The 70,513-nt window shown below is 45.0% G+C and overlaps 4 protein-coding genes across 5 annotated transcripts; 3 read left to right on the forward strand and 1 right to left on the reverse strand.

Moving 5' to 3' along the window:
- Positions 1–626: 626 nt before the first annotated feature.
- Positions 627–12,149, forward strand: LOC142887633 (prepronociceptin-like). Of its 2 annotated transcripts, none has more exons than XM_076025435.1 (3): positions 627–785; positions 9,261–9,398; positions 10,625–12,149. In XM_076025435.1, exons 2-3 carry the CDS (start codon positions 9,261–9,263, stop codon positions 11,243–11,245), a joined length of 759 nt encoding a protein of 252 aa, XP_075881550.1. In that variant the 5' UTR covers positions 627–785; the 3' UTR covers positions 11,246–12,149. The 2 variants fall into 2 exon arrangements, with proteins under 2 accessions (XP_075881550.1, XP_075881546.1); XM_076025431.1 differs by having other exon boundaries at positions 630–785; positions 9,258–9,398.
- A 1,372-nt stretch (positions 12,150–13,521) lies between these two features.
- pdpr (pyruvate dehydrogenase phosphatase regulatory subunit) lies at positions 13,522–24,207 on the forward strand. Its single transcript, XM_076029977.1, has 18 exons — positions 13,522–13,675; positions 14,303–14,579; positions 14,786–14,919; positions 15,277–15,358; positions 15,824–15,987; positions 16,732–16,853; positions 17,008–17,125; positions 17,449–17,598; positions 18,503–18,695; positions 18,817–18,941; positions 19,043–19,198; positions 19,527–19,660; positions 20,112–20,260; positions 20,342–20,454; positions 21,072–21,166; positions 21,274–21,363; positions 21,466–21,648; positions 22,476–24,207. Exons 2-18 carry the CDS (start codon positions 14,314–14,316, stop codon positions 22,881–22,883), a joined length of 2,682 nt encoding a protein of 893 aa, XP_075886092.1. The 5' UTR covers positions 13,522–13,675; positions 14,303–14,313; the 3' UTR covers positions 22,884–24,207.
- A 1,193-nt stretch (positions 24,208–25,400) lies between these two features.
- On the reverse strand, positions 25,401–29,838 carry mrps11 (mitochondrial ribosomal protein S11). The gene is made up of 6 exons (XM_076030488.1): positions 29,677–29,838; positions 29,400–29,504; positions 27,902–28,000; positions 27,480–27,609; positions 26,281–26,346; positions 25,401–25,990 (listed from the first exon to the last, which is right to left on the reverse strand). The coding sequence occupies exons 1-6, from the start codon at positions 29,763–29,765 to the stop codon at positions 25,883–25,885; spliced, it is 597 nt and encodes a 198-aa protein (XP_075886603.1). The 5' UTR covers positions 29,766–29,838; the 3' UTR covers positions 25,401–25,882.
- A 505-nt stretch (positions 29,839–30,343) lies between these two features.
- Positions 30,344–37,693, forward strand: mrpl46 (mitochondrial ribosomal protein L46). Its single transcript, XM_076030213.1, has 4 exons — positions 30,344–30,629; positions 30,987–31,188; positions 31,544–31,714; positions 37,305–37,693. The coding sequence occupies exons 1-4, from the start codon at positions 30,372–30,374 to the stop codon at positions 37,565–37,567; spliced, it is 894 nt and encodes a 297-aa protein (XP_075886328.1). The 5' UTR covers positions 30,344–30,371; the 3' UTR covers positions 37,568–37,693.
- The last annotated feature ends 32,820 nt before the right edge of the window (positions 37,694–70,513 follow it).

Below are 70,513 nucleotides of genomic sequence, written 5' to 3' on the forward strand. Positions count from 1 at the left end.
GCCACCCCACAGCTTTATACACAGATACGCACATGCTTTTCATGTTTGTTGAACCTTTGGTTCGGGCAGTTGGATTATACACACATACACACACGCACACACATGTTAGATATATAATGCATATGCATTCATACTGGTCATATCCCCAGTTATGCACCTCTTGTTCCTCTCAGTAAGAACTGAAGCTGACTGAATCCCCTCTTGGGACTTGAGTTTGTCTGCACTGATTTTACATCTCAGCTACAGCAGAGACCACTCCGACTGTAATCAAATTCACGCCATCTAATTAAGACCTCCCTCGACGGTTGGTCCCAAACGTCCTCTGAATGAAACCCTCTGCAGACACACAGGTTTGTTTTTTTTTCCTGTGGATATATCAATATTCCTCCGTCCGTACTTCTGACTCTCCGTCACCTCTGCATCTCCTGCCTGCCACTTCCTCCTCTGTCTACCCACCTGCTCCCCATCTTTTCCTCCCCTCCTCTTCTCCTCTCCTACCTTTCCCCGTGCGCTCCACCGTATTTAGAGAGGGATTTTTTTTTTTTTTTTTTTTTCTAAAGAGCGAGGGGACGGGAAGGGTGGGGAGGGGCTGAAGTGGGAGGGGTGTCTCTTTATAAGAGCTGCCTCCTCCCGCCTCCACGTAGCCACAAAAACCACAGCGAGCCCGGCGGAAGGAAACGTACGGCGAGCGGACACAGGAGCCTGCACCCGAGGGACACCCCATCCGACCGCCCGCCCGCCACAACAGGCGCCCGCAGCTTCCCTCACCCCGTCCCCAAACACAGGTAAGAGAGCGATACATGGCTTGACCTCTGACCTTTGACACACGATGTATTGCTTTGGATCTCGCATTGATTTGTTTTTCTGTTTGTGCACATTGGATATATTTTCTAACCGTAGGTAAAACTGTGCTGCTCTTTAATTGCAGTCTTCTCTGTCAGCTGACTGCGTGAGCTCGTGTTGCTGCCCTGTGACCTTACAAACCCTTGGGAGTGTTACAGCCCAGTGCCTATTATGGAGCTATTCAAAAGATTTCGAGCAATTCTCGGGCTTATCTCGGTGACAGTCAGGGTCGGGACAATTTCTCAAGTGACAAACTGCCCATTCTACGATTTACATCAGCAACGGCTCACCTCTAAGAGGAGCAATTAGAGGCTCGTCCTGAAACTACTTCCCCAAGGTTGGACTCTGGTCTCCTGCTGTCGGTCCAAATCTTTGAGGAGAGTTGAGCTGGTGAGGGATGCCGCTCTGTTTGGGTGCTTATATGAGGCTTTTTCTTTTTTTCTTTTTCTGTCAGTTAGCTGGTTTTTAAGATGGAAAGGTCATAAATCGTTCATCGGCATTAGTCATTAATCAGTAAGGCCTGATTTACTGCTGCGCTCGAGTGGCTTTCATGAATGAAGGGGGGATGCTGACATCAAGATGTTGCAGGTCGGCTTTGCACACAATGTCTCGGGGTAATCTAAGCTCATAGTGCATTTACGTAATGCAGAAATAATTTCTCTCAGAGCAGTAACTGTCTTGGTATTGCAATTGTTCAAACAAATCAAATCAAAATACTTTAATTATGCAGGCTCCCTCTTACTAATGTAAATCTGTGTTCGGGTTTAAGATTAATACAGCATGAAATCAAATATCTGGATTATTGCTGTTGTGTGAATGAATCCCTGGCTTTTTGTTTTGTTGCAAACTTTAATACAAAATGTGCAGCTGAAAAGAGACAAAAAAGAGGGAATCAAGGGAAAACTCATGTCAGTGAATTTTATCGGCCTCGCATTTAGAGAGTGGCCACACCTGGCTCACAGCCACTCTGCAAAGCCCACTTTTTTCCAAATGAGAATCTTGGTGTAATAGAGACCCGTTAGATAACGTGTGATGGATTCCGACTGTTATGTTGAGTTTGTATCCAGTTACACTGTGTTAATAATCCAGTTCGGCATAAACCCTGTTCTCCTAATATTCTGAGAAGATTGATGTCAGACTTTTTAAACATTATCACTAGTCATAATACTAATAGCTACACCACATGTGCGCACAGAGCCAACTGAGATGCGCTGCTGCCTTCAGGCACTTTGGTGTTGAACTCATTAAGAGTTTTTTTTTAATCTGATATTCTTTCACTCAAATGTTTAAGATGTCACCTTCCACTTCACACTGATTAATTACCTTCTAATTTCCATTGTACCCCAGGGGTCTACTTCACCTTGGATCAATCTCTTGTTCAAGATGAAATATTCCAGCTTAGTCATTACAAAATGGTCCCCTCGACAACAGTAAGCAAAATATCAAAGTTATGGTCCCAGATGTCTAAGCCTCAACCATCTTGCAGCTCTCCAAGCGCTGACTAACAATGACAATAAGATGATCACTCTTTTATTCTTATTTGGATAAAACTGAACACTGCTACAGAAGTCTAATGCGTCAACTTTGACGCATCAAAATATGTTGTAGTATATATACTGCATGTAGTAGTGTGTTGGGAAGTATGTGTTTAAAGGAAGAAAACACAAAAGTCATTTAAACTTTAGACCAGAGAGGCTAAACTTGTCTGTTAACGTCAGGCTCAAGCAGTTTTTCTACCACTATTCAGTACGGTCTGCTAAACATCCATGTATGTGTGGATGTTTACACTTGCACAAATGTGTCAATTTGCTGTCGCTATTAGCCAAATACATTTCCAATTTAAGCTTGCAAACCATTAGTTATCACTGAAATTTGGAGTCAGAAATCTTGAATATTTTTCTTGAATTTTCTTTTTTTAGGGTCTTGCCAGTTAGTGTCCTTTCAGGAAAATGACTTGGTAGCCGAGGGAGCAGTGTGAGATCATTTCCAGTTACGTATGTATAATCCTGTAAATTGTCATCTGCACCTGTATGCATGCATCTCTCCAAATATAAAGGAAATATTGCAGCATTAACAAATGGCTCCACTGACAAAAGATAAATAAATAAAAATAAAAAATGTGAATGTGACCCACAGATCAATCACAATTTTACAATATTCACAATATAATGCAAAGACAGTGAATATATGTAATAGTCCACCTGCACACAAGTTATTCTTGCAAAGCCTGTGTTTGTCATGTTTTAAGATGTTAATAAGAAATAAATGGCCTTGCCATTCAACACCTGCTGCGATACATTTTGACCAACATTCTGCAGTTATATAACAAATATGTATGACAAAGTTTGCCCGCTCTTACGCCACCCGAATTCCATCATTCCTTCCTTAAAGGGAAAGGACCACTGGCTCGTCATGTGTTTGAAAGTTTTTGTGTAAAGGCAATTGTGCTAATGGGAATGTTTTATGTAAAATAGCAACACCATCTCAATACATTTTCTGCAAAACATGATTATTTGGGGCTATTCACAGTTAAGTTAGCAGGGAGTACATACATTGACTGGCACCTACGTTTAAAAAGGTGCCGGTGTGATATTCTCCAGGTAGACCATGTCATGCTCTTTATGATTTACATAGCAACTCTAGAACAGTTTGTACTCTATTACATGAAATAAGTGGCCCTGTCTTGTGTTGTGTTGTGTTGGGCCAAACAAAGATGCACAACCCACACTGACTGCACAGGCTAAACACTCAACACTGTGTTGCTATGCTTTTTCTGCTGATATGACTCACGGCCGGATTAAAAAAAAAAAAAAAGAATTGCTTTCGTTCGTCTCTTCTTGGAAATCGCTGGTCACTTCACAGCAAACCTGATTAGCTTTGTGAATGAACTTCCTCGACCCCCCCAAAGACACTCTCATTCAAAAGGATGAAAGCGGAAAAATAATGGCAGAGTCGAAACCACAAACCAGAGGTTTGTGCAAGCAACCGGGGCTGAAAGGAGAGCAGACCTGCGGAGTTAATTCTCGAAATTCAATGTCCGTAACAGCAGGGCTTCCATCCAGCCCTCCATGTTAAAATGATGTGACAGAGTCTAGATCATGCCTGCATGCTGTCCTCAGTGGGCTCCTCTTTTTTTCTCTTCTCCCTGGATCCATATCAAAGGAGAATCGACTCCTGTCAGAGGCAGCAGCACTTGCCTTCACTCCGGGCCGGGGATGTGGATTTTACTCTGCGGTTGTTGATCAAATGCGGCACAAGAAATAACCATTGACAAGTTGCTTCACTTGTATGTACAAGTGGAGCAAAGCTGGCTGGAATCTGTTGTTTCATTTTTACTCCAGTTGTGATATATCACAGAATAAACAAGTGTGTTGAATTATAAAGAATCCTACACTGTGCCGAATAACCATTTGCCATTATTTTCTGTCAATAGTCTATGTCTATATAGTGTGTTAAAACATGCGGCTATGAAAATCCCATATTTGGGGTGTCACTAAGGACTCTGATTCATTCCCCAGGTTAGCGATAATTAACATTCGAGACATTTTTTTGTACTTCTTCCAACGTGGAGAGATACAAAAATCACTGAGTTAAACAGAGGGCAAAATGTTCTGTTTTCTATAGTTAAATGTTTGAGACTACTCAACTGCAGTCACTAACATTAAATAAAGATCTGAGTGCAGATGTAACAAGGGGACCTGTAAACGTGCTGCCCAGGTGGGATATGAACGACTTCATTCAAAAGGCGTTGTCTTGTCTTAAACAAACAAACAAACAAAATCATATGAGCCTGATATGAGCTGGTGTGTTGGTGGGTTCTTAGCGTCTTCATATCCATTGGCCCCCAGGGTGATTAGCTGCGCTCAAAGGAGGAATTGATTTGGCTTCAGTGCGTCTGCCTGTAATGGCTTTGCTATGTGATTGACCGCCACGTCACACGCGGCTCGATTGACCAGGAACATCTTGTAAAAGCAGTAAAGACCCCTTTGAAAGGTTTTCTCCGGGCTTGAGATAGGTCAGAACACCCACTCTCCGCAACATGTGCTGACGCAAAAAAGAAAGGAGGGCAGGAACTGGCTTCTGCCATCTTCTTTTTTTCTTTTTTTTTTATCGTGATGCATGAATTATTTTGTATTATACACTAGCATGAGCGGGTCATAATGCACCTTCTGCAAAAATGTGTAATCCAGAAATTGGTTTTGACAGGTAAATCAGGTGGCAACCAGTGTGTGTAGGTAGGGACAATGGTCATTCACTTAACAATTAGGTTTTGGATCCACCTTATAGTCCCCACATGCACGGATGTGTCACTCCAACGGCCAGCCCTCACTATTAAAACAAAGGAAGGCAAGTGTTTTCGAGTGGGCACGAGACAGGCTGTCTGTCAAAAAGTCTTTTCTGACAGATAACGCACTCCACCATCTGGCTGAGGCAGAAGACTGAAAAAACATTTAATTACCTGTCAAAGTGACACATCAATCAACAAAGTCAACATCACGAACATAGTAATTGTTCAAGGTCTTTTTATAACTTTCAAACACAGCACCTGTCACTCTCTCTCTCCGGAAGGTTGGATATGACTGTTTGCCTAATTTTAAAGTGTCAACATTGAAGGACCACCGTGTAACATTCGAGGCTATCAGTAGTATGAAATGGAAAAGCAGTAAGAATGTTTTTAGTTAGATGAGTTAATAAATAATTAGTGTGTCCTTATTTGCTCAGTAACAAGCATTGAGTTGGTTTTGCTCGGGGGTTTAAAAAAATGTTGACTGGCATTTTTAAAATTAGATTTAGGCTGAGGAGTGCGATTAGCATTTTAACTGCAACCACAAATCAAAAACCTGTAAGACAAAGTGGTCGTTATGACGAGAGAAAGCCACTTTTCTCAAAGTTTTAATATAAACACTTTCTGACTTCAGTATAGTGTCTTAAAGTTACAAAACAATCTTCAGCTCTGAAATCCAGCTTATAACAATCATGGAGAAGAAGTCCCAGTCTGCAGCTCCTCTGCTCAACCAAGCGTGAATAATCCGGCTTTAGGTCACACTTTGGTTTTGGAGTGATTTATTTATGTACTCCCTGCTTCTGGTGAGAAAACTCAACTATAATGGTAGACAATAATAGCAGAAACAGTTGATAACACCCCGTGAGAAGAAGTACGAGAAAATGTTCATTGGAGTGAACCGTGAGTTGAATAAAGATGAAGGCGTGACTCAGACCTGGACATGTTGTTGAAAAATCTCAGAAAGGTGCGTATATAGTTTCAGTGGTCCCGGTAGTCAGGTTCTATTACATTTTTATATTATCATCGTTTAAAAAGTCTAATGCAGCTTTGCTTCTGTCTGCTGTTCTTTGAAATGTTTACTTAATGTGGCATATTGACATAGGAACAGTCATGCAATATAACATAGTGAGTGACCACAGTTTGCCTACTGTGTCTACATATGGCCTGAATAATCCAGCGCTTCACGCACAACATGTGTATATATATATATATATATGTATATATATATATATATATATATATATATATATATATATATATATATATATATATATATATATATACATATATATATATACATACACACACACATACATACACCCTCAACATTGTATCCCTCTGCTTTGCACTTTCACATGTTGGTGTTTCCATCTACAGTGGCACAGTGAAGTGAAATTAAAAGCACAGACGGCAAACTTCTAATAAAGGCCAATAGGATATTTGATTGACAGAGTGTCTTCTAAATCTATGTTAACTAAACACAAACATTTGTCATCGAAAACATTGTGTAAATATTTTGACATGGACAGACACTGTTCTGAGGTGGGTCCATAGAAAAGTGGATGAGCCATGTTTTTACAGACTCCTGCTCTTTTGGAAATAACACATTGTGGAACTTTGTTTAGCTATTGTGTTAGCCATAATGCTACATGGGGTGAAATTGTCAGAACCTGCAAAGAGTCAGTCGTGTTCCAGAGGATTCAACTTGTTTCAACAGTCACATTTTAATTAGATGACACATAAAACATGAATCACAACTCCAAATAAATGAATATTAGATTTATGTCCTTTTTATATGAGTTCTTAATTACTCGGTTGGTAGAGCAGCGTCATTCAGTTAGAAGGTGGGTGAATCACTCCTAGGTTACAACAAGTTAGAAAAGCCCTTTGCAGATACAGTTTACTTAGCACTTCATTCAAAGAAAACACATGAAAAAAAAAAAAGCATGCAAACATGGATGGTGAGGTGTGGGTGGCACTGGCCCGTTCAGCACAATCCCTGGCCATGCAACTGGTGTGAACAGTTGCATTGTAAAAGCAGGTCTAAAAGGAAATCCAAACTGAGCAGTGACACTTGCTGCGTGATCGTAGAGGATTTCATCCCTCCTGTAAGGGCTCTCTCTCTCTTCATTATCTGGACCGCAAGACCTCCGTCTGCAGCCAACGGTCCCACACAGTAATGACTTCATTAACTGGTTTACTTAGTGGTTAATGAGTTAATTAAAAGAGTAATTGGTTTCCATAGGATCTCCAGAGAACCTGCCAGACGGCATTACGAGACCTTGTGACAGAATCTTGTCAGTTGAAGGAAATAATGATAATAAAAAATACTTTTCCGATGCAGTGCTTCACCGACAAAATGTCTGTCCTGACTGGAGATCAAAGCTTCCGCAGTCAGGGAGTGTGTATTCTGTGCTGCGACACACAAGGGAACAGACTTTACTCGGCTTTCCGTCACGTAGTCTGTGTTTTAAACCTCTATATTAATTCACAAAGGTGCAAGTGTGCGTTTTGGTGAGAAAGAGCCAAATTCATTGTTTTGTTTTATGAAACTGGACCTTCTCCTGCCGTTTAAAAGTTTATTCTTTGTGTTAACATTAGTTATTATTAATATTAGGTTATGGCAACCTGCCTGAATTTACGTCTACTTTTTTTTTCTTTTTTTCTGTTTTTTCTTTTAAGCATTTCCCTGTTTCCCCCCACACCTTTACTGGCCTTTATAGCATTTGAGAATGTAAATACATAAAAGTTCAGTTTGTCCGACACAGAGTAAGACAATTACAAAATAAAAAATAAATCATATTAGCCTAAGCTGTGCGCTTTGTTTCTAGGCAGGAACCCTGATTGAAACGTAATGCGCTATAATGTTAGATGTAAAAAAAATAAAGCAAAATGGCTGATGCAAGTGCCAGCATGACTGCACAATTCTGAGTCTGGGTCAGTTAGGTCTTAGCCCACTCAGGCTTCATACAGCCTGGGTGGACCTACAGTTACTTCTCAGAAGCATAACGGCGATCCCACTACTATATATATATATATTTTTTTTTTTTTATGGCTGGAACGCCTATGCTGCAAAGACTTTCTTGTTGAATAAATCATACCACCATGTAAAATCACCAAACCTTGCAAAAAGGTCCAGTCCTATGCCAAATTGTCTCAGCTGCAGACATAAACACGAATGAATCATGGCCACACCAAGTGTAAAATGTTTAACATGTAAAATTCACGACAACTCAATCATATGTTGTAGATCTTCCCCATTCACCGAAGAGACGTTTCTACAGATGGAATTTTGTTTCCGTGGTTGTAGATTCAAGCAGGTGGCACATTCTGATGTAAACATCCTTTGCTCATTTTATTTCATTTGATCCTTGATTATATTATGTGGAAAACAGGCTGCTGTCGTTTCTTGCCATCTCCCTGTGCTCTTCTTGTTGCTCAGAATTATACCATACCATAATATAATCATTTTAAATAACTGCTCTAAATAAATCTGCTATGTTCCCTATATAAGATTACTGTACATTGCAGCGTTAATTGAAATAATGCTTGTCTCCCTCTCTCGCATGGGTTTGAATTACAATAGCAGCCTCTCTTCCATGAGCGTTGTGGCCCTGCCTCCGTAAAATTTGTGTACAAAACGTTTCCCCAGTTTAATCGTAATTGGTAATTTGGTAATTTGGTAATTTGTTTCTGCTAGGTTTGAAGTGCATTCACAGTCACATGCTCGTGTGTCCATGTTAGTCTGTTGCGGTTGTAATGTGCAGACGGGTGTGTGCCAGCAGAGCCATTAACTGAGGCATTAATTAAGGAAATTAGCACGTTTGTTGAATGAAATGAAAAGTGGTTGTTTGTCCGGTTGATTCCCCTTGGCTGCTTTAATGCTTTCAAACCTAATGCATATCGAAGCACATATGTAAAATTTTACAAAACCAAAACAAAGGGACACGTTTTCCATTTAGCTCCACTTTCATGATTTGTCGTCAGAATTGCACAATCGCGCCATGTACAAAAAAAAAACCCCGAGCTAGATATTTTCACACAATAACGTCACAGCTGCAACACAGATGGGATGGATGGACGAACCTGTTGACTAAAGACGCCATCTGCTATGCCCTGTGTCGTGCAGCAGATGGCGGCACTGAGGATGAAGGCTGTGGAGGCTCTGCTGCTGCTGCTCTGTCTGTGCCACTCTGGACAGAGTGACTGTCAGGCCGACTGCCTCTCCTGCAGCAACATCTTGCCCCAGCAACTCAGGTTCAACACCGTGGTAAGGAGTCTCTCTCTCTCTCGCTCTCTCTCTCTCTCTCTCACACACACACATACCAAACTTTTATCAAGAAACTCCTCCACATCCCTCCCGTCTCTTGCTCTCCTCTGACTCAACAAATTACCCTTTTGGTTGATGAGTTTTAATTTGCTGTGGCTTATTGATTCCAGGGGACATAATTTTGTCCCTCCTCTTGCTGTTGCTCATGCCTGAAGGCTGTTTCTCTTGATGACGTGTCTGTATGTATCTCAGGCATGCTGAGCAGGGAGCACACCAAAAAGTGCCTGAAAGTGCACAAGGCTTCAAACAAAAAGTCTTTGAAAGACATCTACAAGATCATGGTCAATCCCTTGTCCTTATTTGCTTTTGCCAATTGATCCTCTCCCTTATCGCCATCTCCTCCTCCTGGCCTTAACTTGTAAATCAATAGGAAATCAGACCATCCATTAATAGCCTTGCTCCACGGAAAAGAGATTATCTGCCAAAAGCATTGTGGTATTTCATGTGTAATTACAATCTCCTGCTTCACTTTGACAGATAAATTCCCCATAATCACGCGCGCACACACAAGCACGCATGCACTTTGAACTACTGGAGTGGAAGATATGGTTGATAGGGGAGATAGAAATCAAGTCAATCTCCTTATGGGATATTGATTTTACATGTAATTTAAAGGACATTCCTCTGGAGGCAGGCTCCTATTGTCGCAGTGGCCTGTTGATGCGGAATGCTAATTTTAAAACTACTGTACCAGCATACGCAATAGTACTCGGCAATATATCTGAATAACCTGAAGTATCTTTTGAGCTTATTGGCAGATAACATATGATAACATATGATACATTGATATCAAATGTTGGGTGAATTGAAAGCAAACCTTGCAAAAAAAAAAGTAGAGAGTGAACGATAAGATAAAAGTGCACTGAAGTGATTTGATGGAGTCAAATTGAGTCAGTAGTGATGGTCTGCTGGAAGAATAAGACATAAATAAAACCAGCAGAAGAATACAGAGGGGACTTCAGGAACCTACCTGTTTCTATAAAACGTGTTTTGCATTAGCATTGACTGGGCATGTTGCATAATTAAGCATAATGAAGTTGTTTCAAATGACACTGTTTCCGTAACATTACTAAAATAAATTTCTTCGTAATGCACATTGAAAGATTGTATGGAATTCATGCGTCAAACTTGTGATGCCCTGTCATCTCGCTGTCGTCTTTTGCCAGGTGTGCCTGACTGAGTGCGAAGCCGACGTCTCTCGGGCCTCCTACCTGAACTTCTGCCGCAGGGTGCTGTTGGCACAAATCTCCTCCCTGAGCAGCACCATGCAGAGGAGGTCTCAGGAGGAGGTCGACGCTCTGCTGCCAACGGAGAGGGAGGTGGAGGAGCAGGCGGAGGGCGCTCTGCTGCCCGTCGCATTGCAGAGATTGGAGCAAGTGAGCCGGGCGCTCGCAGCAGACGGGAGGGAACTAGGCGGCAAGGGGAACCAGCTGACCATGGCCTTCCACTCCCAGAACGGCCTTTCGCTCGAGGACGAGTACGAAGAGGAGGCAGAGCGGGAAGAGGGAGCGTCTGACGTGGCGGCCGGAGGACCGGCTGACGTGGGATTGAGCCTCTCTAAAAGGTTTGGTGGCTTTGTCAAAGGCAGACACAGCTACAGGAAGCTGGTGTCCCCGGGAAGATCGCACCAGAAGAGGTACGGCGGCTTCATCGGCATTCGCAAGTCGGCCCGCAAGTGGAATAACCAGAAGCGCTTCAGCGAGTTCCTGAAGCAGTACCTGGGGATGAGCACCAGAGCAACAGAGTACAACGTGTCAGAGGACCTCGCTCAGCAGAACGAAGTGTAGCGGAACGCGCCTTTATGATATATAATGATTTTTGATGTACTTCTTTTCTCCTGTCTAGGTCACACCGCCAAAGTTTATCCAAAAGGTTAGAGGTCAGAGCGGAATCTATGTAAAGCTAAAACAATAATGCCCTGGACGTCTTGGATGTCAAGACGCCCTAACAGCAGTTATTTTAAGGCCCTCTTTTGATTATAATGAAACAAACTTGCTCTAAACTATCAGACCACCTTTGCAGTTGTGGGCTCTGACCCGTGAGGCTGTGATCTCTTCATCTCTTACTCCTACTGATCGGGTCAAACTGAATCATTCAGAGCTCATTACTGCTGCCCCCTGTGGAATTTCTAAATCATGTGTTTCTCCCGGTGAGCTGCCAAAGCACCAAACCCCAGGAGTGCACCCACCTTGGATATCGTAGCATGGTCGCGCAGTGGCATTTAAAAAGATATAACCTGCTAGCTCTTCTTTGGATTAATGTACCAGATTAATATTGTCTCGTTATTTCCCCTCCGGCATCACAGGAGCGTATTTTGTTTTACAATATCTTTTCAAAGAGTAAAATCTCACAAAGAAAATAAATAAATCTGTTCTTTCAACCAAACATACTTGAGATGGAGCTACAAGAGCAGATTTAGAAGACAGGTTCTTCTCCGTTTGGTGTGTAGTCTGCAGCACTCAGTCTCATATAACTACGAACATCTGTGCCCACTTAAAGTAATGCTCACTGCTCACTTATACATTGCTTTAAGACTTTAAGACATTACAGATTTGTAATTAACAGCTTTGTTTTTTCCCCTCTGTTGTAAATGCAATGGTGTGACTGTATTATTTTTGGTTTCCTAAATACTAAAACATGTAAATAGTTTCATTTGAAATGTCAATAAAATAGTTTACTATTTCCTTCATGGATTGTCATGCAGCAAATGATTCTGTGTCTTGTCTTGTTCTTAGTTTGAACTGATGGGGGTGGCTTACTTTAGCTATAAAGTACGCAATACGTTAGTGAGAACCTGGTAACAACAAAGCTATTGAAAACTTGAGAATGCATTGGTGACACAGTGGTACATTGTTTAGCATTATCAACGCAAGAGGGTTGTGTGTTTGATTCCCTGTCCTGGGGCAACATGTGAGAGTTTGCATGTTTTCACTGGGTCTGCGTTGGTTCCAAGCCCCCAGAGTCTCAGAATGTAGACTTTTGTGGGGATTTTATAGCCTTTAGAACTATAAAGAAGGAACTATTCAGAGAGACAAAAAGTCTATGAATAGAAATGTACAATATAAAGGTTATATTATGAAGCATGAGTTTGGTAGGAGGTGTCCTGTCAGCCATTTTACAGACGTTTATTTTTTTATTGCGGTCAATGGGCAAAATGCCTCTTGGTCCCATGGAATTATTTTGTTGCAGTACCTTGAGTGGCCACTGGGGAAAGGTCGGCCCGCCGCCATATCCATGGTTGGTTCAAGGTACCCTGGCCTGACTTCCTCCACCTTTACCCCTGAGACAGGATAGGCTCCAGCATTCATGTGATCTTGAGTGCAGGATAAGCAATGAAAATGGATGGGTGGATAAAACGGCATGCAGCTATGGAGCAGTATGAGATTCTGACAGTTTGATAAGCGGAAGCAGAACCAACGATTCAATAATTTGGTGCAGTTAAAATATAATTTTAAGGCTAAAAAAAAAAAAAAGTTTTTTCATCGATCTAATTCATTTGTGAACTATTTGTAGACTGTTTTGAATATGCATTAAGGGTGATATATTACAAAAGATCCACATTCTTTACGATTTGTATTCAGGCATTACTGTAGTTGACGTTTCAAGTCAACAGTCTCGCGCGAGTGAGACACAAGCACAAACTGTCCTCTAGCGCCATTTAGCGGTCAAATGACGAACACAGAGAAACGCTGGTGACGGCGACCAACTCTCGTCGACGTTTCAGCAGTAGCTTTTCATATTAAAATACAGGCATTGCATTCGTGCACAGTTTTTCTCTCCATAAAAGAAAATTGGTTGCGCGAGATTGTACATGTACTGTTACTTATTAATCACAAGGAACACTTGATAAATAATTAAAACCCATTACTATATACAATGCCATACCGTATGCTATATAATCGATTACGTGAATAGTAGAACAGTTTCAGAATTCCGTAGTACAAAGTCAGTGTGATCTATGTTCTGTGACGGCATACACAGCGGCATTGTCTGAGACTGGATATTTTTTTTTATTATTATTTTGTTCGTGTAGTTACCCGTGCAACGTACATACGACCTTTTTATTTTGGAGGTACACGACGGAAATCACCGATGTTACTGAAGCGAGTCTGACGTACCTGGTGTATCCAAACAAATCTTTCTGTCACATCACCCCGGGTCACTGAAATCCACTTGTATCCTAAAAGGAATTAAAACTCTTGAACGTGGATAAGTTGGTGAGTATTGAACAACTGTAAAAAAAAAAAATAAGCACCAGGGTAAAAATCCCACTGCGAATGACTATTGCGCTCGGGAAGTTGCTCAATAATAAGTGTTAGCCAGCTCTTCAATAGCACAAGCTAAGTAAGCTAGCTGTCGGTGGTGCCAGGGACGCTGACTTCGCCCCAGGGGGTCAGAAATAGGTCAACTAACTTTTTCAAACTTAAAAAAAAAACAAAAAACAGCCCGACAAAGGGGGTGCGCCCCAAGTTGTGACTCTTCTGGCTTGAGAACGAAGACGGAGATACAAAATAAGTGTGTGCTAAAGCTAGCTGTTGAGCTCAAACAGAAGCGGCACCTTAAGGTAAAGCTTATGTTTGACACTTTTTAAATGACAGCCGTAGGACTCGTGCTATTGCGTCATTTGCAACTGATGACCACTGCTTTTAAAGGCGTTGAACACAATTGTACAAACTATACAACGTAGCGTAATGACATAGCCTGAGCCATTGGAAGGAACAGAGAGAAGAATATCACCAACGCGTTTTTAAGCTGCCATTAATGACGGCAGTAATCGTGACCTCTGCTCAAAGCTCGTCTCGCGTCCCAACTGGGGCTTGATTTGTGTGTTTGTGTTTTTGCAGAGAGCACAGCTATGTGCAGCTGTGTGCGGAGCTCAAGGGCTCTGTCCCCTGTCCTGCTCCCCAGGCTGCTACTGCTCCCCCACACGGGCTACAAGTTGGCCGGCAGGGGCTTCTGGACCTCCCCGCACTGCCTGGCCGTCAGCGGAGACTCTCAGCTCCCTCCGCTGCCCAGTCAGGCCCGTGTGGTGATCTGTGGAGGGGGGATTGTAGGGACGTCAGTCGCCTACCACCTGGCCAAGCTGGGATGGACTGATATAGTGCTGCTGGAGCAGGGCAGGTGAGCTGAGGGTCTCGGCATACTTAAAATTGCTTTACGTGTTTGAATGTGGTGTGTTGTGGGTTGCAGACTGGTTCAGTCAGTTGTGGGAAGGAGGCTGAATTCCTTCTAGATCTTAACTTTGGGCTTTGCTACTCTGGTGAAGGGTCTTGTAAAGGGGAGAAGACAGAAGAGAATTGTTATTCACGCTGTTTCTCTGTTGGCAGACTTGGTGCAGGAACAACCAGAATGTGTGCAGGCATTGTTAGCGTGGCAAAGCCTATTTCCATTGAGTGTCAAATGGCAAACTACTCCAATAACCTTTACCAGCAGCTGGAAGAAGAGAGTGGAGTCAAAACAGGTCGGCTAAAACCTTTTGCTTCCCTTTTGATACCATAACTTTGTGTGCATAACTTTGGTAATAATAAAAGTGATGATTAACATATTTTTTTAAATGACAATTTCTGCCTCTAAAGAAAATAGCTTCATCCCCCCCACCACTTCTACCTGCTAATGCACCTTTCTATTATTATTATTATCATTATTATTATTATTTGAACTGCCTTCTGAAGAGATATATTGTGCTTGTATTTGAAAATGTGTTTTTCTCACAGTCACGCAGCTGAAAGAGGTGGCAGGTTCAATGCAGGAAACAGGTAGTGTGAGAACTGCTTTAATACGATGTTGAAGATTGTCTTTGTTTCTTTATTTTCTTCAGGATATGTACAGACCGGGTCCCTGTGTTTGGCCCAAAATCAGGATCGCTTTATCTCTTTAAAGCGCCTGGCATCCCGATTAAAGTAAGTCTCACGGTGTTCAGCAGAGGCCTCTTCCAAAGGATCCTTTCCTTTTACTTCTGGGAAGGGGGCGGCTGTGCACACATGGACGTCTGGTTGTTGTTGTTTTGTTTTACTGCTTTATAAAACTGCTCCTTTTTGAATCGGAAATATTCTTCAAGGGCCGCCATGGTTAAGGTCAAAACATAAATGTTATGGCTTGTGTTTGCAAAACTCTGCAGGCTATAATGCCAGCATATCAGGTATACGTTCCTTTACCTTCCCAAGCCTTGTCTGCTCTGCACTTTTATTTGCATTTTGAGAAAATCATATCATTGTGTCAACGCTTATTTCAAATCACCCACCTTTAACTGACTTACATGTCTCACGTCATCCAAAAACAAAGACACGTTCTTTTCATATTGCTTTAGCACATGAAACGAAACAATACAACCAAACAACAGCGTGTTTTTACTTTTTTAACTTCAGGGTTATGGGGATCAGCTGCAACATCATCAAGCCAAAAGACGTGGCCAAACTCCACCCACTTATCAACATTCATGACCTGGTGGGGGCGCTGCACCTGCCAGGAGACGCAGTAATGTCTCCACCTGACGTTAACCACGCCCTTGCAGTGGCTGCCGCTGGGAAAGGTAACGTACGCACAGTGTTCATTTTGACAGCAAAATTTGATTTAGTTTTAGTCAAGGTTGTTTGACTAAAATCTAATTTAGTTTTAATCATAATTTCATCATTTAAATTGTTCTAGTTTTAGTTGACGGAATGTAATCATTTTAGTCGACTGAAATTACTGTAGATTTAATTGTTTCGCGCCACAGTTTTTACAAAGTGTTTTATTTTCTTTCATATCAAATGTGAAGTGCGTCCAAATGTCCTGTCGCCTCCTCCTCCTTGGTGTTGACATTTGGTTTCAAACTAATGTGTACCAGATAATCTGTGTATACGTACTACATACACTTCCTGACCACGTTGCTCTGATTGGTTTTCTTCCCAACTCTTCAAGCCACTTTCTAAATCGTCATTACCCTCCACAAACGAAATGGAGCTGATTGCATCTCGTCTCTGGCAGACATTTTAGTCTCGTTTTTATTCGTTGACGAAAATGTCAATACGCCTCGTCATTGTGTTAGTCCTTGTGAATGAATTTTTATTTAGTTATTGTCTCGTTTTAGTCAGAAAAAGAAGGTTGTTGACGGAAATATTTTGTCAACAGAATTAACACTGCGTACGCAAAGGTGGTGATGGGAAATGGAATTATTCACCAGATTAAGTCATTTCTTCCATTAGATGGTAACACAGCATTTGTGTTCTGCCGTTTGCTTTGTTTCCAGTTGTGTTTGACTGTCTTTTATTGTTATTTATTTATTTATTTCTAGGAGTTCAGATCCTTGACCGGACCACAGTCCAGCAGGTCTTAGTCGAGAAGGGTCAAGTGACGGCAGTGGAGACGGACCGTGGCTCCATTGAGTGTGAATACTTTGTCAACTGTGCTGGACAGGTAAAGAATGTCACTGCAAGAGAAGAATAACAAAATAACCAAAATATGAAAGCTGTGTGAATAAAATCTAAATTCAGTGGAGCACATTTTCAGGAGGTGATTGGGCTGAAATGAATGAAATAGCTAATCAGATGTTTTGTCTTGTCACTCACAGTGGGGTTACGAGCTGGGCCAGGCCAGCGAGATGAAAGTTTCTATTCCCCTGCACGGCTGCGAACACTTTTACCTCCTCACCAAACCGCTTCAGAAGCCGCTATCACCCAACACACCAGGTCAGGCACTTGAAACACAGGGCAATTAACGTCGTCTTGCAGTGGGTTGGGGAGCACAGCTGCTGCAAATCAATCTCGCTGTAGCGAGGTCCTGGAAGACGTTGCATCTCACTGCCAGTCTCCTCAGATGACACAGTGAAATAATCAAATAGCCTTTGTGATATCTGCTACTGTCATGGTTCCATTTGTAAATGCTTACTTATTTATCTCAGGTGCACCTCTATTCAGCTATAAAGCTTCTCTCTCCAAAGTCAGTGACCTGCTTATTGAAGTCCCCACTAACACAAAGGAGGAGACCTAACGAGATGCTCTCTCATCCTCAGTTGTGCTCGACATGGACGGCAGAATATATGCACGGCCGTGGCAGGGAGGCCTTCTGTCCGGGGGCTTCGAGAAGAATCCCAAACCCATATTCACTGAGGGCCGGAACCAGCTGGAGATCCAGAACATGCAGGAAGACTGGGACCACTTTGGTAATGGATGGAGAGTTCAAAACTTTTATTCCATGACTATCAAACAGTGCCTGATACATTTGTTTGTTTTTTCTTTAGCTTTTTCTTTTGGCCAACCATTTATAGCAAAGGAAGATCGGTTAGAAGCAGGGTGAAGTCGTGAATTATAATCTGTTCAAATGTGGGGGAAAAATAACAGAAACCTCCATGAGTGGTTGCAGGAATTAGCTGAGGTCGCCTGAGCTGTGCGAGAAACCTATTTTTACGAGCGCAGGTACATTTCTGTCATGCCGCTAATCCAGCCATGCGAGTTCACTCCTGACACACTCGGTCACAAACACACAGGCCTGCGCTGACCTTGGCCTTTGCAGTAATCTGAGATTCCTCCCGCACTGCCACCAGTTGTCATAAAGTCAGCCATATATTGGATGGCAGCCTTGAACTGCAGCAACATAGAGTCAAACTAATCACCAAGAAGGCTACCCCACTGCTCCAGCAATAGTAATTAAACACACAATGATTGACATAATTGTTTAGTAATGCAATATCATAAAAGGCAGTGTGTCATCTGGCATTCTGTTTAGAAATAGCATCTTTAGTTAAACTGTAAATGTTATAGGAAATATTTCTACTTTTAACACTAAAATAAACAAAACGTTTGAAATGTTTTTTGTCTTTGTTTTCTTAGATATTAAACTAGCAAACATGACTGTTGAATTATAAATCATTGTAAACTAGACAGGTGTCGACAGTGGCAATAAATAGTTCAGACTTAAAAATGGATTTACTCTAAGAAGTTGGTTTGTTTTAGGTACTCAGTCAGGTGAGACAACTTCTCTTTTATTTTAATGTATAATTCAGTTTCCTCCCTCGTTCGTGGCCCCAAGCGCCTCGTCCCAGCAAACACACTGCCCTCTCCCTTCAGAACCAATGCTGAACGCCCTGCTTAGGAGAATGCCTAGTCTGGAGTCAGCAGAGATCCATCAGCTGGTCAATTGTCCGGAGTCCTTCACCCCCGACATGCGCTGCCTGATGGGCGAGACTCCGGGCGTCGCCGGCTACTACGTGCTGGCCGGGATGAACTCATCTGGCCTGGCGTTTGCAGGAGGTGCTGGCAAGTGAGTGTGGGAGTACCGGAGTGCTTCTCCTGGGGTGGAGCTCTTTGACATGTGCATGGCATGCACGTTAGGTGTGATTGCGAGTGGAGTAAAAGTGGCCTTTTGCCGTGTTGCTGTGCAGGTACCTGGCAGAGTGGATGTCCTACGGCTACCCCACCGCCAACGTGTGGCCGTTGGATATCAAACGCTTCGGCAACCTGCAGAGCAGTCGAACCTTCCTGCGACACAGAGTCATGGAAGTCGTGCGTGAGTAGAGAGGAGGAGAAAATAATTATTAATGAATTGTTTTTAGTTGGTTTGATTATTGTTTTGTTCATTCGCTTGCTCGTTTGTTTTTTTTTGCGCAGCTTTGCTGTACGAGCTAAAGGTTCCCCGCTGGGACTTCCAGACTGGCCGTCAGCTGCGCACCAGCCCCCTGTACGACCGACTTGACACGCAAGGAGCTCGCTGGATGGAGAAGCACGGTTTCGAGAGGACAAAATACTTTGTTCCTCCGGTGAAAGGTACAGCCGCTGACCAGCAACGCAGCTCGTCTGCAGGGGTGGGTGGGTGGGGTGGGGGGGGGGTTCAGTGGGGCTACTGATAATAACCTGCAGCTGGAAATTGGTCACAAAAATCCAGTTTTTCAAACCTCATCAGTGACCAGAACCTGTTGCTAAACGAATCAGTTTCACAGTTAGATGTTTTCTGCTGCCATCACTCCAGTCATCACTGGAATTTTAGCTGCGTTTATTTTTTTTTACAACTAAGGAAATAACAACAGAACTAGAAAACATGGCCTTCCCAGCTGCCAAAGACAGAAGAAAAATAACTTTTTGTGGCTGTTTGCAGATCTGCTGTCCCTGGACCAGAGCAAGACCTTCTACAAGCCTGACTGGTTTGATATTGTTGGGGAAGAGGTCAAATGCTGCAAAGAGGCCGTCTGCGTCATCGACATGTCCTCCTTCACCAAGTTTGAAGTGACTGTAAGTCCAACAGCCATTTGAAACCACTGTTGCTTGTTATCTGTTGCAGAGTTTGAAAAGGGTTTTTAAATTGCACTCTCGCATACAAAAAAACAAACAAATACAGCATAAATTTATTTCAAATAACTTCTAAAGAATAATATGTACGGCCAAACAGGTTCAGTCTTGTGTCTTTTCTGGACATCTCCACCCACACAGTGTCCCATCTCTTAAGAAACAGACTGCAAGATTCACCCGAGCCAATTTACCTGCACAAGAAATTGTTCTAGTCAACAAGGTGGTTTGTCTGACACACTGGTCTTTGAAACGAGACGAGGTTTCATTCTTCCAAATGTTTTGTGCTTTTCTTGGAGGTTCTAATTGATGGTTGCTTATTTCTTGACTTTACTTTGCCCGATGCATGATGAATGCTCAGAGCTTTGAAACCCCTCATTCCTTCCTGCTCTGCCAGTCAACTGGGGACCAAGCCCTGGAGCTGCTGCAGCACCTCTGTGCCAATGACCTGGACGTCCCGGTCGGTCATATCGTTCACACCGGGATGCTGAATGCAAAGGGGGGGTACGAGAATGACTGCAGCGTCGTGCGCCTCAGCAAGAACAGGTCGGTGACTCCGCCCCCCACGGACACGCGCCCCAATGCGAGTGTAGAAAACAAACTCAAAGACTCTTCCTCTCTGCACAGCTTCTTCATCGTCTCGCCGACGGACCAGCAGGTCCATTGTTGGCACTGGATCAAGAAACACATGCCCAGTGACCCACAGCTCCACCTAGAGGATGTTAGCTGGAAGTACACTGGTAAGAGCGGGTGGCTGTCTGTCACAAACCCAGATGTTTTGGAGAAGAGAGCACCAAGACAATTAATCTCTGAATCATGAGTGCATTATTGTCGCTAGTTATCTGAAAAGACTGGCAATTTCATTTGTATCTGTGTAATTAGTCTGTAACTGTCAGCATGTTTTTCACAATTCACTTTTTACAAAAGTAACCAACCAAGGCTCTTCTTAGCCACAGATTTGTGTGATGTTTGTCACACATCAATAACCACATTTTAGTTGGCAATGATGTTAAGGCAAAGGGTTTAATGCAGGGGTGACCTTTGATGGCACTGAGAGCTACTTCATGGGTCCTGAGCCGTATGAAGGGCTACCAGTTTGCTAGATTCTCCTGAAATAACAAGGAGTATCTATGTGAAGACACTTATCAAGCTCATGAGTTCTCAATAATTATCAAAAACGACTTCACAAGGTTGGATAAAATTGAGTTTTAGACACAGCTCAACGAGCTGTGCAATTTTTCGAACGGGTCTGCGGGCTCCTTATGAGGGCTCCTGCTGTTGAGTTTCAGAATAAATAAATAAATAAATAAATAAACAACCATAGATGAATTTTGTCTGTAAAATCCTGTCTCCGTAGCCTTGAATCTGATTGGACCTCGAGCGATGGACGTCCTGGCTGAACTTTCGTACGTTTCCATGACGCCCGACCACTTCCCCTCCATGTTCTGTAAGGTAAGGAGTCCAGATCGATCGGAACGGCAGTGCTCGCTGTCCGCTGCTAAAGTCAAACTGGCCTGACATTGTCACCATGTGTGTGTTTGTGTGCTGTGGCTTCCCAGGAGATGAGTGTTGGCTATGCCAACGGGATCAGAGTGATGAGCATGACTCACACGGGGGAACCAGGATTCATGCTCTACATCCCTATAGAGGTGAGCTTGCGCCTCGAAACGGGGAACCGTGATGCTGCTTAGAGACGGCGTTCACGACGACGCGCTGCATCTGATGGCGGCTTCCCCCTTTGCTCTCCGCAGTACGCCCTGCACGTGTACAACGAGGTGATGTCGGTGGGCCAGAAGTACGGCGTTCGCAACGCCGGCTACTACGCGCTGCGCAGCCTCCGCATCGAGAAGTTCTTTGCCTTCTGGGGCCAGGACCTGGATTCGTTCACCACGCCGCTGGAATGTGGACGAGAGTTCAGAGTGAAGTTTGACAAGGTCTGCTGGTGCTGCTGCGTCTCCGTCCAGCCGTGAAATATTAACGTCTTGCTGCTCGCTACGAGGAAGACTTTGTTCAATAGTAGATTTCCAGGAGATGTTCTTAAAGCGAGATGCATTGAAAGGGAAGGTTTACCCAAAATTGAATTTGAAAATTGAAATTTTCTAGGAACCACCAGGCCTGTGGAGGCCAAGGTGTCATTATTGATTTTAATTCTATTAAATCTTTCTGGAAGTTTCACAGAGGAAAGGAAAGTGTTTGCCACAAGGTCCGTTTGGCTCTTTGCTGCACGTCTTTGTTTGTTTGAATCTCGCGCTGATCTTTCCAACCTTCAGTCTGGGGATGTTCACAATTAATGGATTATCGATTTACTGTCGATTAAGAATTTAATCGATTAAATTAAATTAGTCGCAAAATTGAAAGTGAAATGAATTGAACATTTTTTTTAAAGTTTTATATTTATTGATTTGGTTTTTAAAGCGTGGTGTATACCTGTATACTTTGGACAAGTTCCTTTTAAACAACTGGAATGTGACCCATTAGAAGTCAAGAAGTCAGAGGATAAATGTTGAGGGTGTTTTTTCTGTTCTCTCATGTAAAAAGTGTCCACAGTGGACCCTCAACAGTATTTAAGGGTTCAGTAATGCGTTCCTGACACATTTTTCACTGTGAAATTTAGTTTGCCAGGGAAAATCGCCGCTTTTCAACTAATGGTTAATCGATCGAGAAGCTCAATGAATTAATCGATAATTTGCATCCCTACTTCAGTCAAATGTTTTGACAATTTCCCATTTTCACCCCCCACCCCCTTCCGTCCTCCACCCAGGACATGGACTTCCTGGGCCGCGAGGCCCTGCTGCAGCAGCGCCACAACGGGGTCTTCCGGCGCTTCGTCATGCTGGTCCTGGAGGACCACGACACGGAGCTGGACCTGTGGCCCTGGTGGGGCGAGCCCATCTACTGCAACGGGCGGCTTGCCGGCGCCACCACCAGCAGCGCCTACAGCTACACCCTGGAGCGCCACGTGTGCCTGGGCTACGTGTCGCCGCCGCCCGGCCCGGACGGGCTGCCCACGCCCGTCACGCCGGACTTCATCAACCGCGGCGACTACGAGGTGGACATCGCGGGCCAGCGCTACCCGGCCAAGGCCAAACTCTACCCCTTCAGCTCCCTCTTCACCCAGCAAAAGCGCCGCAAGGAAGACATGGAGCTGAGCAACCTGCAGGGGAAGTAGAGCAGAGTCCCTGTGTGGCTCCACCCTCCCCCCCTCCCACCACCGAAGTCACTCCTGCACTTCTTCTCCTCCTCCTCCTCCTCCTCCAGTGCCAACCCCCCGTCCCTTTTTCTCACCCCTTAATCTGAGGGCCTGTATGCGCAATCACTCCTCCTCTCCGCGTGCATCTCCCTCGGCCAACGTGCAATATGCTGGGGCGGCCGCACCCCCGCCCGCCCGCCCTCCCACCCACCCACGCCTCCTGTGGCCCCCCCCGACATCCCGCCGTCCTCCTTGACGCCCAGACTCCAGGTCCACGCAAGCCCAGAAGGCTGCCCGCACCTGAGACAACCTGCGTTTAAGTGCCTTTGTGAAGGCAGACATCCTCAACCAGGCGTCACACACACACAATCTCTCTTTTTGTTGACTTTAACTTTCCTAAAAAGGGATTTCGTCCGGCAATCTTCTCCACATACGCACACACACACACACACACATATGTATATATGTGTATATATATACACACGTTTATATATATATAGTATATACATATATATGATGTTTATTGATATATTATATATATACATGTATATATGTATATGTATAGCTATATATGTGTGTATATATATCTATATTTCTATATCTACATATATATGTACATACATATATAGATATAAGTATGTGTATATATGTATAGATACATACACACACATATCGCATACATATTTGATGCCGATGAGCTTTTGCCTGTGGTCAGATTGCAAAATTAGAAATTTGCTGCCGTGAAGAGTTTTGAGTGGCATCGTTTAGAGCCTCCTCCTCCTCTTCGTCATCCTCCCAGACGAAGGGACGTCGCCGTCACAACATCCATATCACCTGCACTCAGCCGCTACCTTGTCCCCCCACCCCCGGCCGTCAGTTAGGTCACAGGATAAAGGACAATCTGACCTTTTCATCGCACTTTGTTGTCGTTGTCTTGTCGCATCACCCACGTTTGGGCACTGAAGTTGTGTCTTTAATTCTGCTGATGCCGGGCGGCAGAAGCTTCGGTCTCGCCTCAATTCGTCCCACTGTCCCATGTGACAGAAAGTAACTTCAAGGATCCTGGTGCACGAGGGTGAGTGACGCACTTGACTCAAAGCCCTGGGCTCTGGTGGGGAGCATTTGGTTGAATGTAAGGAGTCACTGCTGGAGGAGCTACATGCAAGCATGGCCCCGACTGCAGCTCTGTGCTGGGCAAATATCTTTGCCCCGACTGCCGAGTGAGCGTCTGGTCTCCCCTCGTCACCAGCCTCTCCACCAAACCCTTTGCACGAAGCGTTGGCAGATGGTACGTCAAACAGAAAACACTTTACTCGCGGTACTCAAAAGTGCCAAAGAAGAAAAACTCTAATAAAAGTAAACTCAGCAGCAAAGTCTTGAAGCAGATGCTGCTTCACACTCTTCGTCTGTTGTTTAGCAGTATTTAGCAGGCCGCCCTCTCATCCACCATTTCTTTATGACGCAGCTCTACACTTGGAGGCACTGCAGTGGAAAAGGTGAGACACTGAGTTTGATTTGAATTGTCTTGTAACAGTTACTGGGTCGGCTAAGGCAAGTTCCTCTTCCACACAGAGGAAGTTGCGTTCGGATAAAAGACACAAATTCAACGTTCAACGTGCTGCCGTTTATATTGTTTAAAAAAAACTGTTTCTGCTCTAAAGTGTTTTATTTTATTTTCTAGTTTGTTTTTTGTGTCTGCAAGTACCTTCTCTCCAAGCAGTGGATCAGATTGAGTATCATTAGTTTGTCTCGTTCGAAGGCCGGCTGGGTACAGATTTATATCTCAAAAGAGGAAGAAAAAGGAAACCAGAGGAAGAAAAAAAAAACTCCTCACTAAAACGATGTCTTGTTTCTGAAACCAAACGGGGGACAAATTGTTATTAAAGAGGAATGAGGAGATCATATCCAGGGGTGCAGAGAGGACGTTTGGACTTTATAAAGGGCTAATTTCCTCTTCTGTTTCTCTTTTTGCATTCGCTCGTTATATTTTGAATCTTTGCATCCATTTGGCGACACTACTGACCTGATGCACGCTGACTCAGTTCGTGTTGCGGCAGAAACTCAGCTTCACTCGTTAAGCCGCGGGCAGGTCTCGAATTGCTGAGAGGACGGCGGGCCGGGCCGTCGTCCTGCGCACAGTCCAGCCTGGCTCTTGTGCGACGCACACGCGCGCGGCGCCTGTACAATTCTCAATGGAAGCGCGTTTGAGTTTGAGCACCTTTAGTGTCGGTTTGGTTGCGCAGCACCTGGAAATGTTCTTTTAATGCAATATGTGGGACGGGAAGAGTTTCCTGAGGATTGTGTCAAGGGTTTGCGACACGTGAAGTTGTGTTAAAAAAGTGATGTACCGATGTTACGCATTTGGGAAAAATGTTTGACACTCCTCAGCACTGCGGAAGAGTTTGCTCCACGTCTGTCTCCATTTTAAAATGCACTTCGACTTGACGTGTCTGTCAAGCAGCTTTCTTTTTCTTTTTCTTTTTTTTTTTTTACCCCCTTCAGAGCTTTACAATACACTTATTTATATCCTGTTGAAACGGAGCAGATGTCCGGCTGTCTAATGTGCTGAAACATAAAGAGAACTTTGTTCGTACGTGCTCGGCTCGGCTCTGTTTGTTTGGTCTTATTCGCGACGCCTGCGCCGCGGCGGAACCCGGGCGGAAAGCGCAGCTGGCTTCCGAAGGTCAGAAAAACCCCAAACCGGCAGGGGGGTAAAAAAAAAAAAAAAAAAAAAAATCGTGCGCGACCGCACAACCTTGTGTCGTTCCTGCTCCCGGCATCGGGCCGCTTAATGAACACGCTGGGGCGCCTGCGGCGAGATGAAGGATTTAATACACCGGGCACCTGTTCCCCCGCTCGTTATTAACAACCCGCGCTGTTAATTTCACAAATGAACAGTTGTCACGTCGGCTTCCGGCAAAGAGACAAACAAAACACTTTATTAGCGCGTCGACGCAGCTGCGGCGGGAGGGGCCGCCTCACGTCCTCCTGGCTTTGCGGGGGCGGCACCCGTTGTGCGGCACGGGGGTGTCGTCGGTGATGGACACCACCTCCAGGCCTCCCATCGTCAGGCCTTTGATGGCAGACTGCACGACAAGACAGGGGAGAGCACGTTCATCAAATCTGCACACAGAAGCCAGAACCTCGCCCAATGACGCCGATTCTTAATGTTCTTGATGCAGGATTCTTAGTTGTCAATTTAACTGAAAGCAAACGGGGGGGAAAGCCAGCTAAAAGTAACAGTGAAGCATTCAGGCTTTGTGAGATTATTTAAAAATAAAAAAAAAAACTTCACTGACAAAACAACATAACATTGATCAGTTTGCTGTATTACACTGGACCACATTGTGATCACAAATGCGACCCATTTGCTCACCTGACGTCCAGGGCCGAGCCCTTTGACGACGACGCGGACAAACGTTACCCCCTTAGCTTTGGCCTTCTGCAAACAAGGAGTGGACATCAAGACATTTACAAAGTGCACTCGCAGAAGCAACTTCCCTCTGAAGCTTCCCTACATCCCAGCCTCAGCCTTTTTTTTTTTTTTTTTTGTTCAACACTCCAGTCACGCAAAACACCTTCAGCTCTGATTGCCTCTTTTTAATTACCTCTTTCTGACATCAACTTGGGATTGGCTTAAGTGAGAAAATTGGATTTGTGGTTAATGAAAATAATTAAAGCAGCAGTCAGACTTTCACGTTCGGCCAAAGAAAGTGGAAGCAGAACAGAACAACTTGGCACGGTGGCCTGTGATTACTTTTTATCAGATTTTCAGGCTTGCATTCATTAAAAAAAAAGAGAAAAAATGTCCTCAGAGTGTGTATGGTGGCCTTCACCCGGCCTTGGTTAGCGCGCAGCCTTCAGCCATCAAATTAGATTTAGCTTAAAGAAACACTTAACACAAACAGCTTTTCTCGCAATCTTTTGGAGGCTACATCTTTGCAACAATGTTTAATTAAAGCAGTAGCAGACAGTAAAAAGGAAGAAAAAAAAAAGTTTTAAATTACGTGCACTTATTTGGACACATTTAGTTTCAACAATATTCCCCTTTTGTCATGAGTGGTCATGAGGTTCTGATGCTGTGCCTGCTAAGCTTCAGGAAGAAAAATAAAACATCTTTGGCACTTTTTTGCCACAAAGTTCAGTTTGTTATCTCAAAACAAGGACCCTGGCGTTTCACCTTGGGAGCCATCGAAATCGGTGTTTCTCAACTGGTGCGTCGCGGCCCACTTGGATTGGGTCGCGGCTTTGTGGGCATAATTATGGAGAGAAAGCGTTGGCCATTTATTTGGCAGGACACACAACTCAGTCAATTCAATCATTTCTTTACTTGGCAGGATAGAAATTTGAGTGCAGTGGAGTGAATCTGGGCCGTGACTTCATGACAAGGAAAATAAAAGTGGGTCCTGAGACTCCACCAGTTGAGAACCACTGGTCTAAATGAAGGCATGCTATCCTTTTTCCAGAGTTATTTTTTCCTTTGAGAAGCTTCACGTCGTTCCTTCAGACTGACAGGTTCTGTGAGCGCCACACTGAGCCTGCTCCCTCCAACTCTGAACCCGAGTGGACACTTACTGCAGCCGCCGAGATCCCTGCTGTCTGAGCGGCGACGGGAGTCGACTTCTTGATGTTCTTGAAGCCTTCTGTCCCGCACGACGTCCGGACCATCGACTGTCCCACGCTGTCTGTCAGCTGGATGTGTGTGCTGGGGACAGGAGAGGTTCACCTGATTGACTCACTAAAATGTTTTGCACAGCTGTTGGATCGTAAGAAATTGCTCTGTCCATTTTCAGACTAATGTGCTGATTAATGAGACCTAAATTCATTTTAGTCTTTACTTTCAAAACGGTTTATTCAGACTGATTTGTCACAGATTTTCTCAGTAATAAAGTTTGTGGTTTTGAATAAGTATTCTTTCTTTCATCACCTGGACAAGCAGGTGTCAGTCTTGCCATCACATTAGGACTATAGGTGTTAATAACAAGCACAGTACTTACTTATTATATGTGGCTTTAATGTGAGCAATTGGTAACTCTTCAAACTTCTTTCCTTCCCATCTCAGTGGAGTGTCCTGACCGGGCAGCGGAGGGAAATGACTGTTGGGGGGGGGGGGGGTGTCAATAACGACAATCGTGTTAGCGCACAGAAGGAGCACAACTCAGAACCCAACCGGGGGGGAAGGCTGAGTCGCGCTGTCTACACTTTAAAATTGAGTGCGCGTCTAAAACACCTCTTACGGTAACGCAAAATCAAAGTGTTTTCTCCAAATTCCACCAGATTCTTGTTCTACATGTCCTCAACTACCGCCGTGGTGATTGTCAACTGGATTCACTGGACCATTTTGGAGTAATCTGTGGCTGAAGTTAAACACCGCGTACAGTACAAAACACACACACACACACACACACACACACACACACACACACACACGAGATTATCCAAAAATGGTACAGCGAAACAAGTTGAAAATCACCACAGAGGCAGTTGGGGACATGTAGAACAAGAAACTGGTGGAATTTGTAGAAAACAATTTGATTTTGTTTTTTAATTAATATTTGAATTTGCCCATCAAAGAAGGTTTCGCACTGTATGCTGTGTATAGCATCAGACTATCCCAAAATGGTACAGTGAAAGAAACTTATTGATTCAACACACTGGAGTCAATTAGGAGTAGATTTAAGACTTTCCTTTTTCTTAAAGCTTATAGTTAGATTCCATCCACTGTCAGTTAAGCTGCTGTAGGCTTACGCCGTGGAGGGAGATCTTTTGCTCCCGTTACAGGGATCATTGCTCTGTGCAGGCGGAGCTTCTATCGCTCCTGGGGCTCTTGGTGTCATCGCTTCGTCCCACCACCACGCTGAGGACCTGGACTTGTTCTATCGGCAGATTGTTCATCGAGCTAGGCTCTTGCCTTCCGAAGCATGGACATTTACATTCCACGTGGACAGCAGCCTTGAATTTATTTTTCCATTTTTTTGTGTGTATATCCATTTTGTGAATGCCTGGTTGGTGTTTCTGTTTTTCCACTCTGTCCTGTCTGCCACCCTGGCTCACTGTGCTCCTTTCTCTCTTTCTCTGTCTCTCCTCTATTTTTGTATTTCACCCCAACTACTCATAGGCAGATGATCGCCCTCTGGAGTCTGGTTCTGCCCTAGGTTTCTTCCCACAGGGGAGTTTTTCCCAGCCACTGTCGCATCTTGCTTGCTCCGGGGGCCCGGTTGGTTCTCTCTGATTGTATAAAGCGCTTTAAGACGCCTTTGGTTGTGATTTAGCGCTGTACAAGCGCTGTTTTATTATTATTATTATTATTATTATTATTATTATTATTATTATTATTATTATTATTTATTCAAGAGTTTACGAGGTGTACCTGAATGCACCACGCTTTACCGTACGAAGCGGTTTAGACGCACACACGATTGTGAAGCGTAGATAGCGCGACTGAGCTTGTGTACGGCAATATATTTACCGTACACGCTTGTAGCGAGCACTGACCTGAAGTCTTTGCTGCTTTCTTCGGATACCGTGGTGGATTCTGCGGTGTCCTGAAGCCTGACAGCACTGCGACACAGCGATCTCTGCAACCCATTGACTCCACATCTGTGTAAACATACAATGCCATGAGCGTCATGTAATCTAATTCTAATGTGTAGGTAGCCTATGGGGAACTATTTTTTTTTCCTCCCCCATCACCCCGGGTGTCTTAGCAATGACTCCCAACACTGAGCAGGCAGCGAACAAGAATGGTGAACAGTACCCGTTAAACACTTACATGGCGTTGCCGTTTAAATTTGATGGCGCAGTCAGCTGGCGACAGGTTTTAGTTAAAGAACTAAGCAATAGACAGTTAAATTTAAACATATTTAATGCGTCAAAACAGCTAATCCTCTGTCAGATAGCTAGCACACAAGACCAACGTGACATTGAAACTACGCTGAATGTACCATTGTTTCTATTTTTGAGGGGGGTGGTATATTTTACATATATTATTGTGAAATTATTATTAAGGGCAATTTCGCAAATTAAATGCATTATGATGTAATTTAAAGACTATAGATATTAATGAACAAGTTTGGTGGAACAATCTCTGATGCAAACGTTTGTTTTTGTTCAAAAATGAACATGTCTCCCCCCTCTTCTTCGTTCTTAATCAACTATTCCGGATATTGCACAGGATTGTGGGTAGAACTGTATTGTGCTGCCTTAACGTGTTTCGCAAATTCACGTAAATACGATTTGCATTATTTAACGTCCGCTTTAATTCTTGAAATTACAATTCACTTGAATCACATTAAGATGAATATAAATAAAACGGAGTTCTCCATTTGTTTTGAATTTGATTTAGCCATTTCCGGCAATGAAATTATGTGTTAAAAAAAACAAAAAAAAAAACACACTTGCTCACGGAGTGAGTCGCAAGCAGAATTACGTTTTCTTTCGGATGTACATTGAAGGCAGCAAGAGAAGATGGCGGCGCCCTGTGGGAGGATGGCGAGTCGGTCCTTCTTGACGTTCCTGTCAACCTTTACGAAAACACCGGCAAGGCACAAACAATGCCGGTTTTTAAACACGACTCTTTGCCGGGCGAGTTCAAGGACTCAAGCTGTGACGGAAAGAGATGATTCACCGTGGACTTTAATGGCGGCGGTGTGCCTGCAGAGGCTGCCGGTCATTTCAGCAGACTGCACCGCGATAGAAGCGGAGTTCAAACAAATGTTGGGCAAAGTGAGTTTGTTCGCCTTTAAGACTGCATTCATGAATAACGCGGGTTCTCTATTCTATCTTCATAGCGTGTCACTGTCTGGTAGCGTTTAGTTTCTCCCCCCACCCCTTAAACTTTGCACAAAAAGCCCTCTTAAAGTTGTTGAACTACTGTATGAATTATTGCATATGAAAGAATGTAGCACTGTTCTGCTCATCTGAAATAAGGCAAATCAAGCAAGTGCACAAGTCTAGCAGTTTCTTTGCACCCTTTTCTTTTTATCATTGAGGCGCACATATTTACCCTCCATTGTTGAAAATGGTTGAACTGCACCACAACAACCAGCAGATAACACGTACAGTTATTATGCTTCGTTGCAGATGGAGCTGGAGAAGAGCCTACTGTCGGACCACGAGCTGCAGCTGCTGGAGGATGCTGAGAGAATGAGTCGCAAACAGGGCGATGACTACGACTCGGACGAAGAGGACAGCCACAGGGGTCAGGAGATCGTGCTGGCTCAGGACCTGGAAGACTCCTGGGAGCAGAAACTGAAGACCTTTGAGATGGCACCCCGAGTCAGATGTGAGTATTGGGAAGTCAAAAAAGGCAACTTGGTCGAGATAACGAGATAAGTTGAACGCCTCTCATGGAACTGATAAAATGGTTCTGCCTTTCTCCTCTCCCCAACCCTAAATCAAGTCAAGTGAACCGTTTAACTGGGTTTGGATTGTAAAGGGATCCAATGTAACCTCCCTGGAATGTATAGTTTGACATTTGGAGGCTCTGTTTGTGCTGTTTGGACTTCCGTTTTGCATTTTATTTTGCGTGACATTTCCACAGTTTGTGTGTGTTTATCTCAAAAACAGACAGAAAAAAAATAAAAGGTTCACGAAAGCAGACCTGGCAGGCGGCTGACCCTCTCTTGTCTCTTGCTTAGCTGAAGTAGATAAGGACGTGACTTCGGTGGAGCGCTGCATGGCCGACTCGCTGATCCTCCTGGCTGAGCAGCAGGTCGGAGACGAGAAGCTGTGGCTGCTGCCTCAGACTCAGTGGCAGGAGGGAGAAACGCTGCGGCAGACGGCCGAGAGAGCCCTCGCTTCCTTGCCAGGTAACCCCAGTCAATTCACAATTTAATTGATTAAGTTAAATTAGTGGCAATTAGTTGAACATTTTTTACACGTGTAGTTAATATCAGTATGACAGTGTAGTGGCAGGAAAGAGCAATTCACCTGTAGATACTTGGATGGTGATAATATACCGAGAACAAGGTACTTTTGAACAAAAAAGAAAAAAGAAAAAGGTGAAATGTGACCCATTAGAAGTCAGAGGATAAATGTTCAGGGTGTTTGTTGCTGTTCTCTTATGTGAAAATGGGTCACAGTGGACCCTCAGCATTAAGGGTTAAATAATGTCCTCCTTACACATTGTGAAATTTAGGTTCTCAGGATAAATCGCTGCTTATCAATTAATGGTTAATTGATCCATTCGGTCAACCAGCTAACGATTAATCAATGAATCAATCATTTTCATCCCTAATTGGCACAACACACAAATGAATCGTTTCTCTTTTTTTCTACTGCATTTTACGTTTAAGCAAAGATTGACTGTCAAACACACGCAAAAAATATGTATGTAATACAATCAGCCAGTGCCATCAGTGAATGTCCTATTGGTTAAAAGGCCAGTGTCGGTGTTATGTGAAAATTCACTTCACTTAAATTTCCCAACAATAACCTTTAGTTTGAAACCACCTGCACACTTGTTTTTTATTGAAGGTCCAACTAAATCCAGCGTTTCCGCAGGAGGCTGCAAACAGAGGCGCTAAAAATGTAGGACCTTTAAATTCAGCTCAGTATTCATCTGCCACATGTCAACATTTTATTTTCATTTAATTTTTATTGTGTGACGTGATTGCGCACAACAGTTGTGTGATTAAATGAGTCAAGGCAGCTGACAGTTGACACCGCGCTGGTCTGGTGTGAGTGCGGAGCCCCAGTGTAGAAGCGTGTGACTCCACTGGTGTGAGTGCGGAGCCCCAGTGTAGAAGCGTGTGACTCCACTGGTGTGAGTGCGGAGCCCCAGTGTAGAAGCGTGTGACTCCACTGGTGTGAGTGCGGAGCCCCAGTGTAGAAGCGTGTGACTCCACTGGTGTGAGTGCGGAGCCCCAGTGTAGAAGCGTGTGACTCCACTGGTGTGAGTGCGGAGCCTCAGTGTAGAAGCGTGTGGCTCCACTGGTGTGAGTGCGGAGCCTCAGTGTAGAAGCGTGTGACTCCACTGGTGTGAGTGCGGAGCCTCAGTGTAGAAGCGTGTGACTCCACTGGTGTGAGTGCGGAGCCCCAGTGTAGAAGCGCGTGGCTCCACTGGTGTGAGTGCGGAGCCCCAGTGTAGAAGCGTGTGGCTCCACTGGTGTGAGTGCGGAGCCCCAGTGTAGAAGCGTGTGACTCCACTGGTGTGTGTGCGGAGCCCCAGTGTAGAAGCGTGTGGCTCCACTGGTGTGAGTGCGGAGCCCCAGTGTAGAAGCGTGTGGCTCCACTGGTGTGAGTGCGGAGCCCCAGTGTAGAAGCGCGTGGCTCCACTGGTGTGAGTGCGGAGCCTCAGTGTAGAAGCGTGTGGCTCCACTGGTGTGAGTGCGGAGCCCCAGTGTAGAAGCGTGTGACTCCACTGGTGTGAGTGCGGAGCCTCAGTGTAGAAGCGTGTGGCTCCACTGGTGTGAGTGCGGAGCCCCAGTGTAGAAGCGCGTGGCTCCACTGGTGTGAGTGCGGAGCCCCAGTGTAGAAGCGTGTGACTCCACTGGTGTGAGTGCGGAGCCTCAGTGTAGAAGCGTGTGGCTCCACTGGTGTGAGTGCGGAGCCCCAGTGTAGAAGTGTGTGACTCCACTGGTGTGAGTGCGGAGCCTCAGTGTAGAAGTGTGTGACTCCACTGGTGTGAGTGCGGAGCCCCAGTGTAGAAGTGTGTGACTCCACTGGTGTGAGTGCGGAGCCTCAGTGTAGAAGCGTGTGGCTCCACTGGTGTGAGTGCGGAGCCCCAGTGTAGAAGCGTGTGACTCCACTGGTGTGAGTGCGGAGCCCCAGTGTAGAAGCGTGTGGCTCCACTGGTGTGAGTGCGGAGCCTCAGTGTAGAAGCGTGTGACTCCACTGGTGTGAGTGCGGAGCCCCAGTGTAGAAGCGTGTGGCTCCACTGGTGTGAGTGCGGAGCCTCAGTGTAGAAGCGCGTGGCTCCACTGGTGTGAGTGCGGAGCCCCAGTGTAGAAGCGTGTGACTCCACTGGTGTGAGTGCGGAGCCCCAGTGTAGAAGTGTGTGGCTCCACTGGTGTGAGTGCGGAGCCTCAGTGTAGAAGCGTGTGGCTCCACTGGTGTGAGTGCGGAGCCCCAGTGTAGAAGTGTGTGACTCCACTGGTGTGAGTGCGGAGCCTCAGTGTAGAAGCGTGTGGCTCCACTGGTGTGAGTGCGGAGCCCCAGTGTAGAAGCGTGTGACTCCACTGGTGTGAGTGCGGAGCCCCAGTGTAGAAGCGTGTGGCTCCACTGGTGTGAGTGCGGAGCCCCAGTGTAGAAGCGTGTGACTCCACTGGTGTGAGTGCGGAGCCCCAGTGTAGAAGCGTGTGGCTTCACTGGTGTGAGTGCGGAGCCCCAGTGTAGAAGCGTGTGGCTTCACTGGTGTGTGTGTGGAGCCCCAGTGTAGAAGCGTGTGGCTCCACTGGTGTGAGTGCGGAGCCTCAGTGTAGAAGCGTGTGACTCCACTGGTGTGAGTGCGGAGCCTCAGTGTAGAAGCGTGTGGCTTCACTGGTGTGAGTGCGGAGCCTCAGTGTAGAAGCGTGTGACTCCACTGGTGTGAGTGCGGAGCCTCAGTGTAGAAGCGTGTGACTCCACTGGTGTGAGTGCGGAGCCCCAGTGTAGAAGCGTGTGACTTCACTGGTGTGAGTGCGGAGCCCCAGTGTAGAAGCGTGTGGCTCCACTGGTGTGAGTGCGGAGCCCCAGTGTAGAAGCGTGTGACTTCACTGGTGTGAGTGCGGAGCCTCAGTGTAGAAGCGTGTGACTCCACTGGTGTGAGTGCGGAGCCCCAGTGTAGGAGCGCGTGGCTCCACTGGTGTGAGTGCGGAGCCCCAGTGTCGAAGCGTGTGACTCCACTGGTGTGAGTGCGGAGTCCCAGTGTAGAAGTGTGTGACTCCACTGGTGTGAGTGCGGGAGCCCCAGTGTAGAAGCGTGTGGCTCCACTGGTGTGAGCGCGGAGCCCCAGTGTCGAAGCGTGTGACTCCACTGGTGTGAGTGCGGAGTCCCAGTGTAGAAGTGTGTGACTCCACTGGTGTGAGTGCGGAGCCTCAGTGTAGAAGCGTGTGGCTCCACTGGTGTGAGTGCGGAGCCCCAGTGTAGAAGTGTGTGACTCCACTGGTGTGAGTGCGGAGCCTCAGTGTAGAAGCGTGTGGCTCCACTGGTGTGAGTGCGGAGCCCCAGTGTAGAAGCGTGTGGCTCCACTGGTGTGAGTGCGGAGCCCCAGTGTAGAAGCGTGTGGCTCCACTGGTGTGAGTGCGGAGCCCCAGTGTAGAAGCGTGTGACTCCACTGGTGTGTGTGTGCGGAGCCTCAGTGTGGAAGCGTGTGGCTTCACTGGTGTGTGACTCCGCTCTCCAGCGCCGCCTCGTCTCCTCCGTCAGCTGCTGTTTTCTGTCTTTCCCGTGCTGGGGAGTTTTTTGCAGTTACTCCATTAGTTCCACTGTTACCTGGTGATAGCGACCGTGGAGATAAACATCTTCCTGTTGGCTTCTGCCGCGCCTGACACGCTTCCCTTGGGCTGTAAATCGAACCTCTTTTTTTGTTTTGTTTTTTTAACGCAACTTGCAACACGGCGGAAGCATGAAGAATATAGTGACAGCGATGCCGAAATAAGTACGTTAATGTCACCAGTCTAAGTAAATACATATCATTTTATACTAGCTGGTGATGCAAAACTGTAATAAATATTTAGTAACAATTCAAAATTTCTCTTTTTTTAAAAAAAAGTTTTTATGGCCCCTCTGGATAAATCATATTTCATGCAATGAGCTTGTTCACTTATTGAGCAGATTTTCCTGTCAAAGGCCTTGTCACTCAATGAGGCACACAGCACCCCCTGCTGGAGGGGTTGAACAACTGCAGAGCTCTTATTTGCTTATTTGTTTGGTGTAATAAAATGTGTGCTATTAACAGTATAGTGTCCCCTGGCATTAATCGGGGAATGAATGAAGAATCAGTTTAATGTGCTGCTGACTCAGCAGCGGTGCTCCTGTTAATCTCATGTAAATCTCACCAGTTTGAATCCCGTCGTGTCCTGTAATTTCTTCTTTAAATACATCTGATGCGGGCTTGGCATCTCCTGACACCCTGCATATGTGGTTGGATGTTGGTGAGATTGTTGCAGTTTTCACCAACATCACCAACACATGCGTGTAAAAATGTCTGTTAACGTCTCACAGAAGCATTAAAGTAGGGCAAAAAAAAAAAAAAAGAGAAAAGAGTTGTAGCTGTCCGTAGCCATTAGCTGTCCAATAGCTTGTAGCCATTAGCTGTCCACAGATGTAGACAGCTAATGGGAATGTTTCTGTTTCTACGAAGAAATATTCTTATAATAATGTTCAGTTTAAGCCACTTTGAAAGCCTTGCCTTCAACGAGTGAGTATTTTACACCCGAGGACTGTAGGAGGATGTGTGCAAGTTATTTACATGCTGCGTGTTATATTCTGAATAAAATTCAGAGTATTGATTGCATAAAAAGATATATAAGCTGATGGTATCATTGTCAGCGAGGATCATTCGCTGCATATTCTGTCCCCCCTTTTTTTTTTTTTTCATTTTCTTTTGCTGCAATGACCCACTTTTTATCCCAGACATCATTTAATTTTAATGCATCCATATCTGAAATAGAAGTTTTGCTCCTTCCCTCCATATTAACGCCATAATTAATAACGGCGAGAAGTCGTCGGCTCGGCTGCTGCAGTCGGCGCTTCGGCTCACTGGCACGCCGTAATCAGCCAATGACGGGGCTGGAAGTTTGCGGTCAGAGCTGAATAAACATGGGGCACGACTACCCCCCCCACTGACCCTCCCTGCCAGATATGAAGCTCTCTCTCTCTCTCTCCCCCCCCCCCCTTTCAACCCTCTGCACATCTGATGGAAATGAAACCCCGCCGCCGACTGACTATGTTAAAGCGTCTCACCACGCTGCTCATGAACTATTAATGCGCCGGCTCCATCAATCACTCCCCATTAGGACTTTCCACTTGACATTAACGCGTGTCATTTGGCGGAGGGTTTTATTTAAAGTGTCTTACACGAGGCGATCCATTTTTAATATAGCCGGACTCCGTGGGAATTGAATTTCGAACACGACTGCGCGGCTGCTGCGTGCGAAGGCCAGACGAGGCGGGGTGGGGGTGTTTGTGTGTGTGTGTGTGTGTGTGTGTGTGTGTGTGTGTGTGTGTGTGTGTGTGTGTGTGTGTGTGTGTGTGTGTGTGTGTGTGTGTGTGTGTGTGGGGCGGGGGGGGCGCTCCTCAGCCGACACGAGACGGGATTAATTGAGGAAAGTGTTGTTGCCGCTGCCGCTGCTGCTGCTGACACAAGACACTGGATCGCCACACTTAATTATGCCAGCGCGCTGCCATGCCGCATTAAGTAAACATCTGCACCCGGCGTCACCTGAGTTGAATTAAGTGGCTGTCTCCTCCCTCCAGATGCTGCCGCCTTCAAGGCCACTTTCCTCGGCAACGCCCCCTGCGGAGTGTACAAGTACAAGCTGCCCAGAGCCGTTCGGACGGAGGGCTCGGCGGGGATGAAGGTGTTCTTCTTCAAAGCCGTCCTGGCGGAGCGCGGGGCCCCCGCGGCCGCCACAGCCGCCACCGGCGGCCCCTTCATGTGGCTGAAGAGGAGCGAGCTGGAGCGCCACCTGAAGCCGGCCTACATGAGGAAGGTGGAGCAGTTCTCCCTCGGACTGTGACGGCAGAGAGCAGGGACTCCAACCGAGCAGATGACGCTGTGTTTTTTTTTTTTCCCAATGTGACTCATCGCTCTGTCAACGTTCCGTGTGAATCTTGCGTATAAATAAATGTGTGCTCCTTCCCCCCACACCCCCACCGCCCCTGTTTGTCGTGGACTTTAAAGGATGAGTTTGCTGAAATTCAAAAAAAATTGCAGCCTCTCCACGCATAGAATTGAAGAAAGGAGACAATGTATTGCACTTGTTGGATGTAGTTGAATGGAAAAAAAAAAATGTTTTTCCAGTTAAGGAGCCAATGTGTGGTCTGAAATCAGGCCAGAGCAAAGAAAAAAAGGTATGAAGCAAAAGAGTCCACATAGCAAAAGCTTTTATGCAGTAATTATCCTGATATAGGTCAAGTTCAGAATTAAAAAAAAAATATTTAACCCTAAATTCTAAGACAGTTTTATCAAAAATCACTTTATTATGAGACTTCCTCTGTAAATAAAATAATAAAAAATGCACCACAGTGTCAAAATCATGCATTCTGACTTTTGAAGGGCACAATAGTTGTGCCAGAACAGAGGAATTTAGCACAAATTAGAGAATTTGAACAACCAATATAAAATTCAAAATTCAAAAGCAAAAAAAGTTCCCCAGATGAAAAGATGAAAACTTCCTAAAGTGACACATCGGTTGCGCTGCCAGGAGCCTCACTGTGCTTCGTTTGCTGAAGCTCTCTCTCGGCAAAGGAAACACCAAATCTTGTGCACACACAAAAGCCGCACTGTGTGATCCTGGCAGGCCTGCTGGAGGTGAGCCGCGCGGCTCCGGCAGCTGCTGCTGCGACGGGAGGTTCCCCTCATCTGACAAAAGATGGCAGTGTTTGCACACCGGCCACAGGGGGAAGCGCAGCGAGGAGAAGACGTGTAATTATGCCTGTGCGGTGACCTCAGAAGGGGGGGGGGGACTGCAGAGAGAGCTTTTTCTGCTCAGCCGGGCTTCGTCTCGCTCGCTCGGACCAAAGATATCCATCATCTCGTGCTTAACGCTTCCGTGGAATACCTGCGATTATTTGCCCTGGGTGAGAGCATTCTGATGTTCTCCACCCTCCACCCTCTGAGCCACCAGCCTCCAACGCGTGACTTTGGCATCAGAGTTTTGCCCTACACCCCCACCTTAAAAAAAAAAAAAAAACACAGCTCTGCTCTACATTGAAATGTAAAGTGTGGATCAGGTCAAGAGGACACGACCCCCATTCCTGCTTTTCCTTCTAAGAAGCACTTGCGGTTCCGGCTCTCCCGCTGCCCTCGGCCCACTCTGAGGTGCCTGATGTCAAATCAAGGTGTAATCACCGTCGCAGAGAGAGCTGCGGTCGCTTCTCTCAGAGACTCTGGGGAGTCTGGCGGGTAAGTGGCCGTGCCCGGCGCGGAGTGAAAGAGCCAAAAAGCACGGCTAGATGCGCCTCCCTCGGTGCCTAATGCGTCCCAGAGCGAGGCAGTCGGACTTGGACTTGTTGAGCCGCTCGGCGGGCGGAGGTCAGGCTGTTCGGCGGCGCCGTGAACATCCAATTTTGGGTTGATGAAACACAGAATACGGGTTAGGCCGCTCCGGAAGGCAATTTGAAAAGAGCCGGACGCTTAATTTGTCTTTTTTAGGCTTGAGCAAAATATGCAAAACAAATTTTGCAGAGTGTTGTGACATCCGGACCACAGGGTGGCAGCGTGATTGCAACCACTCTGGCTCTTGTTTGCCTGCGTGCCCCTTTTAACTGGCTGCGCTGACTTTGTAAACATGTTAACGCACGTCAATCTTTTCTTCTACTCTGTCAGTGGAAAAACAAATAGCGCTAAATGGACGCGGCTAATGTAACATAGCCGACTCAGATGGAAGCCAAACCGGAATGAAAATAAACCAAAAGTGGCGTCCCCTTGCTGCAGTATTATGTGTTTAGTTAATCACTTACCACCATCCACAAAACACTGTTGGTGCAGTCGATCCTTGTTTGCTCGCTGGAGGTTCGCTGCTCACTATGCCAGTTGTTTGGTGTACATACATTACATCTTATAAAGCCTCTCTCCTGTAGGACATTTGCATTATCCCAGTTATCTCCTTTCGTTTTTAATGCATACAGCTGCTGACCTGCATACATTACACAGTTTCATAATATAGGCCTTTTCCTGCGTGCGAGAACTATGATCATCCTGATGCAAGACACATGACCGAAGGGAATACCTTTGGAGAAATTCCCCCCAGAGCTGCAGAGTTATGGGAGTATCATTAGTGCATCGTGATGTGTTTTAAAATTAGCCGGAGGGTTTGTTTTTTTTCTTCTGATGTCCTGTCTCCAGACAGTATTGTACTCCAGTTCGTGGTGCATTTGGGGTCACGCGGCAAAAAGCGTATATTTCAAGCAGCCATCGCGCTCCATTCCGAGCCCGCAGACCTGTTGACGTGAGAACACCTGAACGGGTAGAGTCAGTTCGAGGCGAAGGATCCCTGCCTCACTCCTGTAAAAGTATCTCACCTCCACCTCCTGCCCCAGGCTGCCCCACAGTCTACCGCTTCATCCAATTAGAGAGCACATGATAGCACCACTGTAGCAAATGTCAACAGAAAGGTCTTGCAGTTTTTCGCCACTGAAAAGGGTAAGAGAGACACGGTAAATGCCGAGGAGGAGGCGCCTCCGAGGCGTCTGATGGCCGCCTCTCGCGGCCCGGCCGCTGCCCCCTAGACGGATGCATGCATCAGCGCCGCCACTCTCTGCCTCTCGTGTCGTGCCGGCACGTTCCGCGCCGGCCTCACGCTCGCTCGGGATTCCAAACTGATTTGAGAGCAGCAGCTGAATTTTTTAACCTTATTCTTGTGATCCTTTGAAGTTCATTGCACAGAGCAAGGCGCCGCCAGGCTTGGGGGTTTTGGTGGAGGCGGGGGGGAGGGGGTTGCACCTCAACTCCATAGGGTGTGCTAATAATAGCGCCCTCGCTAACGGCTCTGTCAGCCGCGATCAGGTGAGAGAGGGCCTGCGCTTGGCGGCGAACCGAACCGCGGCTCCTCTGTGTGCAGACGGAACTCTTTTTATCGTGTCCCAACGTTCCCCCCCGCAAATATCAGCTGCGGCGGTTGCAGCGGATCCGCACACGCCGGCCACTGACTGGCTCAGAACAGCAGAGCACACAGTCGAACCTCCCCGCTCTGACCTGTCAGTGTCGTCTGCAGTTCATAAACAAAAGCCCCGGCTCAACGAGACAGCAGCCATCTGCAGAAATGGGCCGGCGCTGTTTTGGAGTCAGGCTGACTTAGTGCTGGAAGGACAGCTTGCCTGAGAAATACTGAGCACTCCCTGCTCATCTTCTTCTTCTTCTTCTTTTTTTTTTGTTGAAACTTTATGGAAATGACTCGGCTCAGAGGAAGCGAGAGAAAAAAAACGGGCCAGTTGTTCACCGCAGCTTACCAAAATATTTGATAAAAGAGCTTATTCATACTTTCAACAAAAAAAAAAAGGAATGTAGCACACAATAAAACGCAAAAGGAACCTGCAGGTAGAGGAGCCAAGCGCTGGTGAAGGCTTAGGGATCCTGACTGAGCCGGACCACATTAAGCACCTTAACAGCCGCCCTCGTCCCAGCCGTTCCTCCCGCAGACTAGATTTCTTACCTTGAAGCGTTCGGCGACAGTCAGCTGAGCCTGAGCACATGGGACTCCGCCTCCACACAGCCGCACACAGCGGACACCTGCTCGCCGGAGTTCCCCACAACCCGAGCATCCAACAGGACGAATTACACAGATCACATTTTATTGTCATCGCACGCCGGCACCAGCACAACCGAATGCAATTTAGCATCTGTGGAGTCGGCGCAAACAGGAGTTGCACAGACAACAGCACTTTGGTAGAGAGGGAAGCACTGCTTAACTCGGCGCTGGAACCATGCAGCAAACAATGGAAAGAGTGAGAAGAGTGAAAACTAGGCCACTGCCAAAAAAAACCTAACAAAAAACAACTGTCTTTTAAACTGGTAAAATCTGTTATAAAAAAACCCAAATAGAAACTGCGATCTTGCTTGAAAACATGTTTGATTTCTTGAATGAATCTTTAAAAAAAAACTAAAAACACTCTCATGTCTTATGTAACATTGAGGAATGGGATTTTTTTTCACAGCTGTCACATTTTGAGTAAAATTTTGGCTGTGTTGGTGTGAGAAATATCAGTAAACACTCATAAGTCTGGACAGTTCTCATTGTGGTTAAACAACGCCGCTGTCTAAGATGTTTGAAGGTCGTGTCATGAGCAAGTGCTCACCTCACCAGGGTTTCGTAACAATATGTCATTGTGCAGTGTCGCATTGGGCACCTCTCCCAGATCTGTCGTGACACCTATTCAAAAGTGGACGATCTAATAAGGAATCGGTTTAAGCTGAAAGCTAGAACTTAGTGTTAATGTGGGAGGCGGTATATATTGTTTTCTGGAGGTCTATTGAAATCGCTGCTCGATTGTATAGCATGGATAAAAAAAAAAAAAAAGAAGCTCTGAAAATGAGTAAAATATAGCACCTTTGATGTCTGAAACTTGCCAGAACACCTGCAATGAATTATTTTTATGTGCTGCCCAGGATTGAGTAAAAACACTCCTAGGAAATGACTTGATCCCTCTAAAATCCACAGCATCAGTAGCAGTATTTTAGTGCAGTGCAGTAAAATCAGCCCTCCTGTACTCAACTGGTGCTCTCTGACAGCTGCAGATGCAGGCTGGAGGAGCAGGTGACCAATCGGTTTGAAGGTGATTTCTCTCTCTGCCGCCCAGATAAGCATCTTCAGTTCCACTTGGAGGCAGACACCAGGAGTAGAGTATATTTTCCTGGATGTAAATGCTGCTGTGCAACTTGTGTGGGAGTAAGGCTGAATCGTTTGGGGAGTGAATCACAGGATTCAACCATACGGCTGACCTTAGTTGCATTCTCTTTTCCGAGGAGGTGCTGAAGGCTTATCTGTGGTTTTCTTGGACCTTTTCACTTTATCATAAACAATGTATGAATCAGGAGTCACCCCAAGGTTTAATAATCATTTTCTAATAATTTCCCATTGGTTGCGTTCTGGGGCACAAACCGATTTTTAGTCACAGGCCCCAAAATTGCTAGCCACACTCTTTCCCATTGGTAAGAATCACGCATTTGTGGGATGGCCGGCACACCTGAGAAGTGGACGAGGTTGCATTTAAAACAAGATTATGAGTCTGTCGGTATTGAATTTGTTGCTTTGAATTGTTAAGGATTGGCTAATCACGGCTAACTATCACATGACTGGCAGCACCTTCTTGCTGTGCAAAGAATGAAGACAATGTAAAGAACGGCTTTTGGAGGGTACTACTCAGTGTCATATCAATGCCGTAACATATGAGGATGAGATTCTGCAGTGACAATCAAGGCTCTGACTCAGACATGGGGAAACTACAGCCTGAGGGCCATATGTGGCCAGTTCAAGTTTTTTAATTCAGCCCACCGGACTTGAAGAAATTAAATTAATAGTCAGACATAGTAAGACATAAAATAGCTGTATTTCATCCATTTCCCCAGTGTTTTAAGAGTCATTTAAATAAAGAGCTAAATACCATGGTGCAATTCAAAGACACATTTTTTTGTTGCAACTCTGCTTTGGTTCATTTTCAATTGACATTGAAGCATGTTTTCTACATTTTCCATGATATATTTTTTTCTCCTATGAGGTGGGGCACCAAAACACTACATCCATCTGCTCCTGGTCCAGCCCCTCTGCCCTCTGTTTTAGAACACATTGTGGCCCACCGGTCAAAAAGTTTGCCCACCCCTTATCCAATTCCATCCTCTGAGATTACAAATGTTCTTCCTCACAGAGCCAGGGTTACCACAGAAACCTTCCAGAAGTGGCACCACCAGCAGCTGAGACCTCAGATCAATTGAAGGATAATTGAAGGATCACCTGGTCAAGATTGAGGCATCTTGATGGGATAGATGTGCTGTAAATGGTGGAGTCATAATAATACTACCAGTGGCTGAAAAGCTGGCAGCGACAGTCAAGTGGAAGGAAGAGGAGGATCTTATGGTGCAAAAGGGGGTAGCAATGTGGACGAGGTTGGATGATATGTCAGAGCAAGGCTACGATTGCCCTAGAATGTTAAAAGGAGGGTTTTAAATTGGATGTCAAACTTTACCTGGAGCCAGAGATTCTGTAGAAAGACAGGGATGATGTGGTGGATGGAGGGAGTTCAGGCGATAATGTAGGCAGCTGAATTCTGAATCAGTTGAACTTTATAGACAGGTTTGTGAGTGAAACCAAAGAAGAGGGATTTGCAGTAGGTGGGAAGTGACTGGTGACTATGACTAAGGATAGCAGTGCTGTAGGCAAGGCCAAAGGCCGTTGATGCTACGTAGGTGGAAGTGCAGATTGGGCTACGTTGTGGATGTGGGACTGGAAAGGTAGAGCATTGTCAATGATGACACCTAGACTCATGACTAGAGGAGAACGGGAGAAACTCTTGGTGAAACAGATAACTCACTTCTTTAACAACAACAGCTACATTGACACAACCTGTCAAGCTGGGCTCCCAGGTTTCCTGGCATGTATGGAGCATGCATCCATGATCCGGAAGCAGATACAAGGATCAAAGAGGGAAAAGAGTGACCTTCACGTGGTGTGTGTTGACAGCTCTGTTCCACACAAAGTGGTCAAGTTTGCTTTAGAATTTTTCAACATTCCAGCTTGCATCATCACCATCATAGCCAAGTCCTTCAGCAACCTGCACATGAGCTTCCGTGGGGGGGACTGTGGGAAGTTGGCATTGCAATGGGCTGTCCATATCACAAATCCTGTTTGCGTTGGCATTTGAAGTCATCCTCATTGGAGCAAGGGAGATGGCTGGGGGACTAAAGACATCATCTGTGCGAGACCCCACTCTGATAGGGTACGTGTATGATAACACAATCATCCTGCAGACAGCTCCATGTACTTCATGTCTCCTCAGATGCCTCAATGACTTAACCACATAGGCCTGGATGAGGATCAAACCCTCAAAGTCACAGATCCCCTCAATCAGAAAATGTTTGAGGGATGACAGGATGGTCTTCACAGCAGGGGGGGGGGGGAAGATACCGCTACTAGCAGAGTAACTTATCCAAAGCCTTTGGAGGGATCAGAGCTCTTGGACTGGCAGATGGGAAGGAATGTACAGATGTAGCTAAGAGAGGGCTTATGAAGATCAACAGCAGCCAGCTTCTTGGAAAGCTAAAGGATTGGTGCCCCCAGTCCACTGTCTTCCATTGTATGTTGTGGGCAGCAGAAATGGATGGCAATTGCAACTCCTACATTAGGAAGTGGTTGGGCCTGTCCCGCTGCTTCTCTGATGCAGACCTAATCAGCAAGAACATGCTGCAGCTCCCCCTGAAGTACATAAGCCTTTGATATAGACAGGAGAAGACCAGTCTTGTAATCAAGTTAATCGAATCCAAGGTAGTGAAGTGTGCAGGAGTGACCATCTGCACAGGGTGCAAGTAGAGGGTCTAGGAAGAGGTGGGTCAAGTCAATAGCAGGCTGCATCACAAGGAGATCCTGTGAAGAACTCAAGTCAGCTGGGCAGGTCTGGGTTGCGTAGAGCCTGTTCAGTTCTGGTCCAATGGGGGAGGCCTCGCAAGGGGAGCGGGACCGCTACCTCGTCAAGGCTGTGTCCCAGGATAAACAAGGAGCATGGACCCTCCGTGAGGATACCGTCAACAGGGTATTGACCGGGACAGACATCTTCACAGCTCAGCTTCCTTGTGAGAGCTGCCTATGAAACTCTTCCTTTTCTTCAGAACCTCCCCTAATGGTTTAGAAGTGAGAAGCAAGAAAAAGAAAAGAGCCCCCGATGCAGCAAAGACCTCTAATTTATTCTGTCCGGATGTAGCATTGCTCTGACGCAAGGTCGTCTAAGAATGCAACACAATCAGGTGCTGAGAAAGATGACAGAACAGCTGGAGAGATGCATGGTCTGAACAAACAACTCCCTAAATCCCCCTCAGCCAAATACCCCATTCATCAGACCAGGAGATGATAGGCAGAAGACAGGGGTGGAAAGACAGACCTGATTTAAGAAATAACTGTGTTGTGGTCCACAGCAGCCAAGAAAGTCCTCACCATTGAGCTTGGAAGGATGGAGTGCGAGCAATGGACAAGCTCAAACAACCCAAGAACTCCTGACCTGGCAGTGAAAGCAGATAGCGAGGTTGAACCGCGACCATCCACCCAGTAGGAGAGAGCAGCAGGGCCTCTGTGGGGAAATCTACAATCAAGCTTACCCTCACTGCTGGGATGTGCTGGGAGTCCAGCTTGAAGAAATCCATCAAAGAGGAGGCAGAGAAGGCAAGATACTGGCTCTGGCTACAGAGGAGGGAAATAAGGTTGGGCTCAACACCCCAATGAGGGCAGCTGGAGGGAGACGTCCCCTCAAAAGCCACTGCCCCTCCACCAGGAGATGAGATCGTGGCATCAGCTGACGACCCTGCAGCTGACCCAAAGTGCACTTAAGGAGGTGCGACAGGCTGAGATGACAAGCAGAAGTAACATCTGTACATCACATGAATGAAAGTGACAACAAATCAACCAAACCCAAACTAACACACATATTTTGAAGAGGTTGTGTAAGTGGTCTCCCATTGCCTTTAAAAGTGACACATTCCTGTGTTGACTTAGTAAATTTAATTTCTCAGCCCACAGCAATTAAATTCAAGGAGACTCTGGTCCTCATTTGGACTCCATCCAGGACACAGTCAGAGAAAGAGAGGGCGAAATCTGGCGAGAGCGAACACCGATCAACGTCCAGTCATCGATGAAAGGATGAATCAGGCATATTGGTGTTTAATAAGGGACTCTTTCGTTACCAGTTGTTAATTAGGTGTGAGGAAGCATAACTAATCTGTTATCTAACAGGGTGATTTTTTTATATTTTGAATAAAATGTATAAACCGTTTCTATTTTCAAACTTAACTCCACTGAGAAAACCTAAACTGTGCAGCAGTTTGAAAAGTGGGAGGAGAAACTTGTTTCTGATTCGTAAAGAATACGAAAAACTTCATAATGTTTTGTAAGGGTGTTTTCCAGAGGAGGATGAAGTTATCATTAAACATTGGACAAAAAAGCAAACACCCAGTAATGATCAAATTGCCCTTGGCAAACAGCTCAATTCATTGTTGTGATTGGCTTTCTGTAAGCATCTTATAGAGCTATTCTTTGCTAAATATAATCTTCAAGGCTCATGTAGCTGGTTTGCAGTCCCTTCATTCTGATGATGAGCAAAATCCAGATAGAGAGCAAGAAGTTAAATGTAGATACAACATCTATACCACTGATTTAGCCAATAATTGGCCTGGGCAGTCAGTGCCGCCCACACTTGTCACTTGCCCGTATATCCATGTTTGAGCAAAACACTATTATTATTGTTATTATTATTATTATTATTATTATTATTATTATTATTATTATTATATTGTTAATTAATTAGAACTCATCTAAAGCAAATAAATACAAAATCCGTTTGGTGATGTTTTTTAATGATTGTTTAATTTTTCATCTTATTAAAACGGCCAGAAACAAATTGAAGGAAGACATAACTGAGCCTTTGTCCCTTACGTCACCCACAAGTCCCTCCCTAAAACAGTCACTGTCGAATCCCGTTCGCGACAGTAATTATACTTATAAAAATCAAAGGGAGTGGTTTTAGTAATTACATATATACACACACACGCACACACACACACACACACACACACACACACACACACACACACACACACACCGTATAACTCAAAATGTTATTCAGTTACAGAGATAATATCTCCAACAAAGCAAAGAAAAAAATAAACACAAACAATAAGTTCCCTGCAGTGAATAAAAATACCTGCTTAATAGCTAACGGCAAATTTACCAGTGCAAGAATGAGTCTGTTTAGCTACCACTATATTAGAAAAGACACTTTTGACCTCCATCTGCATGTTCTGCCGCAGTGTCACATTGAAATAACTCTGTAGACTGCAAATAAACTATCATCAGCAGTGTTTCCCATACACTGATGACACTATGGCACCCCGCCACAGTCTAATTTCGGCCGCAGTAGTTACAAAGTCCGCCCACGGTCATTTTACTTAGGTGAACAGATTTCAGTAGTAGCAGCTCTCATAATGTACAGGTGATCAGCAGCATCTCTATGCAGCAACTCTGCCTCTTCAACATTCTCTTTTATTCTATTCTGCACACTCTGCCCCTATACTCAGGTCGGACGACCGATATGCACGCCAGGACCGCCGTGGGCATCCACCTGAGTTTCCAATCCGAGGACCTCACTAAACCATCCCAATGGTAGTAGCGGGTGTTCACAAATGGCATGGACTTCAGCACGAGCTTCTGACCAACGCTTACTGGGAATTCCTCCTTCATGGGAAATATATTAGAATAATTGCAATCACAGACAGAGAGATGTAATATGATCAATAACAATGAACTTTTTGTATAGCGGCTGATCATTGTACTTCAGCTGTTTTTGGAGTTATCTTTCCTGAAATGTTTAGCTCCCTATCCGTATGTTGCAGGACTCTTTTTTTGTGCCATCAGCATTAATAGCACTACAGTTTCTCATTAATTCAAATGTCATTTTTTTAATGCTCCAAATTCACCAGATTGATGCATTTCAATCAAATATATACAACATTGTCTTACAGGGGAGCACCCCGCCCCCCAGACCTCTCTTGGGGTTGGACTTTAACCACCACAGTCTCCTAAAAATCCTATGGGAAACACTGATCAGGTTATATGCCTGTGCGACTAATTGGGTTGTGTAATCCTCTCCCATGGATAAATGCAGTATAAACACAAAAATTAAAGTGATTGTCATTGCACTTGATCACATTCTGGGTTCTCACTGTGACATAGCATGATTCATGGAAAACACGTAGGAGGTCACTCACCTCGCACAACCTGTCTAATTCACAGTTCCTAACTATGAATTGTGCCTCCGACGGGTTTAATCCTTTCAAAACAAGGCCTGAGTGTATTCCAGATTTGGCCCATTCTCAGTTTTGACTCATTCAGTTTTTCTCTCTGTATCTGACAATCGACTCTCTGGACCAGACGGATGGAATCTCTGAGACCATTTCCAACACGCCAGGGTTTGCATTCTCTGTCACCGCATCTCCACTAAAAGCTGCCTGTTGGATCACCTGATTAACGGGTTCAGGTCTCGCACTTGGCTCTTCCTACCTTGTACATACTGTCTCTAACAGGTGAACCTGCATGTTTGAGTGCGGGGCGAGAGAATGCGTGCGGCGTAACAGTTGGAGACGACAGACGCTCCTCCTGCTTCCTCCTGTCCCTGTCTCTGCTCTGCTTAATGCTTCCTCAGCCATCCATCCATCCATCCGTCCATCCGTCCATCCCTCCATCCATCCATCCATCCATCCATCCACCCATCCATACATCCATCCATCCATCCATCGCTATATCTTGTCCATTTGCACGTTCATGTCCATGTCTACATTTGCGTGGCAAACAGCACCAAATCCCTCTTTCTCATCCTCCCCCATCTATTAACCCTGCCATGTTCCTTTCTTCCCCTTTAACACACACACACACACTGCCTGGCACTGGCACATACAGATCCGTTCATACTGTGCACACTGTGTCTGGCAGGCACACCTCCGGCCTGCAGTGTGACGACTCCGCCCTCCTCCTCCTCGTCCTCCTCCTCTCCTGACTGTCAGGATCTGCCACCTCCTTTGCGTTGAATCACCCCCCATCCAGTGGCCCCTCCCCCGCCTTTATTTTCCCTGAGAGCTGTCAGTCCGAAGCTGGTCGACGTGTTGATTCGGTAGGGGTAAAGCGGGGCGGGAGGGGAGCAGGGGAGAACGGGCGAAGGACAGATGACACACGAACTGTCAGGGTGGGAGGCGGGGAGGGTGAGGAAACGAGAGTGTTAATGTACAGCGGGAGGGTTGAGGTCACAGCCTTCTGGTCGGTAGGACGGCGTGGTGTCAGGGCGGTCGATCCTGCGCTGACCCCGACTTCCTCCATCAACATCACCGCCTGCTAACACCCATCAACCTCCACAACATACGGCCCGACGTCTGAGTGGAAGCCCCGGGTTAGAGTTTCCAACCACCAGCCACCAGCTGGACGGGAGACGGCGTCGCGGCTCCAGGTCAGCGCTGGCATATGGATGGAATATGGCCAGAACGAGGTCACCGGTTCAGTTCACTGTGTAATGGCGGGCGGTGAAACAAGGATGTTAACTTGTGGTGCTGACGCAGAGCCAGATGACGAGTGGCGTTTAGGTACGCGTGCGAGCGTGAGAACAAAAGAATCCTTCGCACGTGCACTGAAGTGGGGGATGTCCATTGATCGGCGCGGGTGATTTGTTGGCAGCGGCCCGTGAACGGACAAGACCCGGCCCTCCCTCCCAAGGACCTTCCTGAGGACGATCAATGGTCCCGGAGGGACTGGGAGCGGCTGCGCTTTGGCAGCGGCTCTCAGCCCCGTCTCGGGGGATCGCAGAGACAACAGCTGCTCTCGCAAGACCAAACATCTGGCGTCGTGGTGGGAAAAGTCAAAGCCGAGCGCGGAAGGTTGTTGGTGGTTTTTTTGTCGTCGTAGACGGAGAGAGCGCAAACAGCGTGGCGCACCGCTCCCCAGACGATGGGGGAGTCGTCCTGGCTCTCCTTTGGAGTACTGCTGAACATTCTTGCGATGATAAAAGACGGCACTCTTGATGGCAAGGCCTTGGGGATTGTACCCGAATGCTGTTGCATACTGCATGCATGGCATCAGCCTTTGTAGAAAACCAATTTTAATACTATCTGCCTGTTGAGCCGCCGCTGCACTGCGGCTCATTTCCCCGTGGAAAGTCACTGAAGGCATTAAGACTCCATTCATGTATTTTAATCTCCATAAAGCTGGTTTCACCTGTAGGGTCATACCGGGGAGTAGCGCTGTGTTTTTATGAATGTATTTTTTGGGGTATTACGAGGTAAAATGGAAAATGTCAACAAGCACATTAAAGAGAATGCATTTGCTTGAAACAATAATAGCAATGCAATGTTGAAGTGGAATTTTTTGGTTGCATTTCTCCATAAACTTCAAAAACTTTCCAAGCAAATTACCAATTTGGTGTCCCGGTAACAACCCAAGTTCTCTTCTGCTTGTTTTGCTTTATAAAGTGCCTGGCATTTATGCAAAGGCAGTGAGCTAAGTCATTTTCATGACAAAAAAGAAAGTCGTGAGAAGTACAAATAAAACCTGAAATGTTGGAATCAAGGAAGCTTTTATGATGCTTTTTTTTTTTTAAGTTAATCATCTAAAAGTGCTATCATCTTCCACATTCATTAAAAGCAATATACGTATACACTAACATAAGATCAGAGACTTTTTTAAGTTTTCATAGTCTGCAGTGAACTCACAAGTTTTTTATTTTATTTCTGTTGACTGCAGTCACCTCTCGTTTCTTTGTATTCATTAACGTGAATAACCAAAGATTTTCCCCAAAGGCCAACAAGAAATTCTCAAACTGGTAAAAAGACAACTTGCACTGCAAACAAGGTTAATTTTTAGTCTTTGTATCAAAAAGTTTTAACAGATTTTCCACACCGGTTTTAAAATTGCAAAACTGTCCGTAGAGGAAAGTGACGAAAGAACCTTGACGTCATATAAATTCTATCCATTCAAGGTCTATGATGTGTCTCAGAGCTCAGAGTGAAAACCAGAAAATAAGCCCTGAAGCTAGAATGCATTAATTACATCTGGAACCCTGTCCTATCAATAAGCTATTGATTTATGCACCTTGATGTCATTTCTGTGTGTGAAAGGATTAGCGAGACACAAATCTGAATTAAAATCCAATTCACAGATACAATCTTGATAATCCTCTGAGATTAGCGGTGGCCTTTCCGCCATCCAGGGGTCAACATAGAACCAATCAAAACAGGTTGCCGTAGGCTGTACAACTAATGCACATGATGGTTTTGTGGTGTTCTTCAATGAGTCAGCATCTACAACTAAGGTAGTTAAATCAGAATGAGACCCTTCCCCATTTTCTGTAGTTTGCAAATGAGAGGGAAACTTTCAAATCTTCCAAACAAATCTTTGGCTGAGCCGAGGATGATCGCAAGCTATTGCTGGGAGGATTGATAAGGAGCTGATACATTTGAATGACTGATAGATTTGTTAGGATTTGTAGAACTGAGTACTGTTCCTCTAATGACTATATGGAGCGCTGTACATATGCCACTAAATGAATATGTTTCTGTTTAATTAGTCTGTTTTGAATCCCCAATGTGTCATGACTTCAGCCTCTTCTCTCCTTTACTCTTCCTTAATTTGCAGTTAAAAATCCCTGCGTGCCCTACTAATTGGAAAAAAAAAAAAACAACTTCCGTCATTGTCACTCGTAAGAGCAAATCAACAAAGAGAGAAAAAAAAAAAGACTCCAACCAATAGCAGATACGAATTAAGACAAACAGTCCACGAAATGTTGCTTTAACTGGAGTGGAGACTTTGCTTCTACTGTTAGAACGTGTGCCCAGGCTGAGCGGGAGTCCAATGGAGCTGCACGTGTGCCAGCTCTTTGGCTTTTTCCCCCTTTATTTCACTATCACCCTTTTCCATTTAATACATGACAAAAAAAAAGAAATAAATACAATAGTAAAATAGATCAATTAAAAAAATATTTGGAATAATTGTGAATCATAACATTACAGAAAAGGCTGGAAAGTTTTTTTTTCTTTCTTTTTCTGATCCCAGCACTGACAGACCAGAAAGACTTGTTTGCCCTATTTCTTTTAATCTCCCATTTCTTCTGCTGGAACATTTTTGTGGAAAAAGTTATCAAGTTACATTCTCCTGCCAGTAGCCCTGGAATAAATAATTTAATTTCTCTATAGCAATTTGATCTGATTCAATTCAATTTATTTTACCTGGAAATAAACAGAGATGACTAAGCAGAACTTTAAAATGGTCTGGGATACCTTGTCTGCAAATAAAATGAAATAAAGACAGACAAACAGACAGAAAATTGAAACCAAAGGGGGAAAAAAAAGAGGCGAAATAAAAGTTGGACTCCGGACGTCATCATTCACTATCGCTAAACACAATCTCACGTCCCATCATGCACTCAACGCTCTTCACAACCGGTTCCATGTGATTCGCCCTTGTCAGTGCTCGCCCCACTCCTCTCTGATGGAGAAGTTTCATGAGGGCTTGCTGAGCATACATTCTTAACAGAATCCCTTTTCAAATTAAATTTAAATGACCCCCTGAGCTCATAAGCAGAGGCTCTCCTGACAACTTAATACATAATTCAATGCTGAGCTAGGGCCTTTAGGGCCATAATGACGCCCTAAATGGAGAAGAGATGCTACTAAATGGGCTGTTTGTTTGCACCTAAACCTCTTTATAGGCCACAAGTCCACAGCTCAGCACTATGATGATGATGATGATGGCGACGGTGAAAATTATGATGATGATGGTGAAGAGAGGTAGGGGCTGGTGTGGAGCAAGGGGAGGAGGGGCCAGACCATTTATTGATTGGCTGCCTTGAACGTCGGGTCACATTGCGCCTCTTGACCACAGTGAGGGGCGGGTGAGCTTGTTTTTTTTTTTTTTTTTTATTGCTGTGCGCTTCAATGGCTGTTTAAAGCTGCAAAACACGCAAGCTGATGGCTGTGGTTCATTTTGTATATGTAAGGGGGAGGGGAAGAGACAGACGCTCATGAGATATTCATTTCAAGGAGGGGATGGTGAACGACGAGACAGTCAAGAGCCTAAACTAGGCTGATATCAACACATGCGGATTGATGTGGGTGGGGGAAGTCGTTCCACAGCCAACCACAGCGTGTTGACTGAGTTGAGTAAAGCTCAATGAGGAGGAGGAGGAATAGGAGGTGGAGTAGGAGGAGGTGGGCCAGGGAAGTAGGGGCGTTTACCCACAGGCGCCCTACGTAACATCTCCGTACGGTACGGGTCGGTAATCAGGCATTTCCACTAGCCCCAGCACGGTCCCAGGGGTTACGATTTTGGTACCTGCCTCGTTGGGGTTCGAAGCAAGCAGAGCTGAGGATGTAGGTAGGGGTACCCCTGTGAAACAAGACCTGGGGAGGAGGTGACATCACATGCTTAAGTGCTAACAATAATATGGCCACTAAAACAGTAAACCTCATGTGAAAACAAAACGGAATACTGAGAGAGGCCTTCGTCTGTTAGCAGAGATGGGAGACTCGAGTCACATGACTTGACTCGAGTCACAAATTTGAGGACTTCAGAATTGATTGACTAACACTGATAAAATACTCGCCTTGACTTTTACCGTACTTGGTCTTCATGACTTGAGACTTGAGACAGATGGCTTGAAAGGACTTTAATTTTTAAAATTAAGTATCTGCATTTTTAGAAACTTTTTTAAGATTATGTTAGAAAATGTGCTTTATTTTGAAACATTGACTAACCCTAACCCACGCTGCAAGCAGACAAACAGCGGTCAACAGATCAACACATGAGCAGCAGTCATGGAGGCGGCTAGACCAAGAATCATTTAATTTGGGTTTAAGGATTACGTTGTCGCTCTGTGACACTGAAGAAGAGAACAGCCGAAGCTGCAGCTCAAAAATCAGTCACACAACAACCACAACTTCTAACTTCATCAGTCACTACAAAGCCAATAAAGAAAGGTTAAGCTACGTGAATGCACCTTTTTAGCTAACTGTTACGGCTGTTAGAAAGCTAACATTTGCTAATACTAACATAGCTTAAAGTTAAAGTGGCTAGAAAGCTAAGAAAGGTATGTCTGCTCAATAAAATGCGCAATTAAAGTATCCTTAGCTAACTTATTGGCAAGTCAAATTGGTCAAAGCTAACGTTTGCTGATATAGATGCTAATATTAAGCCATGTTAAGTTTAAGATATGCATAACATCAACGTAACATCATGTAAAGTCATTTAAGTTTAAAGTGGAAACTGGGGTAGATGATCAACATTTTTGGATGACTTGACTTGTGACTTTCTTGACCCGAGCAATGACTTGACTTGACTTGCTTGATTCTCACCAAGCTGACTTGGGACTTGCTTGAGACTTGCTTGTGACTTGCACATGTGTGACTTACTCCCACCAATGCCTGTTAGCATTATGTATCAGTTGTCAGTGACCACAAGCCACCGGTGCTTGTGTTATATTCTGCCCACGCTGATCTGACCCGTGAGGGTTCGGCGCTCGTTCAACCACATTTTAACATTGTAATTGGGTTTTTATTTGTCTGACAGAAAAACATTAGATTGATTAAATACAGCACAAAACAATAATCGTTGATATCAGTATTGATATCATATATGCCAGTACATTTACCTCTGACTGAAAAGCATGTGATGCTGTAACATGGATGTTGAATATGATCATGGTAAAATTAGCTCACAGTTTCTTGGAGTAAAACACTTACAGACTTGACATATCAAAATGTGTGTGTGAATATCTAAGTCTGTTGATACATGTGAATCAGAAAAGGAACGTCAACATCGGTTTATGGACAGCAGGACCTGCTTGTAGAGGCAAACCCTCATCAAGACTCCATGCCGAGGGAAAAGCTGCCACCTGCCAGCCTGGCTACAAACCTGATCAAGCCCCACAAGTCCAAAGTACTCTGCGTTTATTCAACACGGGACACCTGATGTCAACAAAGGAGTCTATGAATCAGTGCAGGAAGCAGGTGATAAACTCTGTTGCGAAAGGTCAAATCAACTTGCATTACTCCTCTGCGTTGTGCACAAGTTCTTCTCCTCTCAGTCAGCCTTCTCGGAGACATCAGTCACTGTGTGGTTTCATGCAAATCCTGTTTATGTTAAAATGGACAGCCCTCTTTGTTCAGGATGAGGCAACCCGAAAAGAAAAATTAAGTAGCAGAAAAGATACAACTGCAAATGCAGCGCAGAATCCCCAACCGCAGAGCAACATGAGATTAGAAATGTTAAAAAAAAAGTCACATCTCAAAACACAGACAGCCTGCAGGTCATCATGAGCTTAATATTGAGAAGAAAGTTGTTGGATTTTTCAACAGAAGCGTTAAGTGACCTTTTTTTTTTTTGCCTGAAATTTTGCTTGTTGAGAAATCAACTTGTGAAAGACTCCAGTTGCTTGAGTGCATGCGCTTTTTTTCCCCTTTGGCATTTGTCGATGAGCCTTGCTCGCTCACTCGGAGAAGACGGCGGCGCAGTCGCAGAGCAAGAACATCTTTACCAACCTTGAAGAAGGTTGAAGAAGAAGGAGGAGGAGGAGAAAGTCCCGGCGGAGTTTCCTCCGGGAGACAACGCTCGAGAAACAGTTGCAAACAGCCAAGACAAAAGGTTGAAACTTGCCAAATTCAAGTTCTCTCTTTTTTTTTTTTCTGCGCCGCGCTCCATCTCTTGCTGTCTTTATTGTCCTGTAACAACTGGAAAAAATAAGCTTGAGGTCAGAGATGTGTGCTGAGAAAATGTGCTGTACGGCTGACACTCCATCTGCTCTTCAACGTGTCAATCAGCAGCAGAAAATGTTCCATGTGTTCCTTTCTTTCTTTATCGGGGCTTCTTGTTTGAGTTCTTGAGAGTGTACACTTTGCAATGCACGACATTGTGTGGCTGGCAAAATAATTTTATTTAAAAAATGTAACCATTAAAAAAAACAAAAAAAACAAAACAAAACTCTGGCTTTGTTTAAAGCTGACACAATCTGTGTCCAAACACAATCCTGTTAAGCACATTCTTATGCAGCTGCGTGAAGGATGCTGGTGAAACAGGGTTTTCACCGTAAACAGCAGATTTGTCCGCAAATGTGTGATGTAGGTTAGTGCCGCTTCCCTTTTACAGAGCATGGTTTTCTATTAGGCCATCAAGAACAGCATCTAGGCACAAAGCATCTGCAGAAAATGTTATTTGAAAGCTGAAATTAAATGAATAAATAATAGTAATAAAAAGCTTCTACTACTAAAAAATAGGCCTAATAAAAAAAAATATAAATAAATCATGTGAGAATGTTGACAATACATTTTACATGCAGGCAGATGATTCGCTCCAGCAACTGCTGAAGGGAAAAGCTGGAATGATAAGAAGAACAAGATTGTTTCTTCTTCAACTTCAACACTAGTGCCTCATAGGTAGTGCAGTGTCACGCAGTAACGATGGATCCCCTCAAATTGGCTCTTTACAAGAAAAATGAGATGGGTTTTAGGGAGGACTGCAGAATGAATTGTAGAATAATGGAACGTTTGAGAGTCAGGGTCCACTCATTGCTTCTGCAAAAAAAAAAACCAACAACAACAATAAAATAGTTTTTCTTTTGCCTCGGTGCTTGTTCTCGTGAAGAAAATTGGACTAGATTGAAAAAAAAAAAAAAATTAAATAAAGAGATTTAGGGTTGGTCCATCTACGATTGCAGTTTAACTAAAACATTTATCCAATTTTTGAGGTTACTGTGACTCATACAAGCAAGACAAGGAGACGGTGTGTGCTATGTCTAGCGGGTTAATCTGCTCTGGTGCAGTGGTCACCAACACGGTGGCCGCAGGTGCCAGGTCGCCCCTAAGAACCACTTGAGTCGCCCGCAGGCCTGTGATAAAAATAGCTCAAATCGCTGAGCTGCGTCCAACATTACCTTTCATTCTGTTGCTATTCTCTTGTAATTACACTTGCGTTTGTACTCATTCAAAAATGACAATATTTTGAAAACAATTGTTTAATAGTGATATCATCTGTATCCAACCATGATAAGTCATTGTTGATTATTATTGTGAGAAATTAACGGCATCAGCGTCTTCACATAGATGAGTATCATTAATAATGATATATAACTACAGGTTAACTGAGAAAGTTGGTTATTTTAGGTTTGTGTGTGTGTGTGTGTGTGTGTAGCAAACTGGCTGCCCTTCATATGACTCAGTACCCATGAAGTGGCTCTCAGGTTCAAAAAGGTTGGTGACCCCAGGTCTAGTGGATACTTCTGCAACGTATAAGAACTTGTGTCTTGAAAGCACTGCACTTTCTAAACAAACATTCTTCTCATAATGTCTATAACATCCCTCCATCCATCCATCCATCCCTCCCCCCTCCCTCCATCCATCCATCCATCCATCCATCCATTTTCAATACCCGCTTGGTCCTGCACTCAGGTTGATGACATGTTAACCCAGTGTTTTTCAACCACTGTATATAAATGTATATATATACACATAGAATTGCATTGCCAAGTGATTTTCCTCTCAGGATTTCTGCTATTTGTATCTAAACAGATTTCCCAGGTTTCACACGGAGTGAGTATGAATTAAATTGTCATTATTAGGCTAAAAAACGTCATGTTCTAACATTTGTTGTCGGTGTGCCATCGGATTCTTTTCAATGTTAAAAATGTGCCGTGGCTCAAAAAGGTTGAAAATCACTGTGTTAACCGAACCTCATATTATTTTCATAATCTAAAATAATGCTATCATTTTGAATTCGTCAAAGAAAATAACACCGCCAAATGAATGTGTTTAATGTTTCATTATATTCATTATTTCAATTTATTTTTTTGTCTGTTTTTCGGCAAATGGTTTTAGGTTGGAAAAATAATGACGGGGCGTTCCCTGTTTCCAAAGGAGAACTCTGAAAAAGGGAAGAAAGCTGCCATATGAGTGGTAGTAGAGTTCATTTTAATGCTTAACACAAAAAGAGGGTACAAATGTTCATTGTCTGTGTTTTTTTTTTTTGGGGGGGGGGGGTTGGGTGTTGGTGAGCAAAGTCCAGAGGCAGCTGCAGTGCCTTAGGCTCAGGCTCCCCTGCAGCACACTGGACATCCACTCCAGAGAACACTAGCCTGCTCAGCACTTTAAATATGCAACTGAATTCTACCATTTTGTCACAATTTCTGTATATCCATGACATGCTGGCCTTAGATCCTCAGCTCAGATTGAGCTGGTTGGATGGTTGGGATGGGTTACAGGGTTTCTTTGTTGTTGTTGTTGTTGTTGTTGTTGTTATTGTTGTTGATAGAGACTGAAGCAGTGATGGTTCCTGCAACAAGTGTTTAGCACACACGAGAGGCGCATCAGGGTGAGATGCTGCCGTAGCTTGTTTTTCACTCAGAGTAACAGGGCCTTTTGTTTTAGTCAGCCATATAAACACTCTATACCTCCTGTTTGATCCAAGTAGAATTCTGAGAATATCGTTTTTTGCTGCATTTATTGCATTTTTATTAACACTATTTAATGTCTATCTCTTGTTTCAAGTGTATGAGGTATTGTATACAGACAATGTAAGCAAAGTGTGTATACATATATAAATATGTATATATATATATATATCCATTTTCGTGTGTGCGCTTTAAAAAAACAAAAAGAAGATGAATGTGTAAAATGTTGAGATGTAAATATTAGATTAAAAATATATATACATTTCTCTCCCCTGGTAATGTAGGAAACCTGTCATACGTAAACGTAAATGTTCAGTCTATTGACTGACCACATCTGTCTGTTGTGACCAATGGACCTGCCCATAATGGTTCAGCTGATCTATATTTATGCTGATCAATGAGGTCATTTTGTGAAATCAATCAGACGCACGTCTCCAGAGACACACGATCACATCTGTCGCTGCGCTGCGCCGCTCGCAGATTTGCCGCTCGTGAGATCTTGGAGGCATTAAAAGTCAATAAACACGCTGCAATTTGTCAAAAACTGGGACACATATTTGTTTTCCCAATAGTAATATTTTACTTGTTGATACGTGGTTTGTTGTATCGGTTTAGTTTTAAAGGTTTCCCAACACTACACCAACTGCAGCAAGGTGGCTCTGTTTTTTCTTTTAATTTCATTTTGGTCCAACCAATAGCATATGGATTTTAATGTACATCATTTATGCTGAAATATTGTATAAAATGCTCAAATGATTCCCACTTGATCCAACACTAGAATTTGCCTCAAAATACAGGCATTAAAATGCTGATGAGTGTGCTTGCAATTTTCAAAATCTGTCGAGATTTTTTAAGATACCAAAGAATTTAATTACGATTAAGAAGAACATTGTATTTTTCCCGCTCTTTATTTGTATTGTTCTTCTCTCACGTGTGGACAAAACCCACAGATTCCTCCCAGCAGAATCCAGTTTGTATTCTCATAGTTAAAGGCCCCATTGCCACCGGCCTTGACTGGCACAGCACCACAAAAAGAACAATAGCTCTTGCACTAGACTCGAGGGATGACATAATACAACATTGCGTTGGGGCTGTCACATGTTGTGTTGTTACCAGCAGCAACACAAATAAGAACCAGGCCGCCTGTCAAAGGGGGAGGGCGGATGACAAATTACCAGATGCTGATCAGGTTTTGTAGGACCACAGTCGCTGCTGAACACATTCACCCTCACAATGTATGAACGTTTTAAGTCTATAGTCTGTTGAAATAAGTCTCTTCTTTTTTTTTTATTTTATTTAACTCAAGCATCATACTAAGAAATTATCCAAACAAATTTCTTGAGTAGACTTCTGAGATTTCTCCAGATTTATCTGCCCGAGCTTCTCCTAACGGCCACTTGGTGACACGAAGGTCTACACATGCAACCGATAGCCAGTGTTGCTTGCGACCGGAGGGGCCAGATGCATTCGGGGGAACCCCCCCCCCGCCCGCCCCCTTGCCCTGCTGTGCCATTACCTGCCTCAGAGCAGTGATTTGTCCGAGTCTCTCGCCGCCACTGCAAGATGTAGGTTTGGGAGTGAACTCTATTAAAAAGGCATTAAAGCCGAGAGAAAGCACGTGGGCTAAAGCCCTCACCGAAACGCACCTCTGGAAATTACTCCATCCATCATAATTACACCAGCCGGACACTGGCTCACCAAGGCCAAGGGACACAGATCCCTTCATGACCTCACTGAGGCCGGCCGCGAGCATATTGGGTGGAGGGGAGGAAGCAAGCGCGGGGAGGGAGGGACAAAGTGGGTAGATGTGGGGAATAATAAAAAACAAAACAAAACACAAAGAGTGGTAGAAATGTGGCGGCAGGCTTCAGGGATGCGGATAATTATGAAAGAGATGATAAAGAGAGGGACACATTTCTCCCGCTATCTCACTCTCCGCTCTCCTTCCTGCAGATGTGGATGTGAGTGCGCGGGGTGTGGCGACTGGGTCCGGGTAAATCTGAGGCCAGGGGCAAACAGCGCTGCAGCAAATTAGGTTGAGTTTGGAGAAAGACATTATCTGTGTGCCTGGCTTTAGTCATGGCCACTCAGATAAGCACTTTTCCTTCCTTTTAAAGTTTGATAAATATGTGACGTAATGGTCCAGAGCGTCACAAAAGTCCCTCTTGAAAGGAAATTAATGTACTTATGTGGGCGTTGCAGAAATGCTACAAGTGAACATCCGCTACCTTAAATAGAGTACAGGCACTTAGGGGCCCCGGAGGTGGCGTCTGCAGCCGTGGCCGTAGGGGAGCAGTTGCCCTGCGCAGGAAATGATATTAGACAAAGGGACAATCAAATGTTGGCAGCCAACCGCCGTGTTAGCCCACACTATTGACTCCAGACCGTCTCAGAGCACATTGTTTGGAGAAAATAAAAACAACCTTCTTGACCCGTGAGTTCATTATGGAGCCAGCGCAGAGAAACACACATACATATTCAAACCAGGCGAGAATTAAATTGTCCTCTCTTGAGCTGCGGTTTGACTCTCTTGAATTTTAATCCAATTTTCAATCTCATATTGGGTCTAATTAATTCGACATTTGCAAGTAACTGAAGTAAATAGACCGTAATGAACTGCAATCAGCTTAGTCGAACGAGCGAAGTTTAAAGTGGTCATCAAATAAATATTGTGCAACCTATAGAAACAGCACAGATAACAGGATAAACATCGCAACATTGTCAAACGGATTGGGTTCCACTTTTCTTACTGCTGGGCATAACTAACGGCTCAGAACTAACAATATGACCCCGGTTAAAATTTGCGCGAGAGTCCGTTATAATTAGGCCTTTCAAACCTTAGTATTATACTCGGGTTCACAGCACAGGCAAGGCTGAATAAGCACCAGCGCTGAGCATTTGGTGATTTTTGCATAATGTTGGGGGTTTAGCGTCACAGACATATGTACATGAAAGTGGTTTAAGCTGGAGCAGTCTGCCAAAGTAGCTGTGACTTATGTGTGGAGGAGCTCGCTAAAAAAAGGAGCTGTCAATCATTCAGAGGGCTTATGTCTGGAAATAAGGTGCTTCAAAATGCTCTTCAATCTATAAAATTAGAGAAGCACAATGAAGTTTTTTCTGCTGTATTCTAAATGACAATTTTAGCATCATTTTAGGGAGAATGGCAACCCCTGCTTATTGACATAGTGCCCACCTTCTGCTCCGGTACGGAACGGCATTACCTTGGTTGCCTGCCCAGCACCAAAACGTCACTCCCAGCAGCATTGCATCCGCACATACCCGGACAAACATCAAAAACTCTTGCGTGGCTTTAACACCACAGCGAGCTCACTGGTATATGCACGTATGTTTGTAGAGTCAGCATTGGCAAAATGACCGAGGCAGACAAATGCTATTCATGCCAGGCCAGACGGGGGCGGTGTGTTCGACAAAGGGGTGTAATTCTGAAACCTTTACTCAGTGAAGTCGGTGGATGTAAAAGGGTTTTTGAAACTATATTTTCTCACAAAGAAAAACTACATTGTATAGAGTTTAAAATGGCCTGTTGCCAATTGAAAAAAACATTTCAAAAGGCTAATTCTATTTCACAGTCTGTGAGTTAATCAAGTACAACTTTAGTTAATAATGTCTTTTCTAATGATGGCATGTACAACATTGTTAAAGGACCAAGAATAAAATTCAGTGTTATAATCTCTGAAACTGAACCTTGGGGAACTCGAGAAAAGCCTGAGGCGGGAAAAAAAAAAAACCCCCTGCTATTTTAGGTCACACCAAAACTATGAAGGCAAAATAGTCGCAAGTAAAATTGCCGGAGACCACTGCGCCACATTATTCCGCCATTAAAAGCTGCCTCATTCAAACTGGGAGTTTAACAGCCATCTGTGGGACATTACAACTCGCCGTGATTCACCGCGTTCGTGCGAGTGTCGCCATTGCGCTTTAGTATTCCGTGTGTGTCTCCTCCGTGGTGATGCTGCGCGCACCTTGGATCCAACTTGCAAGCGTGTCTGCACTGATCTCTCTCCTCCGTCTCACGGCTCACCGGAGCCTCGGAAACCTGGCAGCGCTTGCCAACAGGCTGCAAGAAACATCAGCCCGGGGACACGGGAACAGGCAGCCAGAGGCGTCGCGGGTCATTAATGATGACCGCTGGACGCTCGCTAGAATGGCAAAACAGGGGAGCAAATAGTGTGTAAAATTCACACCTGTCGGGCCTCAGAAGGCCACCGCGGAGGAGGTGTCGGTCGCTGGGGGTGGAGGAGGAACTGGAGGTCAACGGAGGAGAAGGTTGTGGTGAGCGGCGCTCAAGGGTTGGTGGGTGGAGGGACAGAAGGAGATGTGGAATGATAAAGAGATGCAGAGCAGCACTGTATACGAATGGGGAGGGTGGGGGGGGGCAGGAGCTCGGAGGGTGTGTGTGTGTGTGTCGGAGTTGGACTGGGGTGTTGCAAGACGACGGGGGGAGCAGGAGAGAGGAGCACGGAGCGGAGGAGTGAAGAGGAACTTTATCATACGGCGGCAGAGTGGCAGTGGGTGGCGGGTGGTGGTGGTGGTGGTGATAGTGGGGGGGTGTTGCAGAGGAGGCTCTGTGCAGCTGTTTTGGCAGAGAGTCGGGTCTGTCGGGTCTGATGGAGCCGCGAAATAAAAAAAAAAAAGACAACAACCCTGAATGTTAAAAATGGAAAGACGGAAAAAAGACGGAGTAGAAAAGCCGGCGAGGTGCCGACCGCATCGCTATTATTGTGTGGCTTCAGTGGTCAGCGTAGCGAGATTTCCTGTTGCTTAGTTACTCTGTTTCAACACCGGCGTCAGTGTCTGTCTGTCTATCTGTGTATGTGTGTGTGTGTGTGTATGTGTGTGTGTGTGTGTGTGTGTGTGCGTGTGTGTCATCCTCCCAGTTGGTGGGTGTCTGCACAACTCTTCCTGCCGCCGCATCTGTTGCCTTGAAACTCCGTCGGCGTTAACAAGGAAGCGCTCTCGGACGTTGGCACAAGGCTGCTGCTGCTGCTGCTGCTGCTGCTGCTGCTGCCGACGCACAACCGACTCCGGACGCTCTTGGCCGCCATGGAGGAGGGGGGAGGGCGGGAGCCGTGCCCAGCTGGTGCCGAGGTGCCAGCGTGCTCCCAAGATGAACTGCGTGCACTGGCCCAGGTGCCCCGTCGTAACCCCGCCCATCAATCACCGCCGACGGCGTCTGCCCCAAGGAAACGAGAATCTCGCCTTCCTTCCCCTTCAGGGTGATGGATGAGGATGCAAGCGTTCGCCCCCGAGGGTCTGGGCCGCTCTATGGGGTGTGAAGCTGCGTCGCGGGTGTCCTCGTATAAACTGTCCTTGGCCGGCCCGGACTTGGTCCCATTTGAGCGGAAAGTGGTCATTGCGGCGCTCACACGACTGCTTTGCATGTTTGTGTGTGCGGAGGGTTGAGAAGTCAGTACAGACAGGGAGAAGAGAACCTGAGAGAGGTGAGAGTGAACTCAGAACGACAACCTTGTCCGCCATCACGTAAGCACTCTACTAGGCATTCTTACTTTTGCATTGATGCATTTGATTGTACACCCCCACCTTTTTAAATCAGCACTTCTGCAAATGTAAATGGACAAAAACTCAGTCCTTCAAAAACAAATCTGATTAGAAGGAAATATATCAGCATGATAAGTGAAAGGGATGGTTATGCAAAGAAATGACTAATATGATGATATGTAAATGGGAATAAGGATGTTATTATGATTATTATTATTATGATTATTATTATGATTATTATGATTATTATTATTATTATTATTATTATTATTATTACAATACCAATATTCAAGTAGAAAGACCTGCACCCATTCACACACACACACACACACACACACACACACACACACACACACCTACAGAAAATTAAGAGTGAACAATTTGCCACAGATGCACGTTTTTGGATTGAATCCTGAAAGAACCCACACAGACACAGGAAGAATATACCAACTCTTATATTTTGATATTTCGTTTGTTCCAAATCCAGTGGTTGCAACAGGAATAAAAACAGACGGCCAGAGCGAGCGGGTTTCTTGATTGAATTACTCCCTTTTTTATGCAATAGTACTTAGACCTTTTTTTTATCTGTCCTGCGCTGTCATAAAACCCTTTACAGACATTAATCATAAATAACAATACATTTTTATTAAAAAGCACTTCATTGAAGTGCAACAGCGTACAGTAAAAACATGAGGAGCTACAAACTACAACGCCGCTGCTACACTTTTCTTTTCCTTCTTCTCTGGACAGTTGACCCCCGGTGTTCCAAACCCTTCCTGTCGTTTTGTTTCAGTCACGTGGATGAGTCGTCTTCAGGTACGCCAGTGGGTCAGCGCACAGGTCTGCAAAGTCACTTGACTGCAAGACACATTAGCCAAAGTGGAAGCACGTCATCGAGCCGTAATGAAATGACATGAATGAAGAGCCAAGTTTTGACTGAAGGTTCCGAAGAGGATCACTTACACAGATCACATCTGCGCTAATTGGCACCGCGGTGTTAATGAGGCTGCCTGGTGACTCCACACAAAGACACTGTCTTCGGCTCGCCGAGATCCCCTTTGTCTGAATCCCGCCGCACCCGACATTAATACACGTCTCGTATCCGGCGAGGTGTTGCTTTATGTCCGCGCCCGACTTTTACTGGCCTACTGCGCAAAGACAAGCACTCCTGGGGGTCCCGTCTCACCTTATCTAAAAGGCTGCCTCCACAGCGCGTCTGTGGCTTCTTCCGTGGCCGCTGCTTTTAAACACGCTCGTAAAACAACACACGATATCTCTCCCAGTAGACGCACCCTCCAAATGAGAAGGCGGCAGCTGAGAGACTCGCGGCAGATGCAGTCATGCTAATAAATGTTAAAGAGATGAACGGTCTCTCTCCCTTTTTTTTTTTTTTTTTTTTTTTTGTCGCTGCTCCCCTTTTTAGCAGAGGAACGATAAGAGTGAAATTAGGGCCATATGACTCGATGCGGTTGCGGGCCAGCAGCTGCGGCAGCGCTCAGATTATGCAAATGTCTTTAATGCCTTATCCTCCAAATAAATAGTTGTCGCCAATATTTTTCTCCCAAACCGTTGTGCGCGACGTGCTCGGAGCTGCAGCTCCACCACGTTCGCACGACCGCCGCTAAACTGCAGCGAAGGGAGCCTGTAGCATGCTGAATAACGGGGAAACAAGCGCTCGGGGGTGGGGGGTGGGGGGCGGGGGGGGGGAGGACGGAGAAGAAAAAGCCGCCGTCGCCATAAACAGCGGCACTGAAAGCGGAGTTGTGAGGAACACAGAGCGCTTCATCAATGTGCCGACTTTATTTGGACCCTATTATATGTGTCAGTGGCGTGATTTAGATGGGGCAAAGCCCTCAGGAGCATAATGAGCCCTTGATACAATGGCCTGCTTTGAATCGCCTCTGCCAAACTCCGAGTAAAATATGGGGGCCCTCATCGCAGAACCAGAGCTAATTGCTGCGAGAGTCATTTATAATATTTCATTCTTTCCCGGGCGACACTTTTTCAATCTCAGCGTTATTTTGTGCGAGGGGGTGAGAATTTAAAAGGTTTTCCGCGCATTTCTACCTTTTAATAATTAAGGGGAAATGACTGTGACGCTGGTGGGCAGGGTGAAATTGGAACATCGCTGTGTGTTTTACGGCGAGGCTGCGGCGAAGGCATCGGAAAATGAGTGACGAAAGCGGCAGCATTTAGTGAGAGGATCAAGTCGCTTTTATTAAATAAAGCACAGTAGCACAAATCACCGAGTGGATATTGAATTAATGAATTGGTAATTTGTCAGTAAGCGTCACCCACAGTCGCTGCGCGACTCAGCGGGTCTGCCTCTCAATTAAGCAAACAATTCAGACTCAAAGCAAGTGTTCTTTGAACAGCACGGGTTTCCTAATTGTTCTGCGGAGCACTAAATGTCAGGGTGCATAATATAACTGACACAAGCCAATAATAAATGTAAATTTGTAATTTTTTTTTAGTTTTTTAGAGTTTATTTACGACAAATGCAGCGCATATTTAGAGAAATACAAAAATTGAATACAGCTTATTAAAGGTGGAATTAGTCCATGAGGTTCTGTCAGTGGAAGCTCTCATTACATTTTCTGATCTACATGGCTCTTGTGAGGTTTCGGTGTGAATACAATCACACTCGTCAAGACACCAGTTAGCCACAGGGCCAACGACCAATCGCACTCATACCCATGGAAAATTTAAAGTTATTTTTTTGAGTTGGGTATTTGTTTCTCCGGACCGTAGGAGGAAGCCAAGTTTGTGCAGAGAACCCAAAATACACACAGGCAGAACATGCAAGCTCCACACAGAATGGTCCCGTGCTGGAATAAAACCCATGACAAAATATACAAATGCAAAAGCAAAAGAAAAGACAAACAAAAAAAACACAAAAACTGTTTTGTGTCTACATGCTGCTGGAATGGTGTCTGGGAGACTCTGCAGTCCAATTGAACTGGCAATGGAGACATTGGCAGCCGTGTTTCTTCGCCAAAATATCTAGCGCAGCCTCCTAGATATGGAAGCAGGTCTGTTCACTCTCAGCAGTATTTCTGTTAGCTTGCAAACAAACTTGGCAACACTGGCAAGATCCACACAGCCGCTGCCACGGCCGGCCTTGGAGGCCTGCGGTCATTAACTGGCCTGGCAACATGGTTTCAATGTTTCCGTTCTGCGTCAGACTGGTCTGCCGCACGTAAAACACAGTTGTGGATCATCACGGCAGACCGTCTCCAGGAAAATGTCACTGTCAGGAGTGTGGTGACTCCACCAGCGGAGTGGTGAGGAATAGATGAGTGAAATGTCCATGACTTCAACCGTATTGACCGTATGCAGAAAGAAAAAAAGAAAACACGGATGATAACACACAGACACACACACACACACACACACACACACACACACACACACACACACACACACACACACACACACACACAAATATGTATGTACATATATATATATATATCAGTCCTTCCAGAAAAATGCGGGGATCTTTTGTGATTGTTGCGGGCACAAATACTTGATTATGTGACATGTTTTCTAAAAAAAAAAAAGCAATAAAATATGCAGGATATTTCTGCAATTGTATGCGATGAAATTGCGGAAATTTGCAAAAATTGCGGGAACTTGCAAAAATTGCGGAAAATTGCAAAAATTGCGGGGAACTTCAAGAAGTGTGGTTTGATGAAAACCAATTTAAAAAAGTGGCTCTCCAACACCATTCTTACTAGCTACTACTATTGCTATTACCACTATGCTCTAAATCGCAGTAGATTCCATATGCGACGGACGTTAAATGATCGCCAGTTGAAATGGTGCATGCGCGACGCATATTAATCTCATGTCATAAATCGGGAAATATCGAAAAGGTGTTGGCTCATAATCGCACGCGCGACTGCTACATCGGGAACCCGTCGGAAACCGTCTCACAAATCCGCGCACGCGCTTTTCACTTGCGACTCACTTGGTGCAGGTACTCAGATGGGGTTGCGACAGTGGTAAAGGAAGACCAAGGCTTTGAGGCTTTGATCGGTTGTTGTTTTTCTTCTTCGTCTTGTTTTTCTTCGTCGTCCTCTTTGCTTTATTTTAATAACGTTCTCAAAGGAACGGGAGGAAAATGTGGGGATTATAAAATTACGCAAACCTATGCGCGGAAATCTGAGATTTATTTGCCGAAAGTGCGGCGTCTTTGGAAAAATGCGACCCCCGCATGATTACGCGGACTTTGACTGATTATGCGTTGAATTAGGCGATCGCATTATTGCGCTTTTCTGGAGGGACTGCCACGAGGGTATGTATGAATGTATATGAATGTATATGTATATACAATGCTTGATTGTAGTGGCTAATTTCCATCGGCACCTCCGTCTACTGTTTGGGAGTCGCTCACTCACACACTACAGATGCCATTCTCATTACAGTGGAAACACAACTTTTCTCCCCTAATTTTTGACCTGAACTCCCAATAAGATGGACCAGGACACTTGTTCAGCGTCAACACCCCGACCTCTCTCCTGAGCCGCGGCCAACGCATCATTTCACCATCCGTTAAATTTCAGCCCCTGAGTGATAATTGCTATTTTATTTCACGAGCTGCATCAAAAACAATGGAACGATCCCGCAAACAATCCCAACCGTGAACTCCCCTGACGCCGCCAGCCGTGAGTCTTTACACAGAGAGGTGGTCTCCGCGCGCACAATTGCCGCTCGCAAACAAAATGAGCCGCTTGGAGAAGAATTGGAACTGACAGCAACCTCTTAGACAGAAAAGCATGCTGGATGGGATTTTCTAGCGCGTTGCCTCACTGTGCCAGTTCCACAGATTCTTGGGCGAGCAGCATCGGTGTGATGTGTGGAGAGGCTCCTTTGTTTTGATTTTAAGCATGGCCGTATTAAATATTATATCAACATCAATTATTCAGGCTTTAAAGGGGACAACTCGCCGTGTTTTGCGAGAATGCTCTTTTTTTTTTTTTAAACTTGCACTACTGAGCTGCATGACAATACACACAGCACACTAACACATTCAAAACGGGGGAATTGTGAGTAAAAAAAAAAAAAAAAACAGCATGTTTGCGGAAAAAAAACAATGGTGCAGGCAAGTGACTCAGCTGAAGGCACCTCGGCTCTTCTTTCTCTTCTTACATAACTAATGATTTTGCTCAGCTGTAGGAGGCAAAACGTGCAGTTATGAATAAAGCATTTAATAATGTGTGGCCAACACTGGAAGGAGAAAGCTATCTTTAGAGGGCTGCTGGAAGGAGGCAGGTAGCACTTTGCATTCTGAAGGTGGAGGAGGTGCACGCAGAGGTCACTCTGTTTCTGTTGCTGCCTAATGTATGGGCACATCTGGATCCATTTGCATAAATGGTTTAAAAAAATAAGTGTCAAAAAAAAAAAAACCTCCTTTCACCTCTGGTTACTGCATTTGTCAGCGTTAGCTTATAGTTTGCACCCTAAAACCCTGTTTCTCAAAGACAGCTTGGCAATTCTATTGCGGAAGATGTGACGACAGTGCCGGTCAAGCTGTTTAGGTCATACCTGTCCTAACTTGAGCCAGACTATTGTTGCCAAAAAGCCAATTAGCACCAAAGGTCTGGTTAAGGTTTTAACATTGCTGTCAAGAGCAGAAAAAAAATCCAATGAAACACCTTGCATGTTCTTGCATTTTTTTTTCCCTCCCTGAGGTGTTTTACTGGGCTTAAAGAAGCCAGACTCTGACTTAGAATGGAGTCAGAATACATATAAAGGTTTTAAGCCATACCAAAAAATCAAAATGCCACAGTGCCATTCTGAGATGCTTCAGTGTTATTACCACTAAAAAAAAATAAGGCTGGGTTTAAAAAAATCTATTTAATCGATTTGAATCAATTTTCCTTTTAATGGTGCGATATCGATTCATGAAATCCGCACATCGATCTTTTAACTTGCAGAGAGCAGCCTGTGTATAACCCTGGCAGTCTTGCGTGATCAGCACTTAACGCCACTTAAAATGGAACAAGATCTCGAGAGATGTCACTGCCATTATGAAAGGAAACATGGCGGAACAGAGCACAGCGCTGAAGGCACCCCCGGCGACGGCGAGGTTAAAGGTCGATGTTTGGGTGCATTTTGGTTTTAAAAAGGACGGGGAAAAAAAACGACGTGTTGGACAAACAACAGGCAATATGCAAACTATGCAACGGGACGGTGAAATACTGTGGGAATACGACGAATCTCCGCAACCACTTGACAAGACATCACCAGGCAGAAACACAGTCGACGCGGCTCAA

The sequence above is a fragment of the Nelusetta ayraudi genome, unplaced genomic scaffold, assembly GCF_046127955.1.
Source record: "Nelusetta ayraudi isolate G7.1 ecotype Tasmania unplaced genomic scaffold, CSIRO-AGI_Nayr_v1 ptg000002l, whole genome shotgun sequence".
NCBI lineage: Eukaryota > Metazoa > Chordata > Actinopteri > Tetraodontiformes > Monacanthidae > Nelusetta > Nelusetta ayraudi.

Bases quoted from the DNA above. Each gene is read 5' to 3' on its own strand.
- LOC142887633 (XM_076025435.1), top strand. From the start codon at position 9,261: ATGGCGGCACTGAGGATGAAGGCTGTGGAGGCTCTGCTGCTGCTGCTC. The intron at 9,399-10,624 runs GTAAGGAGTCTC...GTCTTTTGCCAG, and splicing joins AACTCAGGTTCAACACCGTG to GTGTGCCTGACTGAGTGCGA.
- pdpr (XM_076029977.1), top strand. From the start codon at position 14,314: ATGTGCAGCTGTGTGCGGAGCTCAAGGGCTCTGTCCCCTGTCCTGCTC. The intron at 15,988-16,731 runs GTAACGTACGCA...ATTTATTTCTAG, and splicing joins AGTGGCTGCCGCTGGGAAAG to GAGTTCAGATCCTTGACCGG. The intron at 19,199-19,526 runs GTACAGCCGCTG...GGCTGTTTGCAG, and splicing joins CTTTGTTCCTCCGGTGAAAG to ATCTGCTGTCCCTGGACCAG.
- mrps11 (XM_076030488.1), bottom strand. From the start codon at position 29,765: ATGTTTAAATTTAACTGTCTATTGCTTAGTTCTTTAACTAAAACCTGT. The intron at 27,610-27,901 runs GTAAGTACTGTG...TCCTGTCCCCAG, and splicing joins ATTAAAGCCACATATAATAA to CACACACATCCAGCTGACAG. The intron at 25,991-26,280 runs GTGAGCAAATGG...CTTGTCGTGCAG, and splicing joins GGCTCGGCCCTGGACGTCAG to TCTGCCATCAAAGGCCTGAC.
- mrpl46 (XM_076030213.1), top strand. From the start codon at position 30,372: ATGGCGGCGCCCTGTGGGAGGATGGCGAGTCGGTCCTTCTTGACGTTC. The intron at 30,630-30,986 runs GTGAGTTTGTTC...GCTTCGTTGCAG, and splicing joins TCAAACAAATGTTGGGCAAA to ATGGAGCTGGAGAAGAGCCT. The intron at 31,715-37,304 runs GTAACCCCAGTC...TCCTCCCTCCAG, and splicing joins AGCCCTCGCTTCCTTGCCAG to ATGCTGCCGCCTTCAAGGCC.